General features: G+C 34.4%; 4 protein-coding genes across 8 annotated transcripts; 2 read left to right on the top strand and 2 right to left on the bottom strand.

Annotated features, from left to right (window-relative positions):
* Nucleotides 1–12,278: 12,278 nt before the first annotated feature.
* Nucleotides 12,279–21,744, top strand: LOC107608376 (WAT1-related protein At5g64700-like). 2 transcript variants are annotated; one of them, XM_088493752.1, is made up of 8 exons: nt 12,279–12,530; nt 16,498–16,692; nt 17,172–17,234; nt 18,660–18,776; nt 19,291–19,522; nt 20,242–20,400; nt 20,843–20,994; nt 21,294–21,744. In XM_088493752.1, the coding sequence occupies exons 2-8, from the start codon at nt 16,499–16,501 to the stop codon at nt 21,505–21,507; spliced, it is 1,131 nt and encodes a 376-aa protein (XP_088349878.1). In that variant the 5' UTR covers nt 12,279–12,530; nt 16,498; the 3' UTR covers nt 21,508–21,744. The 2 variants fall into 2 exon arrangements, with proteins under 2 accessions (XP_088349878.1, XP_020963220.1); XM_021107561.2 differs by having other exon boundaries at nt 16,399–16,692.
* A 5,514-nt stretch (nt 21,745–27,258) lies between these two features.
* Nucleotides 27,259–29,190, top strand: LOC148550736 (uncharacterized). The gene is made up of 4 exons (XM_088494603.1): nt 27,259–28,169; nt 28,369–28,454; nt 28,626–28,807; nt 28,990–29,190. The coding sequence occupies exons 1-4, from the start codon at nt 27,259–27,261 to the stop codon at nt 29,188–29,190; spliced, it is 1,380 nt and encodes a 459-aa protein (XP_088350729.1).
* Nucleotides 29,191–44,231: 15,041 nt separating this feature from the next.
* BSM (Mitochondrial transcription termination factor family protein) lies at nt 44,232–51,870 on the bottom strand. 4 transcript variants are annotated; one of them, XM_088493467.1, is made up of 6 exons: nt 51,230–51,761; nt 48,016–49,695; nt 47,175–47,231; nt 46,071–46,171; nt 44,847–44,984; nt 44,232–44,604 (listed from the first exon to the last, which is right to left on the bottom strand). In XM_088493467.1, the coding sequence occupies exon 2, from the start codon at nt 49,665–49,667 to the stop codon at nt 48,093–48,095; it is 1,575 nt and encodes a 524-aa protein (XP_088349593.1). In that variant the 5' UTR covers nt 49,668–49,695; nt 51,230–51,761; the 3' UTR covers nt 44,232–44,604; nt 44,847–44,984; nt 46,071–46,171; nt 47,175–47,231; nt 48,016–48,092. The 4 variants fall into 4 exon arrangements, with proteins under 4 accessions (XP_088349593.1, XP_088349592.1, XP_088349591.1 ...); XM_088493466.1 differs by lacking the exon at nt 44,847–44,984; XM_088493465.1 differs by lacking the exons at nt 44,232–44,604; nt 44,847–44,984 and having other exon boundaries at nt 45,883–46,171.
* A 19,114-nt stretch (nt 51,871–70,984) lies between these two features.
* Nucleotides 70,985–71,644, bottom strand: LOC107606934 (uncharacterized). The gene has a single exon (XM_016308935.1). It carries the CDS (start codon nt 71,642–71,644, stop codon nt 70,985–70,987), a length of 660 nt encoding a protein of 219 aa, XP_016164421.1.
* Between the last annotated feature and the right edge of the window lie 445 nt (nt 71,645–72,089).

Below are 72,089 nucleotides of genomic sequence, written 5' to 3'. Positions count from 1 at the left end.
TAGCTTGCTTCAAGCCGAAAATCTCCGTGGGATCGACCCTTACTCACATAAGGTTTATTACTTGGACGACCCAGTGCACTTGCTGGTTAGTTGTTGGCGCCATTGATGATCACAATTTCGTGCAGGCCCATAATTACTATCTCTGTGGGCAGGTATTGAATCTCCAAGCACGCTTTGTTGAACATTTCCATGTAGTCTCTTAAAGGTTCCCCGACCTCCTGTTTTACACCCAGGAGGCTCGGTGCGTGCTTTACTTTGTCCTTCTGGATGGAGAATCGCATCAAGAACTTTCGCGAGAGGTCGTCGAAGCTAGTGACTGACCTTGGGGGAAGACTGTCAAACCACTTCACCGCTGCTTTCGTCAAGGTGGTCGGGAAAGCTTTGCAGCGAGTAGCATCAGAAGCGTCGGCCAGGTACATCCGACTTTTAAAGTTGCTTAAATGATGTTTTGGATCCGTGGTCCCGTCGTAGAGGTCCATATCAGAGCTTTTGAAGTTCCTCGGAACCTTTTCCCGTCACTGAATTGGTCTTTTCCTTCCAAGGGGGAATCTTCTCGGTCGCTACAGGAGTTTCGACTTTTGAGAGTGGACTCCAGCCTCAAGAGCTTTTCTTCTAGCTCTTTTTGCCACTTTATCTCATTTCTCAAGTTCCTCTCTACCTCTCACTGTCGTTCTAACTCCTGCTCCAGCTGCTCTAGGCGCCCTTGGTGGCCGTGAAACAATCCCATGAAGTCAGTTGCATGGGATTGTCCTTCTTTTCCTGATTCGCACCCTTCAGAAGAGTTTGCCTTTGGGTCTTTCAACCCAGAGGTACCTTCTCGATGCTGGTTGCCCACCCTTTAGTGGGTGATTATGTCCGCGTCATTGTTCCCAAGGCCTAGATTCTCTTGCTCAGAATCGGACGCTGTGTGGCCATCTTCGGGTGAATTGTCCGCCATTACTGGTTGATCTCTCGGGTCCCAGGCAACGCCGCCAATGTTACGATGGGTAACCGGAGATCAGTAGGTTGGACTCGTTGGGTTGGCCCAATCGTTTGAAGGAGGAAGCCCTTTGACTAGATTCGCGTATGGGATCCTTCGTCCGACTTGTGTGCACGCGAGAGAATGGGGGGTGGTACCTGCAAAGACACTCCGATGCCTAAGTCAGCAAGGGTCTAAGCAAGTTTGGAGAATATTGGAACTTAGAGATACCTGAGGATTTTCAGTGTATTTATAGTGGTGAACCAATAACCACCGTTGGAGTAGTTCCACCTTTTAAGGAGGATAACCGTCCCTTTATCTTAGGGAAGTTGAGATATGGCTCCTGGAAGTGGGTTGAGAGATTTTAGGGGCAGTTATTTATTTAAATGAGTATTATCTGCTAGCTAATATTTGATCTCGACTTCCTTAGGGTGGAGCTTGTGTCTAATCCGACCTCTTGTGAGGAAGTCGGTTACGTGGGGAGCCCAATCTATGGATTGGGCCTTTTTATCTTATTTGGTCCTGGGCCTTAGTGTTGGGTCAGGGTATGAACAATACTAAAATGCTATATTTTATAAGATAATATAATGATAATGATATATATATATATAGTAGTTTATTATTATTTAGAAAAACAAATTTTTATTTGTTATAGTACTTAGAGTTAAGTACTATTTTGGTCTTTAAGGTATATGTTGAAAAGTTTTGTCCCAAACTTTTTTTTTCCTATAAAATTGTCCCTAAAGTTTAACTTGGTTTTAAAATCGTCTTCATCTTAGGGACCAAAATCGTACGGAGGTGGCGGCGGAAGCGAAGGCAAAGGTGAATCGTGGACAGCTTCTTCTTCTTCTTCTTCTTCTTCTTCTTCTTCTTCTTCTTCTTCTTTCTTTTCCCTTTTTTTCTTCTTCCCTTCCTCTACGCATGAGCAGAAACGCGCTCTTTCTCTCTTTTTTTATTTTATAATTTTTTTATTATGGGTAATTTAATCTAAAATTTTAATATTTAAGTAAAAAGAACGATTTTAAAACTTGGTTTTAAACCTTATGAACAATTTTGTATACAAAAAAATATTAGGGATGAAAAAAATTTTCGACCTATACCTTAAGGACCAAAATTATACTTAACCCTAGTATTTACGAGGTACAAGTGAGTTAAGCCTCAAAGTAGTCCCTGAAATTACCCTCGAGCCTCATAGTGATCTCTGAAGTTAATAATTACTTATATTTATCCCTGAAGTTGCACTCCGGGACTTAAACTCATCCTTCCGGTGAATTTTGTCCACCTAGCACAACCAGAAAGATGAGTTGGACTCGTTGCTAACACGCTGTCAAAACGCAAACGACGCAGTATTTGGTGTGGCGCCAAAATAACGTAAAACAACGTCATTTTATGCTGAAGACCTCACTCTCTCAACGTTACACTAACGCATTATCTTCCCCTGCCCTGATCACTGGCGTGGTGCAATTGCAATTACCAGAGCAATTTCCGTCGAGAACCCAGGCTCTGGAAGATCAGTTTCATCATCTGCATCAGACAGAGAGTTGTGAAGGTTGGTTTCTCTTAAACAGGTAAGCAAAAAAGAGATAAATATGTGGTAAAGCTCTATTTTTTATATTTGTTATTAATTTAATATTTTCAATGGGTGAATATGTTTTCTTCGAGTGTAATGTGTCGGTATGCATACTTGTGTTTTGTGTAACTTGCTAGGGTTTGATCAGAACTAGGTTTCTTAGTGGTTAGGCCAATAGAGTTATAGACTGACTAGGGGTTTTTGTTAACATGGAAACTTGTTTTTTTATGTCCTAGGGTTTACTGCATTCACAGTTGACAACAGGGTGTTATGTTTTAGTTATGGAGTTGGTAATGTGGTTGAAGTTAGTGAGTCTGATATAACAAAAAAAAATTTAAAATTGTAAATGGGTGATCATTTGATTACCATCATATTTCACCATGGAGGGTCATTTATCACAGAGGTTGATGGAAGTATATATTACAACGGTGGGGAGGTTTCTGAGTTGCCGGGAGTTGATATAGACACACTGGATATCTTTTTTGTCCGAGACTACCAGAAGAATATTGTTATGACAAGGTAACTCAAATATGGTGGCTGGTGTCTAACAGGCCTTTGCAAAATGGTCTAAGGGCTATAACAGATGATAAGGAGCTCTTGGAGATGTGTTACCTTGCTCAGTAGAACAATGGGGTTATTCATGTGTACTACGAACATGGAGTCTCAGAACCTCTGTATAGTGAGGAAGCAGAACCAGTGTCAACTAAAGGCAAGGAGCTAATGGTGATAAAAGACTTTATTCCCACCCCAAACCCCACCACCAATGTCACAGCCGAACCAATTCCCACCACAACACCATCTACTCCAACTTTTGAACCAAATGACACCACTATTCCTACCCAAAAAATAGTCTCCACAACAAAGCCTATAGATAATTTGTTTCTAGAACTAAAACAAAAGATTCCACCTATTTCAATTTCTCTTGGTAAACCAGACTTACCAGAAAACATACACCTCCAACCCACTACAACTCCTAGGTATAAGCCTAATCCACCCCCCAAAAATAATGGCCCAACCCAGTAAAACCAAGCCCAAGAACCCACAAAAAAAATGGCCCCACCTACTGTAATTTCTAAACCATGGTCCAAATTGAAAGAAATCAAGAAGTCTGATGTACCAAAGAGAGGCTCTAAGAATGTAAAACCTGCAACACCATATGGAAGGAGGCCACTAACAATAGCAGCTGCTACTGGAACTACTACAAGACCAATTGCTAAGGGAAAACAGCCCCAAACAGTATGTGTAGCGTTGTCTAGCTCAGATGAGTCCTCAGATAGTCATGTCAATGATGATAGTGAAGAGGATGAACCATATCAGCCTGATGGTGATGAGGTGTCTAGTGAGGAAGACGTGGCTGTGGAGAGATCAGCAAGAAAGAAGACTAAGGTAAAACTGAAAACCAGGATAGATAAGAAACTTACTAAAAAAAGAGGGCTGTTATGGTTGAGGATGACGGTTTTGTGTGTGCTGACTCAGACTTTGAGGATAATAAACTTTTTATTTGCACTAATTCCTAAGTTCGGCTCAATAGAAGCATACCATGATGCCCAAGATGAATCTTATCAGGAATCTGATGGTGGAGACTCATGGCACTCGGAAGAAATGAAGACTTCTCTAAACTCTGAGGATTAGTTGGAGGAAGTTGATTCAGATGAGGTCTTTCATGTATTCAAAGAAGGAGGAAGGTTTGGGGAGCTTAGACTTGAGGTTGGAATGACATTCACTACAAAGATGGAGTTCAAAGAAGCTATACGTGAATGTTATATACAGGAGGATCGAAGGATTTGGTTTAAGAAGAATGATAATGTAAGGATGAGAGTTGTGTGTAAGGATGAGAGCTGTGGCTGGCTTGTGTATACTTCTAATAATACTGAGAACAATTACTGGCAGATCAAGACATTCATGGATAACCACACCTGTGCAAGGGAGACCAAGAACAAACTGGCTAAGAAGTGGCTTGCCTGCAAATTAGTGAAGAAACTAAGAAAATATCCTAATCTAAGACACTGTGAGGCTGCATAGTATTTTAAGACAAAATGTGACTTGGATCTAAGCAAGTGTTTATTGACTAGGACTTTAGTAGATGCTAAAATTATTGTGTATGATGAGGCTGCTGCCCAGTATGGGATGGTGAAAGATTATGGGCTGACACTGCTTAAGAGTAATACAGGCTCCACTGTCACAGTTGGTGTTATACCTCAGTCCAACCCCAATGATGATCCAATATTGAGAAGATGTACATTTGTTTGGATGCGTGTAAAAAGAAATTTTTGGCTGGCTGCAGACCCCTTATAGACTTGGATGGAGCTTTTCTGAAGACCCAGCATGGTGGTCAGATTTTGTCTACTATTGGACAAGATGTAAACAACCATATATATGTGATTGCATATACAATTGTCCCTGTTGAAAATACTGAAAACTGAAGGTGGTTCTTGGAATTACTTCATCAAGACTTCGGGGATTATAAGCAAAACAAGCTATGTTTTATAGCAGATATGCAGAAGGTATGTAGAAAAAATTTATTTGTTATGTATAACTAGTACCTGCTCCATTGATTGTATTTATTAATTGTTATATGACTGGTGTGTGATCCAAGCCTATTGTGTGGAATTGGAGGGAAAGCAGCATCTGACACATGTAATGATTTTTGCTGTGTAATTAGTCTATTATTTGATTGTTGTAATTATTTGAGAAGTGAGAAGCTATTCATTACATAGTAGTTGGACCACTGTTTATATAATGAACTGCTATGTATGTAATGAACAACTGTTTACATAGTAGCTGGACTACTAATTTAGTAAGTTGCAGTGATTGAAAAGGGACCAATCTGATGTCACTTATAAAAGTTTAAGGACCATTTTGGTGTCACTTATGAAAGTCCAGGGACCATATAGATGTCACTTATGTAAGTTTAGCCATTATTATGACGCTCGATAACAAGTGTCTGGCCACTTTTTTTTAAATTCAATCAGGGCCTTGTCAATGCCGTTAAGGAGGTTTTTCTAGATGTCCATCATAGATTCTGTGTGTGACATTTATGGAAGAACTTCAATAAGCAGTAGAAGGATCTCCAGTTTAGAGGGCTGCTATGGGATTGTGCAAGGTGTACTAACTAAGATGGATTCCTTGAAATTATCAAAAAGATTGAGAGGGTTAATAAGGATGCTTGGGAGTATTTGAACAAGTGGCCTAGGGACTCTTGGAGCCGGACTTTCTTCAGTAATACACCTAAAATAGACAATATCTGCTACAATGCTTATGAAGTCTTCAACTCTAGGATCAAAGAAGCTAGAGCCAAGGCTATCATTACAATCTTGGAAGAAGTCAGGATGTATGCAATGAGTGTTGGGAATAAGACACCATTCCCCCTTGAGAAAACACCTTTGACAGAGAAATAAAATAGACACAATCACAACACAAGAATTTAACGTGGAAACTCCAATTACCGGAGAAAAAAACCACGGCCGTTGTCAAATGACAACCAGAGAATATCACTATGTGAAAATTGTTACAACACATAGACTTCTTTCTCTCACCGGCACCCCAGTACACCCACACTCTCTCAAAGCAAATATCTAACTACACCTCACAACACTCTCTAATCAAAGAGTACAGAGGAAAAGAAAAATCAGATACAAGCTTAAAGTGTTTCTGACTGGTGCAAAAACAAATGGAGAACTTAGCCTCATATTTATAGCCTAGGCCACCCACTCCATTTGCTATCCTGAGCAATGTGGGACTAATTCAACCAAATCCTAACAATCTCCACCTTGATTGAAATAGTCACACATCTTCAGCTTCCATTGTCAACACCGACAATTCTTTGCTGTCATTGTCTATATCGACAATCATAGTTCTGAGAACTATCATACTCCACCATGAAAGTATACTCACTTGGAATTAGACCACTCCAAGCATTTCGCCTTGGTACAGATCGAAATCTTGCTGAAATTCATGGTGCAACTTCCAAATTGGCTTTTCCTGGAAGTTCTTCAGCCATCGACCTAACTCTGCCACACACCTTGCATCTCAACGCCAACCAATGCCCTTGTGCAATTGTGGACCCGATTGCCACAACTCATCCTTATCCATGGCAGTGCGGTAATACCATGAGGATACTTCTTGTCTTCTAGAGAACATCATCTTCTCTCATAGAGAGAGCAATATTGCAAGTATCAGATTGAGAGTCTTTTTCTGAAACCGCATTACCTGGACAATTTCTCTTTACATGCCCAGACTTTCCACATTTCCAGCATGTTACACTCCTTCCACGATTTCCTTTTCCATAATTGTCACTTCTAGCTACAAGCGCCAAATCTGATGAAGTGCTACCCTCATTTTTCATTCTTCTTTCTTCAGCAATGAGCTTACTGGCAACTTCTTCAAAATTCAGAGTTTCCTTCCCATACATTGAAACAGGTTTGATATACTCATAGGAAGAGGGAAGAGACAATATGAGCCTCAGTGCCTTATCTTCATCATCAATTTTCACTCCAATTGCCTCTAATTCAAAGACAATACCATTGATACCACTAAGATGGTCGGAGATTTTCACATTGTGATCCATGCGTAGATTATGGAACTGCTCCTTCAATAACAACCAATTTGAGATGCCCTTTGACTGATACAACCCTTCGAGTTTATCCCAAAGTTCCTTGGCTGTTTTCATTCCTTGCACATTTGCAAGAACATTCTTAGCCAAACACAGGCGAATAGCACTTGCAGCTCTCAAATCTAGTTCCTCCCATTCTTCATCCTTCATACCAGAGATCTTCTCCTTCAACGCCTTGTGCAAACCTGATTGTATCAACACATCCTTGACTTGTATTTGCCACAAGCCAAAATTGATTCTTCCATCAAATTTCTCTATTTCAAGCTTCACAGCACTTGAATATCCTGACATTGTTGCAACCGTATACTGGAATAGTATAACTCAACCGTGCACTAGGAAGGGTCCCCAGGAAAGAGAGGTGGGTCACAATGGACACACTTAAATACCAAGTCTTTCCTTAGCCAGAACCTTTCCAAACAGCACTCTCACAGTGTCACACTGCCTTCCAGCAACAACAACAGCAACCAAAGATCAACCTCAAGCCACGAACCGAAGCTCTGATACCACTTGTTGGGAATAAGACACCATTCCCCCTTGAGAAAACACCTTTGACAGAGAAATAAAATAGACACAATCACAACACAAGAATTTAACGTGGAAACTCCAATTACCGGAGAAAAAAACCACGGCCGTTGTCAAATGACAACCAGAGAATATCACTATGTGAAAATTGTTACAACACATAGACTTCTTTCTCTCACCGGCACCCCAGTACACCCACACTCTCTCAAAGCAAATATCTAACTACACCTCACAACACTCTCTAATCAAAGAGTACAGAGGAAAAGAAAAATCAGATACAAGCTTAAAGTGTTTCTGACTGGTGCAAAAACAAATGGAGAACTTAGCCTCATATTTATAGCCTAGGCCACCCACTCCATTTGCTATCCTGAGCAATGTGGGACTAATTCAACCAAATCCTAACAATGAGGTCCATCGCTAAGAATAAAGTCAAGCTTAATTCGAACACTGGGATTCTACCTCCTATACAGTGCAGCAGGTTAGAAAAGATAAGGAAGGAGTCAAAAAGTTAGGTCCCGATATGGTCTAGTGACACAGAGTATGAGAAATTCGAAGTTTGTGGTTGGTCAACTAACATGGTTGTGGATTTGAAAAAGAGACTCTGCACATGTGATTTTTGGCAATTGAGTGACAATATTCTTTTACTTGTTTATTATTATTATTATTATTATTATTATTATTATTATTATTATTATTATTATTATTATTATTATTATTATTATCTGATATTATAATTGGCTTATTATTGCTGTCTTTGTTGTTGTGTTAATGCTGTTTAAGGATGCCATGTATGCATGCTTGTGCTGCATTGGCAAGGGATGGTAAAAGATCAAATGAGTTTTGTCATTAGTAGTTGACAATAGAAGCATATAATAACACATATGCCTTCCAATCCAATTCCAGGTCAAGCACTATGAAAAAAGTCACCATATAACAGATCACAAGCATCAAAGTTTAGAAAGAAGCCAGGTCCACTTAAGAAAAAAAAGAAGAAAAGATGCAGATGAGGAGCCAAGTGGGAGTGAGAAGCAGAGGACCAAGATGAAAAGAATTTATAAAAAAAAGTCACTATCGTTATTGTGGTGAATCAGGACACACTAAAAGAAATTGTGCAAAGAGAGCTGCTGATGAGGAGGCTGCTGCTGCTGTTGCTGAGGCTACTAATGCACAACCCACTGCTACTAATGATGATAAAGGTGAGGCCAAATCTGCTCCAGATGGTAAAGGTCAGGCTAATGATGATGAAGCCACCCTTGTCCTACAACCCGCTACTGAAATTTAGCTTGAACTCGGTCAACCACCCTAGTAAAAAATGATGATTCTCAACAGATTCACAAAATTAGATGATATTCATTTTATTATATGCATGTTCTTATCCAGTTTACTAACTATTTTATATGTTTTCACTAATAGATTTCTTCCTCTCCTGTGAGGCCACCAAAACTCTCTCCCAAAAGGAAGTTCTCCAAACAAGAAAAATCAACTTCAGGAAGCAGCAATCTAGCAGCAACCACCCCACTTGCTGTCACCCTACCAGCAAACAGTCAACCAACAAGAAATCATCCGTCTAATCCTATGCAAGGTGCAACACAGGAGACCGTTACAAGGCTTGCAAACTTCATGAAGTTTGTGTCCAACCCTGAATTTAGACCACCCAGATACAAAAAATGAAGACTAGGATTATTATGTTTAGGATCAGATTATTTTGTTTATCTATTTTGATGAAAATGTATGCTTTCTTAATTAGGATCCTAGTGTTGGGAATTTTAGTGTTCAAAACTTATGAGGTTAATATGTTGAGAACTTTGATATACTTGGTGACTATTGTTCTGGCTCTATAATGCCTATTTTAGATGTGTTTTCTACATTATGAATATAGATTATGACTTTCTTGAATTGAGCTGTATCAGATTTTTTGTTCTATTTTGGTCTCTGATATGCAATTAAGATTAATTCCATTAGATGAATTCATTAGTAGTGCAGGAACAAAAATATGCATATAACATATTGTTTATTCAATTTCCAAAGTATTATTGTACAGTGATGTCAAATACTTTAATCTGCATTTCTTTCAAACGAAATGACAGGTACAAGTACATGAACAACATATGCATATCACATGTCACTTGTTTTTTACTAGATAAAATTGACCATGTTACCTATCCAACTTTAAGAGAAGCAAAACTACTGTAATCAACAGTAGCATACATGTAAACAGCAAAATTCCCTCCGTTTTTAAAACCTAACTTCATACTCTAATCTTCCAAGTTTTCAAGCAATCTTCATCTTCTATTCTTCATTGTCATTTGAAGAGCTTGTTTTACCATCACATGTTACTGCATCTTCTTTCTGAATTTTATCTACCCACAGAAACAACCCACACCACCTCTTACCTACAGTCTGCATCCAAAAAAGTGAATCAACCAAGTTTATATCCAGAATTATAGCAAACAACAACAACAACAACAACCACTTACATTGTAGTTTGGACATCCCACGAACAGTCTACCTGGATTAGAATCCGTCGCTGACCATCGCAACACTGGTCTCGACCCGCACCCACACCATTCTGGCAAACACGAATCTCTGTTTCTATTCATTCTCCGCATGATGCTTCCAAATGATCGTGGGTTGTCCAAGCTCCCAGCTGCGTTGCTCGCGCTAGCCGTAACCGTGTGGTTTTGAAGATGGAGAAGACACTACACAAGAAGCAAGAGAAGAGAGCAAGCTCTGTTGCGATGGAGAAGAGAAGAGAAAAGAGTCAAACTTTAAAATTGGATATTAGAGTTTTTAACCTCAATTTAGGGATCAAATTAAATCAAAACAGTTTATGTCGCCACGTCAGCTAGTCGTTTTTCTGACAGCGTGTCATCAACGAGTTCGCCACGTCAGCTAGTCGTTTTTCTGACAGCGTGTCATCAACGAGTCCAACTCAATTTTCCGGTTACATCAGGTGAACGAAATTTGCCGAAAAGACAAGTCTGAATCCTGGAGTGCAACTTCAGAGATAAATATGAGTAATTATTAACTTCATGAATCACTATGAGACTCGAAAGTAATTTCAGTGACTACTTTAAGACTTAACTCAGTACAAGTTTAAAAGAAAACATAACAAAGTCCAAAAAATTATATCGATTTGATCTATTAATTTTATATTTTAATAAATTAAATTTATTTCACCGTACTCAATTTTTACACACACAGTCACACACTAGTGAGTTGTTCACGTAAAAGTAAAACATAGCCAATAATTAATTCCAGCTTGTGCCCTGGACATCTTTATTTTTGTTTTTGTTAAATAAAATATTAACATCTTCATATTTTCACATATTTTAGTATTTATTTAATTCTAATAAAAATATTTAATGATATATTTTATTAGTATTAATGTTTATTTTATTATGTGTACAAATGACAGACGAACAAAGAATAAGACTTAGATTCCATCCTAATTTATTTGCGAGTTTAAATTTCGTTTAAAAGTCATCTTTATTTATCTACAAATTGAAAATCTTTAGACTATTATAATCCTACACTTTAGTAAAGTTTCACACTCGACGCTACTCGCAATAAATCAATATTTTTTAATTAAATATAATATTTAATTATTTTATATTTTAAAATATATTAATAAAATATAAAATACAAAATTAAATTCCTATTAAAATTTTAAAATTAAAAATAACAAAATTATAATAAAATCTATATTAAAATTACAAAAAAAAAAAAAGAAGATGTGAGCCTGATTTCTATAAAAAAAAATGCGAGTAAAAAGAACATGATTAAATTTAAAACTCACACCAAACCCTATCCAGAGGTCAGAGTTACCAATCTACTCAAAGACATTAAACCAGAATGAATATTTGCAAATAAGGTTAGCATTCTCATCCCTACAAACTAGTGACAGCCCCTTATCTGTTCCAACTTTCTAAATACGTAGTGATATGCAAACCAAAAAAAATTGTAGTTATCCAACAAACAATAATAATTCTCAATCAGCCCCCACCTAAAACAACCTAGGTGCTAAAATATCTCACGGAAGTCTCTCTTGAAAGGATTACATACAAAGGGTGTGACATACATTTAATTTAAGCAATAAATAAATTAATAAATAAAAGATAAAAAATTAGAAAAAAGAGAAAATAGAAGTATAAGAGAGAAGAAAATAACCTATATTTAAGCTAACTATTGTAATTGTAATTTGTAATTCGAATAAGCAATTTGTTTCCTCTTCTTAAAAATGAAACTAATTTGCATATGCATTTCTTTTAGGGAAACGGTTATTTTATATCTCATTTGAAAAGATCAACCCTATTGGCCAATTTTCATTAATTCTTTCCTTAACAATTTAATACAGTGTTTTTAATCGTTTTTCACATGTCAAAATAGTTACACTTGCATAGTAGAAATAGTAGCTAATTCACTCCAAATTAAATTGAAAAAAAAAAAAAAGTATATATAGATTAAAAAAAAAATCAACCAAATTTTCAAGAAGGAGAAGTTAACCACGCAACTCTCTCTTCTCTAATGTTCTTTTTTCAAACACAACTCATATGAGCAAATGTTATATATATGATCATGGTTCTTCAATTGTAGAACCTATGCTATCAACTACATACTACTATATATACGTGTAAAGTACTTCTACTAGAAAGGATACTATTTCTTTTTTCCTACAGATTGCTGAAGAATAATTTGTTCTATTGCAATTTATAGTAGCCTAAATAAACCCTTTTGAAGTTTCAGAGATTTGTGAATGTCACCATTGTTGGATGTATACTACCATAATCATCATCAGAATAAAGGGTCTTGAATCTTGATACTATTATTTTTTTGTAGGCTATTCAAATTGACAAGCTCTACAAGAGGTAAATAATAATCTCTTTATCTCTTCACTCGTATTCATATGTATTATTATTATTATTATTATTTTCATATATTACTACATTTTGTAGCAGCATGCTAATTTGTTTTGTGTATCATAAAGTTTGAACACAACGTAGTGGAATCCAGTTACTAAAAACAACTATGAGGGTGGGAAAATAACAACCTAGCTAGAAGCATCAATTCTAATACAAATAAAGCTTCCCCCATCAAGTATATATATATATATATATATGAGTTATTAGACATACATTCTACTACTCTTTCTTAAAATCTCTCTTATGTGTCACTTTTCTTAATTTGCCTTTGATTTATTCTACACAGTCTTGATCATGAGTAGGTGGGAATTATTAAAAAATATATATATAGATATATTTTGAATGAATTCACAACTTTTTAATTTTGTTTCGGTTATTTGACTGAGAGTTTGTGAGTTACTTTTCTTTGTTCTGTTAAAAAAATTGTTATGTAAAATGTAAATCATAGGCCAATTTAAATTTTAAACATTTTGATATTAATAATATATTACAATTTTTGTATTTGGCAATATGATAGCATATCTTCATGTTGAAAATTCATGTTTTTTTATTCTATTTTCCTGTGTCAAATATTCATGTCAATCAATGTTATTAGTTAAATTGTTTTTATGAGTTATAACTTCTAAAAAGAATAATTTTTATTTTTTTAATGTTTTAATTCTTATTATTATTATAAATTTATCAAACACATTAAAAAATAAAAATAAGTCCTTTTTAAAATATTTACCTAAATAATTTTTTATTCTATTCACGGTGGAAAGTTATTTTTATTTTATTCAAACGAAATGAAATGAAAGTTTTTTTCCCCTCTTTAGGGTGAAAGTACTTTTTATTTCAGTGGCCAAATGCAAAGGGATTAAGGGATTGATCCTATTGTTATCCATTAAATCACGTATTCCTAATTCTATATATGTCATTTGACAGATCATTGTTTCATTAAATGTAAATTACAGCATCCATGTGATATTTTCCCACTAATGAATTCATATAACCTAGATTCCTAGTTTGCAGCATGCTAATTTGGTATATATCATATAAAGTATGACCACAATTAATGTGGGGCATTCCAGAGTCATTACAAACAACTATATAGTATATATCAAGAGAAAAAAAAAAAACTAACAAACTATATATAGAAGCATCAATTCAAATTTAAATAAAAGTTCTCAATCAAGTATAGTGTACAGATGATCAATTAGAAATTCTATTCTCTTTTAAATTTTTCTGTTCTCTCTTTTTCTTAGTCTGTTTTTGTTTTATTAACTTTTATATATTGTGTTTGTTTTGATGTTATTAAATTGTTTGGAATTTTTTATTTTTTAGTATGTTTAATCAAATTTTAATAGTAAAAATAAAATATTAAAAAATAAAAAAATTTAAAGCTATAATTTATATTTTTTTAAAAGTATTTTTTATTTAATAAAAGGATATTTTTAATATAATACATAAATAAAAATATTTTTATATTATGATATCATTGTTAAATAAAAAGATATTTTTACATAAAATATCTAAATATAAAATTATTTTTATTTTTTTAAAAAATCACTTAAAAAAAATTTGTAAAAATTCACCCAAACAAATTTATTATCTTTATTTTTCTCTTTTTATTTTGTTTAGATAATTTGTTTGTATTATAATTAATAATATACTTTAATTTTTATGCATGGTACAATTAATAAATAAATATAAAATGATTATTTAAATTGTATAATATGTGAAAGTTATGTCAATTTGGTAAAAAAAAAAAAAGGATATTATTATGATGAAGGTATTTTGATATTTTTTTAAATAAAGCTGAAATTTAAGATTTTTATTATTTTCCGTGTTTTTTAGTTTTAGTTATCATCTAACTATATACACATCTATATAAGATCACTTTGTGCAATATATATTTTGAGAAAAAAGAAGAGCGTTTTATTTGTTTGTCTTTCTAAACAAGTTAAACATTCATCCATCTGCTTTTTACCCACAAAAGAAAAAAAATCATATATAAAAGTCAAAAAGTGAAAAGATATATAAATAAAAATACTAAAGAAATTAAAAAAAAGCAACATAATAATAATAATAATAATAATAATAATAATAATAATAATAATAATAATAATAATGTCCAAAACAGTCCAACCTCAGTACCTCACAGGAAAAACGTGCCCTCAGCATTATCCGTTTTAGAAAAATAAAAACTAAAACGTCTTGCCATATTTTTTGGGTTCAAAAAATCATCTGAAAAACATGATAGGGTAATTCAAAAGCACATGAATAAAAAATTGAAATTTGAATTGCTATATTTACATGACCTAATGAATTTTTATTTGAAACTTGAAGATCTTTTTTATTTTTTATTTTTTTTTTTTATTTTCAACTCATTATAATATTTTACGTTGTTAAAGATCTTATCTCAAAACAATCCTACAACGATAAAATTATTAAAGATTGGTATTTTATATAGTTAATCAACAACATATAAATTGTTTTATGATTTTCAATATGTGATTGTTGAATTTTTTTAAAAGAAATAAAAAAATGAATTAAATTTGATTTAACCTGAGAATTTTTTTTTAAATAAAACATTAAAAATAAATTAAAAAAAAAAAAGAAAAGCTTTATCCTGTCATCAAATCACTGTTCAAGCTTCCACGTAAGATCCGCTTGACCTGTTACTTTTTGCCATATGTAACTAACTTTGATCCCATATGCTAGCAAAGCATTTTAATTAAGTTCCATGGTTAGCTTTATGAAATTCAAACTATTAAAAGAAATTTTTTATAATCATGACACTTCCTTGTATAGAATGCAGCATCTCCTTGACTCCTTGTGGGAACGCCACCAATGACCTTCACAAAATTTCCCAATTAGTTATCAATCTATGTACACATACATGCACATAACAATTAATGTATAATAATTTATATAAGAATGGTTATTATTATTGTTGTTTAGTGTAACATATGTTAGGTTTTTGTGGCATATTTATAAAGAAGATTAATCACATATTTTAGGAAATACAAATATAAGTATTATATGTTAATAATATATCCTTATTCTATATTCCAGAGAAGTTAGCGTGTTTGAATGGTACATAGAGGAGAAAAAAATAATTCAAAAAATGAGAAAATAATAAATTTGAATATTGTTTTAGAAATTCAAAATTCAAGAGATTTTAATCAGAAATTTTGGCTATTTAAAATGAGGAATTTTAATTCTCCTAAAGAGAAGGAATCTCATTTCTTCTATAACTCTCTATCTCACTTCAAAATACATTTGAATTCTTATATTCGAAATATTAAAATTTAAAAGAGTTCGAGTAAATTCCGGATTATTTTAGTCGGTTAAGCTTTGAAATTTTTATTTTAAATTATAAACTCTTAAAAAATTGAAAAAACAATTTTATAATAAAAATTAACTATTTATTTATAAAAATAAAAGAAAATAAGAAATAGTACAAACATAACCTATTTTGATAATGGAGAAGAAGATAGATCAGAGGAGGCGAATGGGAGGGTGACAGAGAGTGTTTCCTAATAAAAGAGTTTTGCTCTTATTTTATGGCATCTGTCTCCATTTGCTTTCAAATATTTTCCCTAATTGCATTTATTTCCCCTCTTCACTTATTTCTGTGCCATTAATAAACACAAGATAGTGTCCCTAAGCTTCTCTTTTTCTTTTTTTTTTTTTCATTTTCGGTGGGTGTGTATCGCTTACCGCTATAAGCCTATAATATTACCACACACCACTTACACCTCCTTAAAAGTAATAATAATCGAAAACATATCTTTCTTGTTTAATTATTAATTAATTCGTTCTTGTGTAGGAAGAGGAGTTTAATTTTGGTGGCTTATAAATAGTGCTTTAAGGTGGTTATTATTATTTTGATTATTATTAAGTGATTGATTTGAGAGAGAAATTAAAGCATGAAGAGTGTGAAGGAAAAGATGAAGTCATCACAAGCAATAGTGAGTATGTTAATGGTGCAAATATTCGCAACTGGGATGCAGCTTCTATCAAGAGTGATATTGGTTAATGGCACCTTCATTTTCGCACTCACTTCTTATCGCCATGTTGTTGCTGCTCTTTTTGTTGCCCCTTTTGCTCTTTACTTTGAAAGGTATAATCATAATAATTCATTTTAATCATTCAATCTCTTAATTAATATATATATCTAGTTTGGTTATTTAGTTTTTATATTAGCTTCTCGTGTTAGTTCTCTTATTGAATATGGTAATATATCACCCAAAACACAGTTCAACATCTTTCTTTTTTTTTTCTTTTTTCCTTTTTTTTTTTAGTTTAAACTTTTTCTTTTTGTAAAAAATGCCCCGAATTCTGTTCTATTTTATTCTTCTTTTCCGTCTAAAATTTTTAGTGTATAATGTGGCTCATCAGCAATTCAGCATTTATTTAAATTGAAATTTCAGCATTGACTTTGGTCAGAACTATGTGAGTAACGAATAATTTATTTGAGTCTACTAACACTAGTTTTATATATACCCTTGAATTTCATGATCTCTTCTATATTTGTTCTTAACGGACCTTTACTATTATTATCTAATAAAATTAAATTTCGTCCACCACCCATTATTGCAGAGACAGGGAAAAGAAATTCACTTTGAAAGTATGGTTTTGGATCTTCATTAACGCTTTAACTGGGTAAGCATTCTTTGGTCCCTACTTGTAAATTAAAATGATTCTGAAGAATTCAAGTCATAAATTGATTAATTAAATACCATTTCTGCATACTAAATCTATATATTTTATTAATAAGTATTTATTTTCCCTAAATAAATGAACATATAAATGCAACGCATTGCAATTCGAAAGAACTAAAATTCATGACGATGAAGATAAACTTGAGTAGAGATTATCATATGGAACATGATATTCTGTTAGAATAATTTTGAAGTTTGATTTTTTCAAAGATTTCATGACTTTCCTTATCTTACCTTCTCACATTGGCCTTTTATGGAACAATTATTCGCACTGTGGGAATGTGCTGTTTAAAATCTTGGAAGATATATTTCAAATCACCAAGGTTTTTTTGATAAAGACAAATAAGTGTGACAAAGTAATGAGGGTAACCTCTTTCTAATTTAATTTCTATTAGTCTTTGATGGCAACTTATCATGGTTCTTCGTACTTACAATAATTTGCATTTTTGGTATTTTTGTGCTCATTCCATTGAACATGAGACTTGAATGATTTGTAACACCTTTACTTTTCTGAAATTATTACATGGAGTCATGGACATTGCAAAAATAAATAAATCAATCAACAACAGAAAATGCCATCAATTTCATCACTGGTATTAGAAAATGAAAGAAGCTGGATCAGTGTCTACTCGGAGATAAATAAATGCATATATAAGAAGTTAAGAACCCTTTTTGTTTTCTTTTATTTCATTTTTGGTGGATGGTTAATGGGAAATTGGAGCTCTTCATGCTCATGAATCATGACAGCTAAAATAGAAAAAGAAATTAATATTTAATATGGTATGAAAACTTCACGGAATGACCATAAATTCATGGTCAGAGAACTTGCATTGTGTATATCCCTTTATTTCAGTGCCTAAAATAGAAGTTTATATGCCTTCTCCCATAAATACCACTTTGAAAGTTGTCTATACTTAGTAGTACTTCATTCTGTATTTATCTCATTATCTTTATATTTATATTCAATTAACATCTTTTATAAGATTACTTTAAGGAACATTCTACATCCAATGTCAATTATATATCTATTATTAGTAAATCTGCTTAATGTAGATGAGTCATATGTTTGATCTTTTTTATTAAGAGTATTATTTTTTTAATTAAATAAATTTTAATTTTTTTATTTATTATATATTTTATATTAATAATTTAAATTTTAAATTTTAAAATTTATGATGGTTTATTTTTTATTTTAATAATAAATTATTTTTTTTTAAGAAATTATACTCCTTACCCTTTTATGTTTTGTTTTTTTGTAACGCATTAACATTTTCTATTTATTACACATGCCTATAAATATTTGGTACAAATTCTGTAGAGTGAATATATAAGAATAATAAGTTGTTTTCCACCAATTATGTTGCAGAATGACAATGGCTCAGGGATTGTATTATTATGGGTTGAGGGACACTTCAGCTACTTACTCCATCAATTTTCTCAACCTGGTTCCAATATGCACATTTGCTGTGTCTATTATATGCAGGTACCTACTATTTAATGATTTTTCATATTCTTTATTTGGAATTTTATCAATTAGTCACTTGCGTAAAAATACCTATTAAAATACAAAATTATTATATATTCATATTTATAATCAAAATTTATAAGTAATATAATAAAAAAAACTAATTATATTTATAATTAAACTAAATTTATATTTATAGTTAAAATACGAATAAAAATATAGTGATAGTTGGGTTTTTGTATTTAGAACAAATTTCAATAAGTTATAAAAAAGTTGGTTATTATTATAATAAATATAAAAAATTTAATTATCTTGGTAGCGAATCCATTTTACTAAAAAAATGTTAAAAAAACATGTATATATATGAAACTTGAACCTATATATTAAGATACAAGATTTGGTGAAATATTTAAGTCCTAATAATTTTGTTCTCAACATTGTTTCTTTTTCCATGCATGTGCCTAGCAATATTTCATATATGTAGCACTAGTTTAATAACCCAATTATAATTTATAACCGTTTTGATGTGAAGAATGGAGAAACTGAGGGTGAAAACATGGGGTGGTAGAGCAAAGTGTGTGGGAGCAATATTGTGTGTTGGAGGTGCATTGGTTACAAGCCTTTACAAAGGCCATGAATTCTTCATTGGTCAACACCACCATGATTCTCATTCTTCTGCTTTGACTCACAAGACCAACATGCTTCGTGGAACTATCTTCTTGGTTCTTAGCTGCTTCTCATACACAGCTTGGTTCATTGTGCAAGTAATAATATTTTATCATTAGTTTTCTCTCCTCCAATATTATTTATATTCTTCTTCATTAGTGCTTTATTTATTTAGTAATTAATTATTAGAAAATAATATATTCTAAAGTGAAATTGGTTTTTAAAGTATAACAAAATATAAGGGTTTGTTTGGTTTGAGTTTTTATTTTCTTTATTTATTTATAGTATTTTTTATTTTTAGGATTTTATAAAAAAAAAAAGTAAAAATAATTTTTTTTTAAATTTAAAAACAAAAAATATTGAAAATGAAAACATAAACTAAATGCAGCCTAAGGATGTATTATATTTTACTTTTGAAAAATATGTTACATATGTATGCTAACATTTTTCTAATAATAAAACTTAATTTCCCTAAATAAATTTATATGCTATAATTTACACATAATTTCATTTAGTTAAAAATAATACTATGTTAACACTTTATATTATTATATGAAATTATTAGTTTAATTTTAATTAAGAAATGATTTCTATATTGATTGTTTTAAATAAAGTTTAATTATGATAAAATATAATACAATTATATTGTATAATTTTTAGAGATATATTATATAGCAAAAATCCAATAATAAATATTTTATTCTAATCAACAGGTCTCTCTTAACCCCCATTTCTTGAGTGTTGTGAAAATTTCCCTGAATATATATGATGATGATATCTAAATATCTAAATATCTAACTCTCAATTTATAAAACAGGTAAAGTTGCTGAAAGAATTTCCATTTAAATATTGGGGAACAATGCTAGCTTGTATTATGGCATCAATTCAATCTGTAGTAATTGGCTTATGCATAGATTCCAGCGGTGCTTCTTGGAAGATACACTGGAATCTACAGCTTGTTACTATACTCTATTCGGTAAGATATATATTATTCCACTACTATATTTTATATATTAATTAAACATTAGGATTAGGATGGTTAAATTAGTATCTTATTAAAAGTGATGTTATGATATCTGTATGTATCACATATTCATTTGAATAGTGATCCTTTATATCGTTTAGCATTTTTTTTTTTATAGTAATGCCCATATCAAGAATAGTACACTCATTGTAGAGAAATAGAACAAATAATACGTAAAATTTCTGCTCTAATCATTCGAGTTGTTTCTAATAAAGCTATAAATAAATTAATGTCTGCAAGATTCACTAATGTAACACATTTTGCATGCCTCTAGTATTTGTATAAATGATGTTAGTTTTTTTTTATTATATTATGATTTAATTTGAAATGGGATCCAATAATTATATATCATGTATCATTGATTATTAAAATATATGTTTTAAACTTTGTGTAGGGAGTACTTGCTACGGGTGCAACATTTTGTTTACTTTCATGGGCTATTTCAGTAAAAGGACCAACATACCCTCCAATGTTTAATCCCCTTGCTCTTATTTTTGTGGCCATATCAGAAGCTCTCGTACTTGGTGAACCATTAAAAGTTGGAACGTATGTGACATTCTTCCCTTCTTAACATTTTACCACTTTTCAATTCTTCAATTTTAAATACAAGCAAGATTTTGCTATGTAGACAATAATTTTTGTGAACAATGTGAAGAATGAATTCTAGAATTGACTCCTAGACTTTAATATTAGAATAACCATTCGCATACCTAGTGAATTGAACATCACATATCTATTGTTCATATTATTTAATATTTTCATTGTTTATTTATAGTTTTCCATACCGGTATTATTTACATTTAATTACTAACATTTACATTTACATACCATTTTTAATTTCGCAGGTTGTTGGGGATGGTTTTGATAATATCAGGATTGTACTCATTCTTGTGGGGAAAAAAGAAGGAACCAAAAAGCTTGGTTCAATCAAATGTGGTGGCGGCAGAAGTGTCAGCTGACTCTGCAGTGCCACAAGCACAAGCAACTGCTGTTGTAGTACCAAGAGTTTCTTCACCTACTAGTAATGTAGTTTTAGAGATAGAAACTACTAACAAGTAAGAAGGATACACCTCAACCATACAAAATGTTAACTAGATTAAATCACCTTTAGAGCTTAATATCATTAACTGGTATTAATTGGGGAAAAAAGACAGCGATCTCTTAATTTATTTCTAGGTACCGTATACTTTGAGTTAAGTGATTACTGCTGGGTCAAAAGTTGTAAATAATTGCAAAATGTAATTTCTCTATTTTGCCCTTGGGAGAGGGATGGAACAAATGTGCAGTTTAATAGAAGAGAATTTGGTTACCATTGTGCCATATGTCTTAATAATTACTAACATTGTTTGTTTTAAGTTTTTCAAAACTTCATTTGGATCAAGTGTTGCAAAACAATTTAAAATGGGTCATATCAGATGTGTGCATTTCTATCATTAATTGCTAAGATGGGCATTAGCATAGATCCTACAAGAGTATACAATCAATGATAAAGATTCATAGTTGAAATCTTCAATTGAGATCGTTCATTTGTCAGTACAAATACAAATGATTAAAGAAATGGATTATTTAAGACATGATGTGATGATTACAAATTGGACAACAGAGACTAAGAAATGCTTGGGATATAACATGATGAAGTTGAGATGAGTTGAGAGCAACATAGCAATAAACCAAGTCCTCCATTTGATCCCAATCATGAACCCCAACATTCACAATCATTTCAAGAATTGATTCTCTAATTTCAACAAAAGGGTTTGAAGAGTAACTTACTGCACACAAACAATGTGCAAATGGACCACCACACACATCATTGGGAATGGTAGCAGAAAAGCTGATTCTGTTCTTTCGCCTTTGTGATGCACTCTTCTTCTTCTTCTCAATTTGTTTCTTTATAATTGTGGGTTCTTCTTCCATGGTATGGCTCTAAGATAATAGCAAGTTCATCATTTTTCTATTTTCTTTAAATTATAAATAGTTGAACAGGATGTGCATGCACGGCTGCCATAATTGCACAAGTGTGAGTCACTTCCCATAGAATGATAGAAACCATTAAGAAATTAATGGAATCCTTGTTTCTTGGAGCGTATGTTATATTGTCAACAATGAAAGTCGTGTGACTATCTTGAAATCCTGGTTTCAAAATCTTGTGACTAATTTATGCGGCCTAATAAGTCCAGATTTTGAAAATTGGACTTGTAACTTAAATGCTTTCTGTGAATAAAATTGGGGTCAAAATCTTGTGACTAATTTAAACAGGTTTTGTGGCCAAAAGAAGAAACTAAGTGTTCAAATTGGTTGGTTTGCTAGTGAAAGCAAGAGTGAGAAGGAAAAGAGCCATGAGAGAGACATTTCTTCTATACTTGTATTTGAATGAGCTTCTGAATTCCATAGACAAATTAAAATAGAAATTATTTTCACAAAATATAGAGCATAGCTCATAATATATCAAGTTTCCTAAAAAGATTAGTAAATACATTCACTCAGTGTTAAGGAATTGAACTCCTTGGTTAGGAACAAGAGGATGGAGATATATTTCATTTCCAATGAGAATGTGTACAAGCTCAGAGAACTATACAATGCAATCAAATCCAAATCACAAACACCCTCTAAATGAATGTTGCACATAAATGAACCATGTCCAGATTGTTGAAGTTTTGTTCTAGTTCTATGGCTATAGCCTATAGCTCATAAATTAATAGTGTTGCTTATATGTTAAGTAAAGTAGAATCTCATTTCTTCACTCCAAGGTTCTTGGGTTTTGAATCTCTTCCATTCTTTGTTGAAGCAGCTGTCTTTTTAGTAACCCAACGCCTGAACACAAGACTCAGACCTTCTCCAGAAACATGTAACATAATGTGTAAAAAATTCATTAATCTAGCTTCAATTTGAAAGATAATATTGCAGTAATCAAAGTAGCAATCATGAAGTTATACCACTAGTCCTTCTATACACAGGAACATTCGTCACGAGTTCCTTAATATTCAATCTTCTGCACAATGATGTCGCAAAATTCATGGTTTTCACATTATATAGACACTAATTGAGATACACACATGCTGACTAAACAAGCTAGTCAATAATGCCTGGCTTGTGTGCTATAGTAACGAGTCAATGGAATTGAATCATGCGTACAACTATAAGACTTGACAATTTTGTTCATGTAATGACAACTCTAAATTATGTTATTAAGGTCAAAATTCAGTACTACAGCTGATAAAAGGAAAGCAAGTATACAAATGCATCAAATCCTTTTACACAGCTCACATATTACAAGTCGTTAGGCATTTGAAATGTAGTATGTCCAAGATCAGGGACGGATCCAAAAATGATATTATGAGGGGCCAATAATAAATATAATATTAAAAATTATGTAAAAATATTATATAATATAAAATGTATTATAAAAATATACGGATAGAGAATATATTTTAAAGTAAAAAAAATATGTGTATACTTTTTACTAATGAAGTGGTCGATTTTTCGTATCATAAAATTCACCGATAATAGAATTTGTGTCAAAATTTTCAACAATTTTCTTTTCAATATAATTAAAAGACAATTAGCAAAAAATTCATCTTTTATTTTGTTTCTAAGTTATTTTTCACAATATTTATAGTTGAAAAAGATCTCTTAATTGTAGCAGTTGAAACAGAGAAAATTAATACCAAACGAATAAAAAAACGGCCACAAGAAGGAAAAGAATTCACTTTATGAGATTTAAAAATTTTTATTTAATTAAAAAATATTAGTAATAATATCTTTTTTAGATTTTTTAATATTATTATTTATTTTTTAGATATTAAAATTTATTAATATTTAAATTAGACTGAACTTTTATTTATATTAGACTAAATACTAAATATTTTTTTAAAAAAAATTAAATTATACATAATAACTTATTACTATTAAAAAAAGTTGGGGGAGCCGAGGCCGCCACTCGCCCCTTATGTCCGTCCCTGTCCAAGATCGAAAGAGGAATAAAAGATAAATCAAGAAGAAGAGAAGTGACCGCCGTTCGAATGGTTGTTATTATTTTTTCTCGATGTAATTATTGTGACCCAAAACGCCATTTCATCATATGAAGGGAATTACCTTCATACCGGCGTGACCATGTCAATTAATATGTCATCCAAAGAATCGAAGTCCTCAAGTTCAGTGTTCTGGTTGAATGAAGGAGTAGCCTCATTCTGTTGGCTGGCAAAAGATGCATCAACTCTTTTATGCCAATGTTGTTATTTTGGTTTGAAGCATGTCCCAAGGAACATGTGTCTCCAACAGAAGAAAGGGGTGCATCTAAGTCCTCCTTATGTTGCTCCAAACTTTGCTGAGGGATGCTACATGAAGCCTCTATGATATTCCCAATTAGGCCTTCAGTCCTTGAAGAAAGATCAACCATAATGTTCCCAACATGAGAAGCGGAGGAGGAAAACTTCAAGTTACTCTGAGGCAGTTGAGAATTGTTGAAAGAATGACCCGAGGGCAAAGAGTTGACACGAACTCTGGATAACTTAGCTTTCATCTGTGTGGCTTCGCTACACGGATAATAATCCAGCAAATTAGGTGAACTAGTGATGCCAGTGTCGAATGAGTCTGCTCTCACATAAGCAGCTCCAAGAGGAGAATGATTTCTACATGCATTTAACTTATGAGAGTTGCTGGAAAATTTCCTTGTGACAGCGGATTATTACTTGTGAATCCAGATAAAAAATAATCACTTGACATCATCTGGATTCAACTGCCTAATACCAGTTGCATAGTTGTTCTGTTGAAAATGATAAAGTTCATTTGGTGCAGGAATTCTCTGCATAAAATTCTCTGCAACACAAAAATGTACACATCACATCAAAAGATGTAGAACAATCAACTTAACATGTTAAATGAACTAATTAAAATTGAACAATTGTCACCGAAAAACTCATGTTAAAATGCAAATTAAGGGCTATGATAAAGAGGGAATTTGAATTTTTACCTAAAGATGGCTTGCCCTTCAACATTCATCAGTTCAAGAAATTTTCTAGGAACAACCTCTGCAATAACAGTTAAAGAAACATCACATTTGGAATATACTACATAAAATTCCACGATGAGGTATCAAACTATTTCATCCAAGTGCCATGTTCTCCAGTCAAAGAAACAAAACTCACTATCAAGGCCAAGTTGATATACTGCAGCTTCGAATTTGCTACGCAGCTCTTCACCCCACACCAAACGAGGCTTCTTATGAGTACAAGCATTTTCATTCTCTTGTTCATTATCATCAGCATCTTCAGATTGTTCCTTCCTTTTTTTTATCCAATCTTTTATCATGGTTAGCACAATTTTCTGATGTAACTCCTTGAATGCCCTGTTCAGTCACATTGCAAGCCTTCTAATCGGATAGAGAGGCGCTTACTACTTACAGGTTTGGGCTGTGTTACAAAAGGAGGAGTTGTTTAGCTGGCTCATAGGTTGTTAGACCCTATTACTCACTGCATATAAATAGCTAGGTTATAGCTAGTTTAGGAAGGATATTATTCTGTTATGAACTCTGTTAGAAGTGGATAATCAATGAGAATCAATCTCTCTCTCTCTCTCTCTCTCTCTCTCTCTCTCTCTCTCTCTCTCTCTCTCCCTCCCTCTCTCTCTCTCTCTCTCTCTCTCTCTGAGTTGGTAGTTCCAACTGTGTAGAACCTTCTAGGGAGAGCTAATTGGCCATCCCTGTGTATCAATAAAGCTTGATCATTTTGCTATTGCTGGTCTTGTCAACTGGTATCTGAGCTTGAGGATCCCGTCACTGAATGGTGCAATCGAGATCGAGGAAAATGGAGACATGATTTGACACAATCGAGTCGTGCATGCAGGAGATGTTCCAATCGATGCAGGAGATGCTACAGCGCTTCAGTTCCCGAATGGATTCATTCGAAAATCGCGCGCCTAATCGGAACGAGCGTGGTTCACCGGGATCACACCTGGCCGTAGGCTCGTCGGCCGGAAGCCGCGGCGCGCCAGAGCAATGGAAAAAGCTGGAACTTCCAATCTTCCACAGAGATGAAGCGGTGTTTGGATTGAACGCATGGAGCAATTCTTCTTGCTGCGTGCAGTGCCAGAGGAGGAATGGCTCATGGTCGCCACCTTCGCAATGGAAGGAAGGGGGTTCATGTGGTTCAGGTGGTGGGAGGCGACGCTGCAGTGGCGGTTCCTCAGTGCGGCGCTGCTACAGCATTTTCAACTGGAACGACTGTAGAGCCCATATCAAGCGCTGTTGAAGCTAAAACAAACGAACTCGGTACGGGACTACGTTGACCAGTTCGTGCTTCATGCGCGTCCCCTTCGCGGAATTGTGCCAGAATTGCTAATGGACCTCTTCCTGAATGGGCTGAAACCAGAAGTAGAGGAAGAATGCAAATTGTTCCCACACCAGTCAGTGGACGGGCTAATGAAACTGGCACAGAAGGTAGAAAACCGCAATGCTGCCTTACGCGGGGTATCGTAACGCAGTAAACCACTGGCTCCCAACTTCGTCGCTACCAATTCAACCACCACCAAAGAGGCGCACCCCGCTACAGCGTTCAACTCTGCGGCAAGCAACGGCACGGAGTCGACGACAGATCCCTTGCGACGGCACGGGTTGAGGCATCTCAGCAACGAGGAGTATAGAGCGAAGCGCGCTAGGGGGAATGCTTTCTCTGTGATGAATTGTACACCGCAGATCACAATTGCAAGAATAAGGAGTTCAAGCTTTTAATCATGGAGTCAGACTTTGAAGCGGATTGGTTACAGCATGAGGCAGTTCCAGAAACAAGGGAGTAAGGACAATTGGAACTAAAATTCATGAACTTGAGTGAACATCACAAGTCAATCAAAGCCTGGGCAGAGATAAATGGCCGCCGTGTATGCATTCTCATAGATTGTGGAGCTTCGGACAACTTCGTGACACCGGAGATTGTCACCGAGTTGGGCCAAAGGATTGACAACACCCCTAAGTTCCAGGTCAGGGTAGCGAACAGCAGCAATAAAGGGGGACAAGGAAGGTGTTTGGGTGTCACTCTGCAATTCAAGGAAGTGGCGATCAAAGAAGACTTCTTCATCTTCCCAACTGACGAAGCGAAGTTTGTCCTGGGGCTGGCGTGGCTAGATAAGTTGGGAGACGTCATCGCAAACTTCAAAAAATTATGCCTTCGATTTCGGAATGGGGACAGCATGGTTACTTTGCAAGGGGACCAGGAGCTATGCTATGGAGGCATGCACCTTCAGTCTGCAGTTTTGTCCATTCAAGAAGGGGGAGAGGGATTTATGGTCCAGTTGTGGCCCATGTCTATGCAAACGGCTACTCTATCGCAGGTGCTGCTAGTGATTGAATCGGTGTTAGATTTTTATGCTAAGGTGTTTCAGACACTACCAGGGCTTCCACCACATGGTCGCCATGATCATGCCATTCCATTGAGTGAAGGAGCTTTAGTCCCGAATATAAGACCGTATCGTTACCCGCACCATCAGAAATCAGTGATTGAACAAATGGTGCGAGAAATGCTGGCCTCAGGGATAATTCGGACAAGCTCCAGCCCCTACGCTAGCCCAATATTGTTGGTGAAGAAAAAAGACAGCAATTGGAGATTTTGTGTCGATTACAGGGCGTTAAACCGTATTACGGTGCTGGATAAATTTCCTATCACCGTCATTGATGAGCTACTCGATGAATTGGCAGGAGCTGCAGTTTTCTCTAAGTTGGATTTAAAATTAAGGTACCACCAAATTTGGATGAGGGATCAAGACATCCACAAGACCACCTTCCGCACTCATGAGGGCCATTATGAGTTTCTAGTCATGCCCTTTGGCTTGACCAACGCCCCTAGCTCCTTCCAAGACTTGATGAATGAAATTCTTAAGCCTCTATTGTGGAAATTTGTCTTGTTTTTTTTTTTATGATATCATCATCTATAGTCAGGATATGGCGAGCCATGCCCTTCACCTCCAACAAGTTTTCCAAATTTTAATGGAGAATCAACTGGTGTTGAATGAGAAGAAATGTACATTCACAGTGAGCTCGGTGGAATACTTGGGTCATGTTGTCTCGGCACAAGGAGTCTCGGCGGATCCTAACAAAATCACAGTGATGATAGAGTAGCCGGTGCCTACGGACCAGCGGGCTTTACGGGGATTCTTGGGCCTTACCGGCTATTATAGGCATTTTGTGCAAGGCTATGAGGTGATCGCCAAGCCGTTGAAGGAGTTGACAAAGCAAAATGCGTTTGAATGGAATGACAAGGCCCAAGAGACTTTCGAGAGTGTGAAGAGGCTGATAGCAGACCTACCGACTCTAGCAGTCTCAGATTTCAATCAAGACTTTGTGGTGGAACTGATGCATCGAGTGAGGGGTTGGGTGAGGTGCTGTCCCAGCAAGGCAGACCAATAGCATTCCTAAGCCAAGCACTGTCTCCAAGGGTCCGGCAAAAATCTGCATATGAGAGGGAGTTGATAGCCATTGTCTTCGCTGTCCAAAAGTGGCGGCATTACTTGTTGGGTCACCATTTTATTGTTTTCACATATCAATGAAGTCTGAAGTTTCTCACAGACCAGCGACTCATGGACTCAGCTTACTTAAAGTGGACTACTAAATTGTTAGGCTTGGATTTTGAGATTCGATACAGGCCAAGCCTTGAGAATAAGGCAGCAGATGCATTGTCACGGCAAATAATGGCAAGGGAAATCTCGATGGTGCACATGAATCTCTGGGAAACGGTGGAAGAGGAGGTGTACGACTAAGAGCTACAAAAGATTGTGGTCGCCTTGCAACAAGGGCTGGATGACTATTTGGGGTATTCCCTACACAAGGGTCGGCTGTTTTATCAAGGGAGCGCAGTGTTGCCAGAAAATTCTTCTCAGATCCCACTTTTGCTGGCTGAATCCCAAGATAGTGGGGTGGCTGGACATTTAGGCTTCTTTCGAACCTATAAGAGGCTGGCAGCAGCGGTTCATTGGTGCGACATGAGGCAACGGATCAGGGATTATGTTGCGGGCTGCTACTCTTGCCAGCAAAACAAGCATGCAACGATGAAACCGGCGGGGCTGTTGCAGTCCCTACCAGTCCCGGAGAGAGTTTGGGAGCATGTTACGATGGATTTTGTGGCAGCATTGCCAAAATCCAAAGGCATGGACACTATCCTGGTGGTGGTCGATCGGTTAACCAAATATGCTCACTTCATCCCCCTAGCTAACCCATTTTCAGCCAAGGAGGTGGCACTAGCCTTTATTAGGGAGGTGGTAAAACTACACAGGTTTCCCAAGTCAATCATATCAGATAGGGATACGGGGTTCATGAGTAAGTTTTGGTCCGAACTATTCCAAGCCACAGGGACAAAATTGAAGTACAGCACGACATTTCATCCGTAAACCGATGGCCAAACTGAAGTGGTGATTCGCTGTTTGGAGACTTATTTGCGTTGTTTTGTGGGGGGCTACCTAAAAAAATGGTTGGAGTGGCTACCATGGGCGGAGTTTTGGTTTAACACCTCCTACAATGCCTCAGCCCAAACTACTCCATTTCAAGCACTTTATGGTGTGCTAGCATCTGTTCTTTTCCGTGGAGAGACGTTTCCATCACATGTTGAGGAGGTGGCAGCATTGACCGCAGCCAGGGATGCGGTGTTGGCAGAGCTGAAGACACACTTCGTGCAGGCGCAACGGCGGATGAAACAAGCAGCAGATAGGCATCAAAAGGATGTCGAGTTCAAGCCGGGTGAGTGGGTTTATTTGAAAATGCAACCTTATCGGATGCGGACACTAGTGAGGAGGGTTAATAAGAAGCTAAGCCCTCGTTACTATGGACCATTTGAGGTGGTTGAGAGGATAGGGGCAGTGACATACAGGTTAGCCATGCTTCAAGGGTGCAGACTCCACCCGGTCTTCCATGTTAGCAAGTTGAAAAAGGCCATTCCGCCGCAGCAGCAAGTACAGACGCTTCCACTGGGGTCGGCTAAGAATGGCAAGTTGGTGATGCTTCCATCTTGGATTGTGGCATCGCGAACCGTAGAGGATGGGGCCTTGGAGTATTTGGTGCGCTGGGTGGGCCCCTCTCCTTGTGAGGACAGTTGGGAGCGGGCGGCGACGTTGCGGGCCACCTTTCCGGAGTTCCACCTTGAGGACAAGGTGGTTGTCCGAGGGGGGAAGTATTGATAGAGAGGCACCTACTACTAATAGGTTTGGGCTGTGTTACAAAAGAAGAGGTAAGTAGAGGTCAAGGAGGAGTTGTTTAGCTGGCTGATAGGTTGTTAGACCCTATTACTCACTGCCTATAAATAGCTAGGTTATAGTTAGTTTAGGGAGGATATTATTCTGTTATGAATTCTGTTAGAAGTGGAGAGAATCTCTCTCTCTCTCTAAGTTGGTAGTTCTAACTATGTAGAACCTTTTAGGGAGAGCTAATTAGCCATCCCTGTGTATCAATAAAGCTTGATCATTCTGCTATTGCTAGTCCTATCATAATCCTTGGAATCAACCTTCTTTCGAAATACATGTCTCCATATGATCTGAAATTCTTCCATTCTAACTGGTTTTAGCAATAGTCACATTCCTCATTCACAACACCCTTCTTCACCAAATTTGGCTCCTTGTGTTCTATCACCACTACATAATCACAAATTAAATGTATCATTGATTGGATGTTGGGACAAATTGAATTTTAGAATTTGGATGAAAATTAGGAGAAAGAAAGTGTTTTGAGATCTTACTTATAACTGGTAGGTCCATCTCAAGTCCCACTAGTTCAACAAGCTTAAAGCCATCAATGTGTGGCATATGTACATCGCTTATAAACAAGATCAATTTTTTTTTTTTTTGTTTTCCCTTAGCATCTCTATCGCCTTCCTTGATTGAGTTGTAGCTGTGACTGCAACAACAACCACAAAGAATCAGACATCGAAAATCTTGAAAGAAAAAAAAAAGAACTCTATAAAATGGAGAAACAATTCTTGTAAAGAAAGTGTGCAAAACTACGAAGTGAAAACGCATTATATAACGAGTTTGCATGATTGACCGGCAACGGCAAGAACACGCATACCCACCGAAAAAGGTCCTGAAAGAGGTTCTTTGGAACCACCATGTTGACCCTTTTGGTCGTTCACCATCATCATCATCCTTGATTCCTATTGGAAAAGGAAGCTACTTTTTTTTTAACCACACACTCAATAGTCAATTCTAAGTTCTAGTCCAAGACTCCAAGTCGCAACACGGAAATGGATCCTCTCAATTTTTTTTAACACTTGAGAGAATAAAGTGTGATCTCTCACTATTAATTTTATAAGTGGAATAAAAAATAAATATAAGAGAGAGAACAATAAAGAGTAAGATTAAATAATTGACACCATCTAATTTTTTATCTATTGGAGAGAATTCACTTCCGTCGCAACACGAATGTTTCTGAATTCCGTGTTAATTTTTGTAATAAAAAAAGAGGTTGAGTAATATTAACTTAAAAATATGGTAGAAGTAAAAAAAAATATAACTATTTAATATTTTCTCTTAAAAATATATAATAAGAAATCATATTATATTTAAAAATACTATACTCGAATATTATAAAAAATTTGCTTATTTAGTATTGTAAATTGTTATAAATTTTTAATATTTTAAAAATTAAAATATAAACAATTTATTTTATTATATAAATATATTGAATAACATCTTAAAAATAATATACGTGGTAGGAAACTTTTTTTATATCAAATAATTCTAATATAACGTCTATTAAAAATAAGTTTTTATTGAGTTTAAATTTTAATTTTTTTGTTGAGTTTAAAATATTTTTGTTTTTAAGAATTTCAAATATTTTTTTATATTAATATTGACTACAATATTACTTATGAAATGTTGGTTCTCAATTTTTTAAAATAAATTATATATTTGTATTTTTTTGGAATTTTTTTCTCTTATTTTCACTTTTTTATACAAAAGATCTTTTCTTTTATTAAAAAATTAATTTTTTCATAAAGATATTTCTTAGGCAAAGAAAGAGGAAGAAAAAGAAACATAAATACTTTGTAAGGGAGACTGAAATTGAGAAATAGAAATTAAAAATAAAAAATTGAGAGACAAACTAAATTATGTCTCTGTATTATGTTTATGTAGAACCTTAAAAAAACAAGAACGATGGACCAAACCCATCATTTTCCCTTCATTTCCTTCCCTTTCAACAATGCGCACAAACACACACTCTAAAATCATCGTAGACATACAAACACGGCTAACATTTCACCCCTCCTCACCGTCATATATGTCTCCCTTCCCTCCTCATGTCACTTCTTCAACAATAATTTCATACACTTTTATTTTAATTAATTTCACTACTCTTCTTCTATTCCAACTCTATTATACCCTATCAAGTGTGTTCTCTTATATTGGTATTATTCCAAAACTCCATTAAAGTAGTCTAAGCTTGAGGAAGAAAAAAATCACTTTTAATTCAAGTATAACCAATTACTAAGACATTAAGATACTAAAAAAAACCGCTAATAAACCACTATTTTATGGTTTATCTTGTGCTCAATTGAGTGTTTTTTATCAACTCTTTATCCACTTATTCATATTATTTGCATGGTTTTACATTTGCCTTCCTAATTATGTGCTTTGATTGAAAACATGCTTCTTTGGCCTTAAGTTCCCTATGTTTAATCCTCTCTTATTACCATTAGATGCATTGATATGTGTGTTAAGTGATTTTAGAGATTACAGGACAGGAATAGCTCAGATGATGGAAAGGAAGCATGCAAAAGTAGAAGGAATACAAGAAGTTGGAGAAATTGCTAAGCTGTCCAGCTTGACCTCTTCACACTCAAACGGCTATAACTTTAGCTACAGAGATCCAAATGATGCGGTTCTAGTTGCGTTGGAAAGCTAATATCCGGGGCTTCGATTTGATATATAATATGCCATAGTTTCTCTGACGATAGGCGACGCGAACGCGTGCTCCACGCGGATGCGTCGCAGTGGCGAAAATCAGCGTGGCAGATTTCTTCTCCAGTGATTTCTGGGCTATTTTCGACCCAGTTTGTGACCCAGAAAACACAGATTAGATGCTATAAAGTAGAAGAATCCATTCATTCATATACATCAGCTCACAACACACAGTTTTAGGTTTTAGATGTAGTTTTTAGAGAGAGAGGTTCTCTCCTCTCTCTTAGGATTTAGGATTTAGATTTTTAGAATTAGGATTCCTCTCAGTTTATGGTTATTTCTCAATTTCAGGTTCAATGTTCTTCAATTTATATTTCTCTTCTACTTTTAGATACTCTAATACTTTTATCTGTTAATTACTTATGTTGTCCATTTGATTTATGAATCTTTCCATGTTAGGACTTAAATTTATGTTTAAATGCAATTTGAGGTATTTCAGATTTATGATTATTTTATTCTATTTAAGATTGCTTTTAATTTAATTTAGATAATTTCTTCCTTTTGGCTCTGGTTAAGTAATTGGTGATGCTTGAGTTCACAAATAAAGCAGTGGTTGAAATTAGAATTCTTTAAGAATTAATTCGAGTTCCAATAACTCTAACCTTTCCCAAGGAAAAACTAGGACCTGAGGAATCAAAATTAATTCATCCACTTAATTTACCTTCATAGTTAGAGGTTAACAAAGTGGGAGAAAAATTTAATTCTCATCACAATTGATAAGGATAACTAGGATAGGACTTCCAGTTCTTATACCTTGCCAAGAGATTTTATTATTGTTAATTTATTTTAGTTATCATTTAAATTACCTGTCCCTTATTTTTAAAAAATCCCAATTTACAAAACTCATAACCAATAATAAGAACATACTTTCCTGCAATTCCTTGAGAAGACGACCCGAGGTTTAAATACTTCGGTTATCAATTTTAAAGGGGTTTGTTACTTGTGACAACCAAAACGTTTGTAAGAAAGGACTTTTGTTGGTTTAGAAGCCATACTTGCAACGGAAATTTATTCTGAATTCTAGATCACGCAAAAGTTCTCTCTTCAAAATGGCGTCGTTGCTGGAGAATTGCAAACGTGTGCCTTATTATTGGTTATTGTAAATATTTGCTTTTTGCTTGTTTATTTGTTTTTATGTTTGTTTTTGTTTTTGCTTTTTTCGTAAATTAAGAGGTTATTGGTTTTTATTTAGTTATTAAAAAAATTTTAAAAATTTGTTCTTGGTGTTCATCTTGATCTTCAAGTTGTTCTTCGTGTTCATCTTTACCTTCAAGTTGTTCTTAATTGTTTTCTTCGTTTTGATCTAAAAATTTTAAGTTTGGTGTCATTTTATTGTTTTTCTCTTTCCTCATTAAATTCAAAAATTCAAAATTTAAAACTCAAATTTAAAATTTCAAATTTCAAAATTTAAAATTTCAAAATTTAAATTTCAATATTCAAATCTTTTCAAAAATCATATCTTTTTCAAAATCTTATCTTATCTTATTTCAAAAATCAAATTTCAAAATTCAATATTTAAATTCCAAATTTCAAAATTTAGTTTTTAATTTCAAAATTTAAATTTCAATAACCTTTTAATTTAAAATTTATTTTTATTTTCGTTTTTAATTTTTATTTACTATTATGAGTTCTCACTCCTCTCGCTTTGAGTTTGGTTCCAATGTTGTTGCAAGGAATGGAAATTATAACAGGAACATGCATCAAGGTCAAAACAATCAGAGATGGAAGGAGCCACGAGAATCTGATCAACCCTTTAGGCAACAACACCCTCCAAGATACCATGGACCACGACCATTCCACAATGCATGTCAAAACAACAGTTATGGTGGACCCTTCCGTGACAACCAACAACCACCAAACTACTATGGTCAAGAGCCATTCCAGGGAGCATACCAAGATGATGAATATGGTGAACCCCCTTGTAATTACCAACAAGGCCCACCACATGAATATGAACCGCCTCCTCAACATACTTTTGGACCACCATACTCACAAGTCCTTCATCACCAAACACCACCATATGACCCTAATCCTTATCCACCACACCAACCACCTTATCCACCACACCCAGAACCACCACCTCAATATTCACCATCTCCATATCCTTATCAAGAAGAACCAACTTCCTATTATGAACCCTTTCTCCATAATAATGAACCCTCCTATCCACCCCAACCTCCATTGGATAACAGCGCCCTTAGTGTTATTCTTCAAGGGCAAGAAAAGATGAATAAGAGTGTGCTAAATTTCACGGCCGCCTTAGACGAGTTAGTAAAAATAATAGCCTCCCGACATCTGGGAACTCAAAATGCTCCCATGGCTGCATGTGGAGAATCAAAAGAAGAGCGTAGCATGAAGGAGACACTAGAAACTTCGATGGATAATGAAGAACATAGCTTTGTATTGGAACAAGTGGAGGAAGCCATGATAGTTGTAGAGGAGAAGTGATTGAAGACCTGGGAGATGCTGAACCTCCATGGGAAAGTCAAGACATAGAGCCTCCTTCCAAGACGGTTGCATTTGATGTTGAGGAGGGTGTACAACCTCCAAGGCATGTCATGGTTAAGGACTTGGAAGAGGTTGATCAAGAGATGGAGATTTAAGAAAAAGAGGCACAACCTCCCATGCCCTTGGAGAGCAATGAAGAAGAGATTGAATTGGAAGAGAGCTACCAAGAGGAAGATGTTGATATTGAAGAAACTTGCAAAGAGGTGAAAGTTGTCAGAGAAGAGCACAAGGGAGTGGAGCCTGCAAATTCGTTAGAAATACCTCCCCCTAAGTTGCCATCATCCTTCACAACATTCAAGTGGGTAAAATTCATATCCCTTAACTTTCTAATTCCACTTGAATATGGGCTACTGGAGTCGGATGGTCAACTTAGAGCTCTTTGTGGCATTAAGAGTAAGAGAAAGATGGTTAGTGGTTTGAGTTGTCTAGCAAGGTTCAACATGGTTGTGTTCTCAAAGTTTAAATGCAAAGGTTGGTGTAAAGCTCAACTGAATGGGTCTAGGAAGTTGTTTGGCCGCTTTAGTGAGAATTCAGATTGCTTGCTACCCAGATGGGATCATAATGAACAACAAGAAAACGGGTGCAAAAGCAAGATTTGGGACCCCGGAATTCATTCTGGCAATCAACACTCTTGGGGCCTTGTCACGTGCTTCAACTTGCTTGAAGGCTTTCTGCGCCTCATTTGGGATCCTAGAGGCCATTGGAATCACAAACATTGGTGAGGATTCCTGGATGAATACAAGCATAAGCCACCATAACAGGGAGCTCACCAAATGTCCAACTTAAGGACTTTAACTAAAAGTGCTAGGTGGGAGACAACCCACCATGGTATGATCGTTCCTGTTTCAGTTTTATTTCATTTTATCTGTTTTTATATTATATTATTTTCATTGAACCTGAATACTATTCATAGCATTTGCATCAGCACTGCATACTGCATTAATAAAAAAAAACGAACGCGACGCGGCAGCGTCGTTGACGCGTCCGCACTCAGTGCATTAGGAGAAAAGAAAAGTGAACAGAGAGTCACGCGAGAGCGTGGCTGGAGGTGTGCCTTTGGCACAAATTGATCCACTCGTCCGCGTCATGTGGAAAATATACCTCCCACGCGTCCGCGTCACCCACGCGAACGCGTGGCTCTGTAAAATCGACGTAAAGGGGTGCATGGCAGAGAGTTATGATGGAGCTGGGCTGGACTCGTACTAGAAGCACAAGCCCTATCACGCGACCGCGTGCCCCACGCATTCGTGTCATTTTTAAAAGAAAGGCCATTCACGCGATCGCGTCAACCACGCGACTGCGTCACCCAAAAATTTGGCGAAAAGAGTTTTGAACAGAGAGTTGTGCGAGCGCGATGCTGCCCTCGCACCAGTAGCACAAAACGAGTCACGCGTCCGCGTGACCGACGCGACCGCATCGATTCATATAAGCGCAATTCGCGCGAACGTGTACCCCACGCGTCCGCATCGCCCACGTCGCACAACTTATCCAGATCAGCGCCAATTATCTTATCTTTTCTTTTCTAATCCTAATTTCTTCTATCTTTTCTTCTTTCTTTATTACTTTATTTCTTTCACTTCTCATTCTTCTTATCTTTCTTTTTATTTTACTTAATTTATTTGCATATTTCATTCATTGCATTTTAATTTTGTGCATATTTTTATTTTTCTTTTCTAAATTTCTTATTTTACCATTGGTGTTAAATGTTTTTATTCAACTGTTGCATCTTTTCTTGAATTATTTTGGTGCTAAGTGACTTATTTTACACTATGGGATGATATTAATTATCTACCAATGCCAATCTTTTATGATACTTGCACTTCATTTGCATTGACATGAACTTATATTGATATTTTCATTACCCACACTCCTCCCTTTTGTTGTAAATTTTGCCCCACTGGTATGCCATGTGCTTCTATTATTTTCTCACGTACATGTTGAAGCTTCCATGTAAATGAGACCCTTATCAGTTGGCATTAACCCACCCATACTTCATTTATTTTCTTATCTTTATTTCTGGGTTACTGTTCTTCTTTTTCTCTTCTTTCAGGCTGGCCACCGAAGACGGAAAAAGGGAGAAACCTCTAAAAAGGGAGACAAACAAGTCCATCTGCACAATCCTTGAAGAAAAGCATCAGTTGGAACAACCCGTCCACCTGCACATCTCAGCATGCACCGAGAACGGTGCAATCTTTAAGTGTGGGGAGGTCGATACCGATCTCCATGGGTTAGTTACCTTCTTCTCAACACCAATGTTTTATTTTCTCTGTTAATTTATTGTTGCATTTGCATATGTAATTGCATGTTTGTTTGATTTTATGCATTTAGTTACTACTTGGTTGAAGTAATATTTTCTTTTTCAAGAAATTTTTATAGTATTTCACTAATTTAAATTGAAAAAATTTTTTTGTGTTAAACTTGTTTGAAGTTGTATTTGGAACATGGTTTTTGAGTCAAAGAACACACAACCCGTGAGACTTTGAGCTTATTTACATGGTTACATTATTTAACCATAAATATTTTATTCTTGTGTATTTTCTTCTCTATAATTGCAATCTTTGCTTTGTTCTATTCTATATGTCCATTATTTAATGTATTTACATGCTTGCATATGATTGAGGCCATTATTTGTTATTAGCTCACTTATCCCAAATAAGCATACCTTTTACATCACCCTTGTTAGCCACTTTGAACTTTTTAACCCCCTTCTATTTCATAACCACATTACTAGCCTTAAGCAGAAAAACAAAATAAAAATCTCAAGTTGAATCCTTGGTTAGTTTAAGATAGATATTGTGTACAATTTAAGTGTGGGAAATTTTATGGGAACATGAGATGATATGAAAAAGTAGGGAATTAAACTGAATAAGTTATTTGAAAATTTGGGAAGCATGCTCATGCGAAATCAAAATAATTAAATTACCATGTGCATTAAAAAAAATATATTAAGTAATTAAATAAGGGGATACAAAAAAAAAGAGAAAGAAAAATAAATATTACCCCAAATGCAAAATAAAAAGAATCAATGCACATGGGACAAAATTCAAAAATAAGTTTGATACATGAGCATGTAATACAAAAGTAGAAAAAATTTGGGTAGCTAGGTAAAGCATTTTAAAATTATATAAAGTATGTATATGTTAGGTGAGATCTTAGACTAATCAAGGATTCACTTTATAAAGCTCACTTGGCCATACATATATCCTCACCCTTACCTTAGCCCCATTACAACCTTGAAAAGACCTCATAATGTTTGCATTGGTACATTAAATTTTTGTTGATTGATTAGATGAAGAACAAAGTTTAGAAAGCATGACTAGAGAAGAGTAGAGAGTGAATTACCCTATACACTTGAGAGACTAGAATGATATACACTACCAGTAAGGGTTCAATGCTTGATTCTATGTTCTCTGCTTTCATGAGCTATCTTCTTACAAGTTTACTTGTCCTTTATTGTATGATTTAAATTAGTGAAATCTGATTTATGTTTGTCTTGAAGAGCTTATTTACTTTTAATCAAGTAGGTAGAAACATTTTTGCATATAGTTGCATTCACATAGATAGGTTGCATTTCTACATTCTACCATCTCTCTTCACTCTCTTATAGCTTCTCTTGAGCTTAGCATGAGGACATGCTAATGTTTAAGTGTGGGGAGGTTGATAAACCACTATTTTATGGTTTATCTTGTGCTCAATTGAGTGGTTTTTATCAACTCTTTACCCAATTATTCATACTATTTGCATGGTTTTACATTTGCCTTCCTAATTATGTGCTTTGATTGAAAACATGCTTCTTTGGCCTTAAGTTCCCTATGCTTAATCCTCTCTTATTACCATTATATGCCTTGATATGTGTTAAGTGATTTCAGAGATTACAGGGCAGGAATGACTCAGAGGATGGAAAGGAAGCATGCAAAAGTGGAAGGAATACAAGAAGTTGGAGAAATTGCTAAGCTGTCCAGCTTGACCTCTTCTCACTCAAACGGCTATAACTTTAGCTACAGAGGTCCAAATGACGCGGTTTTAGTTGCGTCAGAAAGCTAACGTCTGGGGCTTCGATTTAATATATAATATATTATAGTTTCTCTGACGCTAGGTGACGCGAACGCGTGCTCCACGCGGACGCATCGCAGTGGCAAAAATCAGCGTGGCAGATTTCTTCTACAGCGATTTCTGGGCTATTTTCGACCCAGTTTGCGGCCCAGAAAACACAGATTAGAGGCTATAAAGTGAGAGAATCCATTCATTCATATACATCAGCTCACAACACACAGTTTTAGCTTTTAGATGTAGTTTTTAGAGAGAGAGGTTCTCTCCTCTTTCTTAGGATTTAGGATTTAGATTTTTAGAATTAGGATTCCTCTCAATTTATGGTTATTTCTCAATTTCAGGGTCAATGTTCTTCAATTTATAGTTCTCTTCTACTTTTAGATACTCTAATACTTTTATCTGTTAATTACTTATGTTGCCCATTTGATTTATGAATCTTTCCATGTTAGGACTTAAATTTATGTTTAAATACAATTTGAGGTATTTCAAATTTATGATTGTTTTATTCTATTTAAGATTGCTTTTAATTTAATTTAGATAATTTCTTCCTTTCGGCTCTAGTTAAGTAATTGGTGACGCTTGAGTTCTCAAATAAAGCAGTGGTTGAAATTGGAATTCTTCAAGAATTAATTCGAGTTCCAATAACTCTAACCTTTCCCAAGGAAAGACTAGGACCTGAGGAATCAAAATTAATTCATCCACTTAACTTACCTTCATAGTTAGAGGTTAACAAAGTGGGAGAAAAATCCAATTCTCATCACAATTGATAAGGATAACTAGGATAGGACTTCCAGTTCATATACCTTGCCAAGAGATTTTATTATTGTTAATTTATTTTAGTTATCATTTAAATTACATGTCCCTTATTTTTAAAACCCCCAATTTACAAAACTCATAACCAATAATAAGAACATACTTCCCTGCAATTCCTTGAGTAGACGACCCGAGGTTTAAATACTTCGGTTATCAATTTTAAAGGGGTTTGTTACTTGTGACAACCAAAACGTTTGTAAGAAAGGACTTTTGTTGGTTTAGAAGCTATACTTGTAACGAGAATTTATTCTAAATTCTAGATCACGCAAAAGTTCTCTCTTCAACCACTCTCCTTGCTTGTTGGAACCTGGAGTAGAAGTTCCTCTCTTGAATTTTTGTCTGTGAATAAATTTTGTATCTATGATTAAATTTTAGCATTTACATCATTTTTATGATTATTGAAAATAATTTTATAATTTATTATTTAGTTATTTACTAACTTATTTATCAATATGATATTTTTGTTAAATATTTTACAAAAGAAATCCCGCTTGAGACATAATATTTTGCGTTGAAATGAATGAAGTTATCATTTGTGAAATTAAACTACAATGTAAATATTATCTTGCATATACACTTTGAATGTAAAGTTAGTATTGTATTGATGATGCATTTATTGATTTGTTTGGCAATTTTTAGTTTGATCATAATTTGTATGTCAAAATATTTTAGAAGGTTCTACGATAGAAACTACAGCTAGTGGCAGTAAGCGCTAGATTTTGTGCACCTTGTCAATATATAATTGTATTTTTAGAACCATATGAGATAAAATGGTTCCTGTCTGTTTTATGTCCACAAAACCAGTAGAACATGTCTGTTTCAGAACTCACACAAAGGAAAATAACCTAAATGTGATTTCTGTCTTTTATTTTGACTTTTCTAGATTGGATAACCTTCCGCGTATATTGTTATAAATAAAGAAGTTTGAATGTTTGATATTTATAATTAATTATCATTGTGTTTGAGTATACTTTTGTTACTATTTTTAAAGTGGGTTTATGTTAACCAAGGGTTTATTAATTATACAACGGTCTCTTGTTGGGCTATAGATGTTCTGTTTACTCACTGAGTTACAAAACTCACTCTGTCGTTCTTTCATCTTTGTTTAAATATGGGTCTTGATCTTAATCCAACTTCATTAGTTCCGCTCTAGTTTTGTTTGTGTTGGTGAGCCCTTTACTGTTTAAGGGCTTGATGTTTTAAATATGAGGTTGAGAATGTGTTGCCTTTTAGTATAATTGAAAATTCTATTTGTTCTATTTTCTGTAATATCAATTTCTAAGGCTTGCTTAGGAAGATTTTCCTAACCGTCAGTTACGACCAGATTGGGTCGTGACAGTTTAGTGCAAAGACTAAGTTATGTCTTTGTATCTTACTTGATTTCAGATAAATACGAAGATGAAAAAATTATTTACAAAAATATCCTTAATTATTAAAAAATATTGTTAAAGTTTTCATCCCCGTATCTAGAACAAACAGATTAAAATAGAGAGAGAGACTTGCTTAGCTAGATAGCTTGCTACTGTTTCTTCTTCTTCTTCTTCTTTGTATGTTTTAGGGTTAAGTACGATTTTATGTTTTTTTTCGTCCCCAACATTTTAAAATTGTCATTTTTACTTAAATCTTACATTTTTGGACCAAATTACCCATAATAAAAAATTATAAAATAAAATAAAAAGAAAAAATAAGAAAAAGAAAGTGTTTTTGCTCCTGCAAATGGGGAAGAGAAGAAGAAGAGGGAAGGAAAGAAGAAGTTGTACACGATCCACCTCTGCCTCTGCTTTCATCGCCACCTCCGTACAATTTTGGTCCCTAAGGTAATGACGATTTTAAAACCAAGTTAAACTTTAGAAACGATTTTGTATGCAAAAAAAGATTGGAGACAAAAAACATTTTCAACCTATACCTTAGAAACCAAAATCATACTTAATCCTAAATTTTACTTTTAATAAAAAGGTAGACTCTACTCTCATTTCACGAGCACCTGCACCAAAAGCAAATGAGCCACAACCACATCCACATAAGGATTAGCTTCCTAACATTTCTTAATGCATTACCAATCCTTCTCCATGGCGTTTGTTTTATTCTCTTTTCCTATATTCTTTTTTTTTTAGCATTGTTCTCTAATTTCATATATTTTTTTAGATTATTGTTACAGAATTGATCCAAAGTTGGAGAGAGAGGATTTAATTTTTGAATTATTCCCTTCTCCAATGTCTTCAAGAATAAGCACAAATTAAACAAAATACATATCACATTAAAATGGTCTAAAAAATTAACAAGTAAAATTACATGACAAAATATAAATAAGTCTTTTTTTGTCTGTTGTTGAGTACTCTAAATACTGTGTTTGCCTTTTTTTTTATTTTTTCCCAACTGATTTCACCATGCTAACCACTACTCATATCATTCTAATTTTATATACTCACTTCATTTATTCTACCTTTATTACCATACACTTATATCTTTGTGATCCACTTCACCCAATAGTTATTGTTTGTCATAGCCGCACTCTCTCATACCTTTCTCGCCTTAAAATTACCGATGTTCCTAAACTTATCCCATTATTTTGCACCAAATGATTTATTCCGCAAGTTTTATTTCTTAGGTTCCATTGCTCCCAAGACGTACTTTCCTTCCCATTTAGTCCTGATTAGTACTTGATGCATGAAAGTATTTGATTTTTGTTTCTTATTCGGATTAACTATCAATTTGATACCCGAAAGATTCAACCGCTGATAAAAATGTCTTCAAAAGATGTTATCGACAAAATAGTCCTAAATGATTTGAAAATGGAACAAAATAACCAATAAATATCATATTTTTTTATAAGTGACAAAAAACTTTCATTTTTATCAAACGGCTTATTCATCTGATTTAAATTTCTTGTGACAATTTTTATATTTGACCATTTTAGTCATTTATCATTATCATATTTAAAGGTTTTTTTTTTTTCCAACAGGTACTGAAATGAGTTGGTTGGACCAAGAGACGAACGCGTGTGGTTACCTGTTGCGAGATGCCAAGACAGGAACTTAGGCAAAAACCTATCGGACTAATGTGGTGTATTTACGCTATGAAGTGGCAAAAACCTGTTGTTAATTATATATATAATTGGGTTGGTCTTTTTATCGCTATTCGGCTTTATTTTTAAAAAATTATATATATTAAAAATATTAAAAAATTATTTATTTTTAAAAATAAAAAAAAGATATTATTTATCGAGATCTATTTTTTTTTCCTGTCTTGTACGTAATTCGCCCAATGTCTTGGCGAATCGTTCACTCAGTTTGCCAAAAGATTTGGTGAACTACTACTCTCTTCATTGCTTTACCTAGTTTTTCAACAAGGTATAAAAGACTCCTTCCCAGCTTCATTCCAAAAAAATGCTAAATTGCAATTTTTTTTGGTTTTGTAGCAATTTTTAACTCGCGCAAAACGTGTTATGGCAGTTTAATAAGGTGACGAAGTTTCGTGTCCCTTAATAAAATCAACTCAATTTTTTTCATGCTGGTTTAGTTGATTTTTTTTTTTGGTCAAGTGGATTGGATAATCCCAAATCTTAGGCATTGGCCCCATATACTACACACTCACACATACTACATGAATACATACTATTAGCATAGTTCTATATTCCTCCAAGAGGATTTGAATCCAGTGTAGCTCTATGTGAAGCAAATAAAATTGCCATCTAACCCAAGCTTTGGCTGCAGGTTTAGTTGATTTTGAATTTTAATTGGATTAGAAGAACGATTTTGTTTGGACTTGAACGCCACTTCAGTCTTCTCGTCCATGGAAAAGCTCAAAATGCCGCTTCAAAAGTCTTGTCCTCGTACCGAAAACCTCAATATAAATCAACTAAAATAAAAAATGAGAAACACACTTAACATTAGAAACAAAAACGGTAACCCCCTAGCAAAAATAGGCAACAATACCAAAAACAACCCAATAAAGAAATTATCCTCATTACTAAAAGATTAAACTTAATATGTTGGCCTCATGAAAGCCATATCCTAGGTTTGAATCCCAGCTATGACTGGATAGTGATGGAATCTTTAGTGTGTGTGAATATGTATGACAAAAAAAAAAAACTTAACTACCGATTTCAATTAGAGAGAGAAAACTCTGATGGAATTGTCATCGCACAGAACAGAACCGATTTGTCCCCCATCGCATCGCCATCACACGCGTCATTCATCGCCCACACGTCACTTTCATCATGTGAAGAAGGGAATTACCTTCATCACCAGAGCATAATAACAATCAAGTAATTTTAATATGTGCTTGTAATCTTGCAGTCAACCTAATTTTACCACGAGGGTAAATGGCAATGAACTAGCGGCTAAATTAGCACTTACTCAGATTTTCAGAATCTCGTCTTAGGCTAGAGCGTTCTATAGGTCTTAAATTTTTCACTTTTATAAGACTACATTTTGTATCTAAGTAACAAAATAATAACAATAAAGTAAAACACGTTTCAACATGTAATTTTTCTAACATGTCAACTATGATAACAATTTTGAGATAGAATCTCCCACAAGTCACTTTCCTTAAAACACCACCCTTCTCTAAATTGCTAGCTTCAAGGAAAGTAAAAGAGGCATGATCATCATCTTTCGGTCATGAATTGTGTTATCATGCTTATGCCTTGTAACAATCGTAAAATCCATTCTTTAGCTACCTTTATTAAAGCGAATTATAAAGCTAGATTCTCATTCTCCTTTAGGCTATTTTACCTTTTCTTTTTAGTTAAATGATTAAGTTCCCAATAGTCTCACTCCCACCATTTTTCTAGGCAGGTTATGGAACGACTTCACAATGTATGCAATTATTTATAGTTATTTTAATTTTGGACTTTTCATAAACTTGCCTTTAAAGTGGAAAGAAATACAAAACTATATCTTCCCTTGAATAGTTTAATTCTCATACTTTCTCACTTGAATTCCTTTCCGAACACCAAAGACTAAAGGATCTGCACATTGGAGAAAGCACTAGAGATTTTTTGGTGATGATTAAGTCATTTTGAAAACCAAATTCAATTAAATTAGTCTAATAATTTATTAAAACAATAAAAACCAGTTGAAGAAAAAAGAAAAGACGCATAAAAAGAAAAAAAAAAAGATTTGATTAAGCTTATTTATAAAAATAACTTACTCATCTTATACTTTTCATGATTTTTTGTTTTTCAAGCATAACACTCATATTTCATAACAGTAACAACAACAAAATCTTATCTCACCATATGAAATCGATCACATAGATCAGCCAATACCATTAAGTCCTATCATATAGCTTAACATTCATATTCAACAAGAAAAAATTACCTCCACGTCTAACATTACCAAACGATCCTTATCTTGCATAACGAGCTAACATACACCCCTCTACCGTTTGACGAGATGTGGGACCAACACATGGGTTTTTACTGTTAATTCAATAAGATAGCAGAATAAGGACGCACAGTATTTCTCTTATCGATTGGAATATGAAGCTGCTGATGGCTAAAGTGAATAAAGAATGTTATCTTGGTAAGTTAAAGTTGGAATTGGTGTTTTTGACATTCAGACTAGCTACCAATAGTTTAGTATTGCAATATAGCTTTAAATTAAACTATAACTACATCATCTTTATATGACAAGTATCTTTCCTAGTTTCATTTTTCTATTCCTGAATTTGCCTTTTTGGTCTGCACGTGAGATGAGATAATATGATGCTCATAATAGTAGTAGTAGAAAGAATATTATTATTACTTTTATTATACAAACTCCAATTAAAAAAATAAAAACAACTGAATTTGCATCGGCATTGCTTTTCTTCAACCACATCAAGAGAGCGTTTCAAGGATCACTTAATAATAGCAAGGAAGAAAGAGATACAAGATATACTTCTTCACACATATAACAAAAGAAAAATGATAATACGGAGAACTAAGATGGTCACTAACCTCTAACAAGGGTCTTTTCCTATCAAATTAAAACAGACTAAATACACGGATTAATCCTCAGAGATCTAGATTGAATACTTTGCTCTTAACAAATTTTATTCTCTAGAAATCTTTAAGAATGACCCCAAGATAGATTGGTCCTTCTGTTGTTTTGAAGGAAACTAATTTGTCTTATAATAATATTTTTTGAGACTTAATTGTTTATAATAAATCTGTTAGGCATTTATTTGCCCAACATGCATATTAAAAATTTAATTGAAAACAACGGAGGGACCAATCTGTTTGACGGAATAATGCTCGAGGACTTCTAGAGAATAAAAATTTGTTGAGAACCAAAAATGTCCAATCTGAAATTGGTTGGGGACTAATTTGGGTGTTTACTCATTAAAATAACACCATGAACAAGCCAGAAACTCATGGAGAGAAAACTCTGTATTTTTCCTATTCTTAAATCATAGGTACCCTTCACAATTTTAACACATACCTAAGTTGGTTGCCGGGTGCCAAACATGTCACTTTTGTCCTTGTTATATGAGAATAGCTGGAAACATAGAACGATACATATTAGTATTCAAGAAAAACTAAACTAAAAACTCCATGAGCAAAGAAAATCAAACAATTGCTTGAACATCATGATACACAATAAAGGACAAGATACAATGAAAATTTCAATTGTATGCATCAAATTTTGAAGAATGCTTCGTAATGCAAACAAACATCACGGATGTTGAATAATATGCTTGCTAAAAGTCAAGAAAAACGTACTTGTGCATGGTCATAAACAAAACGACACGGTAGATGCCACACTTCACAATCCTTAATCCCATGTTGACAAGCATGGAGTTGAACAAATAGAACACAAAGGGAAAATGATATATGTATCACTGAGGCTGACATGCATGAACTTGAATATAGAGAAGACAATATCACAAGAAGGTAAAGTGATATACATATTACAGTGAAATCCAATATGCTCTTAACATGTCAAAGACAGGGAAATGGCCTTACTTTACAAGAATTGCCTCTTGTTTAATTTAAACATGTGACGAGAATCCAAAGAGAATAAAAATAAATAACAAAGGCGGTTCTCCTTTAAAATAAAAGGATTATAGTCACTCTTAGTTTTCATGCTTAGTTATTGAGTCAACTTCTCATTCACATTTCCCAAGAACTTCAGCATTAGGAATACTATAGATGATATTGAGCATCACTCTGCTTTATCTTCAACTTATAAATTTACTCCTTTATCTTATCAAATAAACAAGCATAAGATATACAATACAAACAATTGGAAAATCCGAAAATGGGCTCCTGTAACAATTTACCTTTTCAATGATACAAAAACGATAGTTGAGCAATTATTATTGCCCAGGTAGACTAGCTGTTGAAGTCGCGCCATCATTTAATCATCATCACTATCATCATAATCTTCATAGTCAGAACCCGATTCATCATTCCTTGGTTGCATCAGTGAATTCATATCAAATGATGGTTCAGTTTCCATCTCCTCCATATCAATAGTGTCATATTCCATTCGTTGCTCAAACTTCTCATCAGAACAATTAAGCATCCATGAAAGAGAACACTTTAATCCTTTCTTAGCAATCACCTTATGCCTTGGTTTTACAGTTGACTCCAGACCATACGTGAAGAATGCTGGGAAAATAACCAAGTCTTCCAAAGGCCTTTTCATATCTATTTGGAAGTAATCAAAGCTAAGTTTCATAATGTCGATGTTTAAAGCAAGCAGTTGAGGGCATCCAACAATCATCTTCCTCATTTGCTCTAAAGAAAATCCACAATCCTTAAGAAAATCAACATGTTTCAGCATAGGTCCTTTGGTAAGGCTAACTACCTGCGGCATCTTCTCAACAATTCTTCCGAAATCATTAGGATCCACGTCAAGTACAGTGTTGAGTAAACTCCTCTGATTCACAAGCTTTGGCTCTAGGTCGATCCCAATTATGTCAGGATATTGAGCAATTATAGAGGGAAGTAATGTTCGCCTGACATTAAACTCTTCAAGGGACTTCACATTGGGCTTCACCTTCTCGTCTAACCCAAATCCAAGAATATAAGGCTTTTTCTCTATCAACCTAGCAACAGCTAACCTTGGAATCCCCAAGCTTTCCAGAAATTCCACAAAAGGTTTGATGATTCTACCAACTCGCATCCCCAAAATCTCTGGATATCTAGTTAAGACCCCTCCAACTTCTCTTCTGGATACACCAATCCCAACCAAATAAGCAACTGATGTACTCATGGTTCCCTCAAGTTTGAATCCTAGCACTTCAGGGTACCTCTCAAGAACCCGAGGAATATCATTTGGCTTTATATCCATCCCCTCAAGATACTTGATCACCGGCACAAGATCCACAACCACACTCGCATGAAGCACTTGTGGGTATCTCCTCAAAAACTGAGTGAATGTGGATTTCCTGACTCCCAATTTACCAAGGTAATCTAGCACCGGAATCATATTCTTCTTGACGCTGCAGCCAAGAACAAGTGGATAATTGTTAATATCTTCAATTGTAAGTCCTAAACTGTGAAGAAAATCTATGCGTTCCCTCATAACATCAACTGTCACAGGAAGTTCAAGACCATCTAGCTCATCAGGAACAATGCCAATTCCCCGCAAAAACTCATAAACCTTTTCACGCATCTCCTCCCTATCCTTCTTCATTACTGACAAACTAGGACGAATATATAACGACGAGCCACCTCCCCGCCTCCTACTCACCGGACGCGACTCTGCTGGTGAATCCACATGACTGGAGGCCGATGATGTCCTATCAGCAACAGAATACTTAAGCTTTGTAGCCAAACGCATCCTTCTCATGCAGTTACATGGCAACCGAAGTGCCAATGCAGTAGCACTCAACTTAGAATAACCTAAAGCTAGAATAGGCATTTCTGTAGGAGCAAACAAAGAAGCCGGTACTGTTGTGCCTCCAGAAAAGCTCATTACTCTCATATTCTAAAAGGATCAAGTACCATCGAATCTGCAGAAACAAAAGGGCATTATCATCCACTTCGAAGAGCCATGGTTGAGTATAACTGAAGCCAGCAAACAAGTTGAACGCTTTTAACGAATGCAGAGAAAATAAATACCAAAAATGAAGAATTTATGAACAGAGAGTCCCAAAAGCTCATTATTTTGAATTGAATTGAATCACAGAATCTATTAAATAATTAGACATAATGATATTCCACAGAAATGCAATCATTCGTTCAGATTAATGAAAATAAACAAGAGAATCCAAAATAAATAAATCAATCATCAATGCAAAGCCATGCAATTTGAAAAAATCTCTAGAAGATAACATGTTCATAGAAACAAAATACCAATCCGAGAAAAAAAAAAAGCAATTTCCAATCTGACCAAAAAGGAAAAGATAAAAACAAGAGTGTTCTTTCAAACGAACTACTAGAAAATGAGAAGTTAACAAATAAATTAAAAGGACAAGGAATTTTGAAATAGCAGTTGAAAGAGGAATACATAGATTGAGGAGAGTGTGGCAGGTCTGTCACGGCCGTCAAGGGTGGTGTGCGCCGTGGTCACCGGTGGGCGGAGAGTGGTGGCGGGTGGAGAATTGGGTTTGGACTTCGGAGTGAGTGAAAAGGGTCCAAACAAGAGTGAGATGCATAATGGAAAGGGGGAAAAAGAAAACGGGTTTTTACCAAGGTTGCAAGAACTGAACCGGTCATTAAACCGATCAAGTGACTGATTCAATGGTTTAATGGTCCAACCAAGATCAAACCATAGTTGAACCAATTTAATTAAATATAAAATAAAATTATTAAGAATTTAATATATAATTTCAGATATTCAAATTCAATAATTTCTAAACTAATTACAAAGTTTCATAATTTCACATAATAATTTATCCATAATTTATCATTAAAAGTTTACAGTTACAGAATAAAAAATTTCTAATTAATTTTTAAGTTCAAATAAAATAATCAGCAATAATATTCATCACATCTGCAACAAAAAAAAATCAGAATAAAAAAAGATCAACAATAACTTCTAATAATCAAGTAATCAATAACTTCTAATAAGAGTATCATTTTCATTTCAAACTTCAGTTAGTTACCGTGCTAACCTTAGAAGTATTTTCGAAAAGATTTCTATGGATTTAACATATCACATAAAGGACTGAACAGTAGAGATCCTCAAACCAAGAACCATATAATCGTAACAAAAAAAAAATTCAATTCAATTACAAGTTCCTAAGCCTGATGAATATAAGAGAGCCAAAGTATATAATCATATTTAGTTCTTGGGATTCTAATCAATTGATCAGCAACATGGTTCTGATTTCTGAATCCAAACTAAACTGAAAACACATCATCAACAAAAACTAAATTGAATCCAATTCCAAACTCAGAATCCAAATTAAATTGAATTCAAAACCATATCAGCATTCAACAAATTAAATAAATAATCCAATTCCAAACTCAGAACACAACCTCAGCTCAGAATCTTAAAATTAATGAAAAAAAAAAGATGAAACTGAAGAAGAATTGGCTTACCGGAGAGATGGCGAGAGATGAACGGCTATGACAGAGTGCTCGCGGTGACAGTGAGCTCGCAGTGAGAGTGTGAGACAGAGTTACCTAAAATCAGAGGAGCAGAGACCACCCAGCAGTAACGGCGAGGCACGACGCGAAGCAGAGAAGAAACAGCAAGACTGGCGAGGAGGCAGAGAAGCAGAAACGACCCACCGCGAGGAGCCGAGAAGCAGCGACGACCCACGGGGAGGAGCGGAGCAGCAACGACGGCACACGACAGACACACAATGAAGAGAGACTGAGTTGAGAGTTGAGACGCGCAGTGAATAGGGTGGGGGTTGCTGCCTTCGGCGATGGTGGGGGCTGGGAGGAAGGGAAGTGAGTTCGGACAGAGAGAGAGAGAGAGAGAGAAGGGGCTCTGAAGTTTGAAGGTGGCTGCAACTGAGCCTCTGAACTCTGATAGGGTTTGGTTTAGGATAGGGTTTCGGTTGAGAGAGAGGGAGAGAGGGGGGGAAGGAGGAGCGGGGCCGGGGGAAAGAGAAGTGGGAGGGGGGCTGCTTTTTTTTTTTTTAAATGAAAACCAGAAATCTTTAGAAAAAAAACACTGGTTCAAGGCTTCAAGCGGTTCACCGGTTAATGCCGATTCGATCAATTCTTCCACCGATTTTTTGTCGCATAATATTTTTGCTTCCGTCCAATAGCCTAAAAGACCACTTTTCAATTAATCCAATTAAATCAGCAAATTCGATTCGGACTAAATTTTTATAGTGTGCCTACGATTTTTACCATTTTAATCTCTTAAATTTAAAATTTATTATATTAGTCTCTGAAATTTAATTCCAAGTACTATATTAATTTCTAAATCATTTTTAATATAGTCACCAAAAAAAAAAAATCATTTTTAATATTGAGTTAACTCTCTTATTAGACACATGATTAAACAATATCTTTTCATTTTAACTCTTAAATAGAATAAAATCGAGATTATTTTGAAGAAGAAAGAGATATATAATGATTTGCACATCATATAAATTCTTCTTTCTCTTTTTATTTTTGTCTTGTGTAAGTATCAAAACGAAATGACGTTGTTTAGCCATGTATCTACCATGACAAATTTGAGCTAATTTAAAAATTAGTTCGCTAATTCAATATTAGAAAGGGTTCAAAGACTACTATGGTGCTCAGAATTAAATCTCGGAGACTAGTATAAATATTTTTGAATTTAAGAGACTAAAATAGTAAATACGTTGAATCTAAAGGACCATTTTAAATATTTAATCGCTCAATTTACTTCTTAGAACCATGTGTTTTATAACTTTTTTTTCTAAAGAGAGAAGGCACACTCGTATTTAAATGTTATAAAATTATAGCATAAACCAAACCACTGAAATCATTCTACATTGTTAAATGTGCCAACAAAAATAACCTCTATTTTTTTATAATAATAATAAAAATATTTCTAAAATATAAAATTTAATAAAAATAATTAAAAAAATCTTAATTTAAAAAAAATTATATTTGACATACTACTTATATATTTATCTAAAATTTTATAAAAATATTTTAATAACTATTTAAAAAATACATAAAAAAATTAGATAACAAACGATTTCTAGAATTTATTATTTTTTTTAGTTATTAACAAAAATAAATCGCAAAAAAAATTTACTTAGAATAAAATTACTAAATTTTTAGGATAACATGTCTCAATTTTTAATCATATTTATAAAAAATTACACCAAAATTTAATATCTAAAATATTTTTAAAAATATATATTTAATAATAGATATTTTTATCGCATGTTAAATTATTTTAAAAGATAATTTTGTCATTAATAAACTGGTACAATATTTTTGTCAGTATGTTTAAAAATTAGGACAATTTTAATAGTTTATCCTTAATATAAGAAAAGATATGTTTTAATAAAAATATTCTATAAAAAAAATTAACTTGTAGTAAATTATTTTAAACGAAAATTATTTTTAATTGATCATAATAATTATATACTAGTATAAGACACACATTAAAATATAAAATACTCACTAAAAATAAATTAAACTAAATATCTATTTATATATAAATATATTGTTACTAATTTTAGTATATAAATAATATTTTTTTATTTTTAATATACTGCAATCATGTATATATGATAGAAATTAGAAATGTATTCATCAATTTGTGTATGACAATAACACGGAGCCAAAAAAACGATGCCTACAATTTCTTTAAATTTATAGTGGTGATGCGCAGAAATCGCACACACAAATTAAAAGAAAAATTCAGAAATCAGATCCTTTAATTTTGGCTTTTTAAAAATTAACAAATTTTAAATATTTTTAAATTGAAATCAAGTTCTTTAATTTTTTTTTAAATTTAAAAGATTTTAAAATTGAAATCAGACTCTTTAATTTTTTTAAATTAAAAAAAAAACTTTAAAATTGAAACTAGACTTTTCGATTTTTATTTGTGAAAAATAAAAAATTAAAATTAAAATTGGACCAGCTAATTTTGTTTCTTTAAAAAAAAAATGATATTTAAAACAAAAATAAAATTATTAGAAAAATAAAATAAACATATTTTAAAATTACAATTTTTTTAAAATATTTTTATATGATTATAACCAAACACAATTAATAAACAAAAGGGTATTTTATATAGATATCCAATTATCAAATTATTTTTACTGTTTCAAAATATATTTTTGAAAAATTAAAATTTGTTATAATGCAAACAAAAATTAATCACCTTGTATTTATGTGTAACTACATACGATGTTTAACTCATTTTTAATGTGTAGTTTATACGAATGGTTGATTTTTTTTAAACACCTAACATAGTCGTAAAAAATTATTTAAAACATTTTTTTCTAAAACGCATGCAAACATGATAAGAAAAAATAGACAAAAATACCCTATTGAACACTTATAGAAACATTTTCTAAACAAAGAAACTCTTGTGAATAGACAATAGAACTATTTAGTTGAATAATTGACATTATGTTTAGTTTTGGAAGAAAATCGAATCGAACCTAAGAATTACAAAGTTTTGTGGTGGTGTTGAGGGAGGGAGGGGGTAGTGTGTGTTGGGGAGGGTGTTGCGATAGAGAGGGAGAGGAAAGGGTCGTATGTGTTGGGGGAGCTGCGATGGGGAGCGAGAGGAAAGGGGGAGTGTGTGTTAGGGAGGGAGACTTTCGGGATGGTTTGCTAGGTCACCAAAATACAGTGGCCATGTCAGCATCGTGCTTGCCAGAGATTTGTTCCGGCGAGCTCGAGAACATGCTTGTCAAATTTTAAAATCTTTTAGAGACTATTTTGTCCATAACAAAAGTCAGGTACCATTTTGTCAGCGCTAGAATCTTTCGGATACCGATTTGGTATTTACTTCTTAATCTAATGCAAGATGGTGGTTGGAGGCTTAGTTGAGTGGCATATCATATGCCTCCTTAACAACCACACCCGGGTTCAAGTCCCATAGGAGAACAAATGAACCTAAAAATGAACCCATGTAGTGTGTATGAGTGTGTTGTGTAGGTATGTGATGCATAAGTAATGCCTAAGATTAGGAGTTGTCTAATTCACCTGACCGAAAAAACACTTCTAATGCAAGATGGGATTATGCTTGAAAAATAGAAAGAAAAGAAAAATGATAACATTTACTCGAAAACATATTAAAAAATCCTCTTGTTCTGTCTCTTTTTACTTCTATCACATACTTCTATTTGCTCTTTACGAGTGCTAAAGGTCGAATTAAAAATTCATAAATTTAAAAGCTCAATTTTATTGTAGATATACTTTTAAACTAAAATTCAACGCTATCAAGATTTATTAAAAATTGTTACAAAGTTTTAAATCAATAACCAAAAGTTTAATACCGGATCGTTCTCCATTAAAATCACAATCGAGTGCATGATCATTGGCTGCGAGAATTGGAAATTGTTCTCAATTGACGAAAATTTAAATAACAAGAAATTAAAGGAGTAAATAAAGATTAAATGGCAAAGCCGTAAGACTAACAGCCTATTTAAAAATTTTTAATAGTATAGAACTGAATTGAATTTTATAATAATTTAATTGAATTTTAGTGTTTAAAATGAGTTAATAAAACCATAGAATTGAATTGAATTCTAGTATTTAAAATGTTTATCAAATGAATTAAAATTTTATAATAAACAATTTTATCATTTATTAATATAATATCATATTTAAATAATAAATATATTTATTTATTAACTTATGAAATGATTAAAAAAATTATATTTTTTAACTAACATTTTCTTCAGCTAAAATTTGTTCATCTCTTTTTAAAGAAAAATAAAAATTAGATTAATCTAAAAATATTAAATTTTAAAAAATATTATTATTAATTAAAAAAATAAATGATTCTTCATGATCGATTCTAACGATAAATCAACAACAAAAAACAAACATGAACTATTAAAATTAATTTATTAGCAAACTCTTGGTGTCGTTGATTTAAGTTAAACACAGAAAATCTATATGTGTGGATATTTTTTAGATCTGCATAATAGATCTTGTAAAAAAATAGATATATATTATATTAAGTGAGTTGAAAGAAAAAGAAACAAAAAAGAGAAAGTGTGTGTTGAAAGGTGGAAGACATTGAGAAAAAGTAAGTAAAAAAAATTAAAAAGTAATTAGATTATAAGAACATTATGGGCATTTTAAGTTTTAAATGAAATTCCAATGGAATGGAATTTCAAATAAGACTTATTTGAGATGGAATTGATTTTAAGAGAAAATAATAGAATTGAATTGAATTTTATCTAAACAAATTTAATTATTTTTGTTTCAGTGGAATTGAATTCAATTTCTGTGGAAAATTGAATTCCAAGGGGTACCAAACACCCTATAAGAGTAAATAACGCAATTAATTAGAAAATAGAAGGAAATTCAAGAAATAATTGACTAGGTTGAGGATTAAGGATTAGTATCTTTATCACTAATTACAACATAATAATTACAAAGAGCAAACTCAATTTGTCAACCTCTACAAATTGAAGAAAGTCACTTAGGCTTAATTAACCCTGATCCATAAGTCCTAACTAACTTACTAATTGAATTAGTAAAAGTTTAGCATTAGTAGAAATAACATTAATTAATATCTCTAAATTATCAACCAACTTAGACATTAGAGACTCAAGGTCAGTCCAATTTCTCAACCTAAGTCAAGAATGCAAAATCTAATCTATAACTAAGTCAAGCATTTTATCAAACACTTAGAATGGATAAATATAAAATTTCATAAATTGCAAGAATTAATAAAATCTACAACTACCCAATTCAAGAAAGCAATAACAACATATCCAATAAGCGATAATAAAACATAAAACATCAAATTCATTAAAAAAATTGAAAATTCGACAAGAGTTCATAAACTAAAATGATATAAACAAGAAACTAACAAGAAAGTGTTAACTAAGATAGAAAAACAAGAAAATATAAATAAAATTAAACTAAAACAAGATTAAAAACTAAAACTAGAGATAATTAAAGTAAAAATCCTAATAATTATAGAGAGAAGTTGGAACTTCTCTCTCTAGAATTCACTAAAACATCCTAAAACTAAAACTAAAGACTCCTTGCCATCCTCTCTTGTATTCTCACTTGAAATATTTCAGAAATCTTATGCTTGGGGATCTTTTTGGGACCAAATCGCGAACTTGCGTACTCGTTAACCCAGGCACATGACAGCAGTGTCGCCTGGGAGACAAATCTCGCTTGGACAAGGTTTTGCCTAGGCGACACTTCCTTCCTTGGGCGAGATTTCACTTGGGCGAGGCCAGTTATCTTGACCTTCTTTTTGTGTGATTCTTTCCTCTTTTATCCATGTTCCATGCTTCACTTGAATCTAAATTAACTTGAAACACTAATAAACATATCAACATATCAAGTAGATAATTAAAGATTCAAATATATTCAATTTGTGGCAAAAAATTATACTAATTTGTCATCAATCACAATTAGAATCAAGAATCACAAATCTAGTCAATTAAGCACAAAAAGTAGAGGAAAATTACACGAAATTTCTAAAAATATGTACAATAATTTACATGAAATTGAACTTCATCAACTCTTCCATACTTAAACCTTTGCATGTTATCATGCAGTAATGTTGATGTTAAGATTATTGTCGGTCTAGATTTTATCTCCAAAGATCATGTCATAGTATAGTCCTAAACCGACAAATAACCCTATCAATCAAATTTTGATATGGTTGTCACAAATTCAATTCCAATAAAAAGTAACCAAGAGTATTGGTCTCAGGTCGTCCTCAAGAGAATGAGCAAGCATATGCATCAATATTGGTTAGAATTCCGGGGTTGAGAGTCATAAACAAGAATTTAAACTACTAAAACTTAGCATGCAAGAACTTAAAGTGCAAGAAACTAAATTAAAGCAACTAAAACGAGGTATAAGTAAGTGCAATATAACAAGGTAACATATAAATCTACTTCTATTCTAGAACTAAGTAAACAACTAAACTAATTATAACAAGAATCAAGCAATTGGGAGTTTTGGATTTCAAATATGAATTATAAAAAGCACTCTTGGCTAAGGCATAGGAATTGGGATCACCATCCTTGTCTAATAACCATATATTGACAATTATGAGGAACCAATCCCATTAAGTCTACTTCTACAAGTGAAGTATGTCAAATAGACTTGATCATCTTCAACTCATAAGTCCCAATCCAACTACTAATTGACTTAGTAGTGGATTAGTGTCATTGGGTATCAATTTGATCAACATGGGTTCTCAAATCACCAATTCAATTAGACCCAATGACTCAAGGTCACCCAATTCCCTTAGCCTAGGCCAAGAGTATCGAAAACTACTCCATAATTAAAGGAAATATTTCATCAAACACATGGTAGGCACTAACTAAAGACATATTTAAATTGCAAATTTAACTAGAAATTACAAGTACCCACTAACAACTATCAATAGAAAATAACTCAAATAACACTATCAATCATAGAAAACATCAATGCACTAATAGAAATTCAAAATCAACAAAGTTCATAAAATGAGAAGAAGAGGGAAAATAACAAGAAAACACAATTTCAACACAAGATCTAAACAAATTATAACTAGAGAACTAAGATTAAGTAAATAAAACTAGAATTAACAAGACCCAATTCAGAAATTTAACACCAGATGATCAAAATAAACTAAATCTAGAGAGAAGTAAGAGTTTCTCTCTCTAGAAAACAAGAACAAAAACTAGCTAAAATTATGTGTATGTTGTGTATGATTGATTCCCCCTTCTCCCATCAATTCTTGGGTCTTTTCCATGCAGAATCAAGTTGGATTTGGGCCTGGAGTCCTTCAGAAATCGCCAGCCACGTTTCCATTAAAGAGTCATGTGCTAGGCGTCACGCGTGCGCGTCAGTCACGCGTGCACGTCAAGTGAACTTCCACAAGCCACGCGTATGCGTCAGGCACGCGTGCGCATGGGCTCCAACTTCTCCAAAGCTCTATTCTTTATGTTTCTTCCTCTTTTGCATGCTTTCTTTCCATCTTCTAAGCCATTCTTACCCTATAGATCCTGAATCCACTTAACAAACACATCATGGCATCGAATGGTAATGGAAGAGGATTAAAATTTAGCATTTTTAAGTTAAGGAAGCATGTTTTAAACCATGAAGCACAATTAGGAAGAAAACACAAAAACATGCAATTTATATGAATAAGTGTGAAAAATATTGATAAAATCCACCAAATTCTACACAAGATAAATCCTAAAATTGGGGTTTATCAAACCTCCCCACACTTAAACTAAGCATGTCCTCATGCTAAAAATTAAAAGACTAAAGAACATAGGAGAATGAGACTTATGAAATGCAATTTACCTACATGGATGCAACTAATGCAAATGCTTCTATCTATTTGTTCTATCTATTTGGTTAAAAGTGAATCAACTTCAAAGAACATATATAAACAAGTAGGGCTAAAGTCATATCATGATTCATGAACTCTGATGAGAAGACTTTTGTGTGGTTTAGAATTCACAAATGAATCCTCGTTGCAAGTATAGTTTCTAAACCAACCAATAATCCTTTCATACAAAAATTTGTTTGTCACAAGTAACAAACCCCTAAATTTATAAACCGAAGTATTGAACCTCGGGTCGTTCTCCCTAGGAATTGCAACAAAGTGTTCTTGTTATTGGTTATGAGGTATTTTTGGGGTTTTGATAAGAGACATGAAATATAAATGGCAAAGAAAGTAAACTAATGACTAAAAAGATCTTGGCAAGGTTTGGTGGTCAAGGATCTCTATCCTAATCACTAACCACAACATGAGAATTGGCGAGGATTAACCCCATTAAGTCATCCTCTAACTAATAAAGGAATGTCAAATGAGCTATGTCAATCCAAGTCCATAAGTCCTAGTTCTCCACCAATTCAATTAGTGAGATCTAGAGTTAATGGCTCCCAATCGTCAATCACTTGTACATTAGTAACTCAAGAGTTCCTAAGTTACCTTCCTAAGCCAAGAGCACTAAAATCTACTCTAAAATCCTTCCAAAAATTTTATCAAACACTTGGAAGGCATAAAAGGAAAGCATAGTAAAATTGCAAGGAAAGTAAATCTACACTACTCAAATGCAAGGAATTAAACAACAACAATTCAAATGAACAATAAAAGGAACATGAAAACATAAATTGCATTAAAAGAAAAAGGAAAGAACAAAAGTGCATCAACATAAAAGTAGAGAATTGCAAGAATTAAAGAGAGATCTAACTACAAAAGCAAGAGATTAACAATAGGAAATCAAAACAATTATGAAACAACAAAGAACTTACCAATTGCATTGAAGAAGAATATGTAGATCTACAAAAGAAAGTTCATAAAATACAACTAACAATATAAAGGAATTACAAGAGAAGAAGAATTCTACAACTACAAGAGAGCAATTAGGGAAGAAAAAGGAAAATTAAAGGAGAGAAGAAGAACTAGATCTAGATCTAAAACCTAATCCTAATTCTAGAGAGAAGTGAGAGCTTCTCTCTCTAGAAACTAACTCTAACTACTTCTAAAACTTAAACTATGACTAATGATTAAAAGTATGTTAATTCTCCTTCAATCCTTGGCTTAAATAGCATCAGAAATGAGTTGGATTGGGCCCACAAGGCTTCTAAAATCGCTGGCCACGAGTTGTATTAAGTGAAGCATGTGCAACCATCGGTGCGTACGCGTATTGTGCACGTGCGCGCCCTTATCCGCGATGCAACTATGGCAAATCTTATATTATTTTGAAGCCCCGGATGTTAGCTTTCTAACGCAACTGAAACCGTATCATTTAGATATCTGTAGCTCAAGTTATGGTCAATTAAGTGCGAAGAGGTCGGCTTGACAGCTTTTGCGATTCCTTCATTTCTTCATGAGTTCTCCATTTTTACATGCTTTTTCTTCATTCCCTTGATCCAATCCTTGCCTCCTAAATCTGAAATCACTTAGCAAACATATCAAGGCATCTAATGAAATCAAGGTGAATTAAATTTAGCTATTTTAAGACCTAAAAAGTATGTTTTCACACTTAAGAACAAATTAGGAGACAATCATGAAACCATGCTATTTCATTGAATAAATGTGGGTAAAAGGTCATAAAATCTCCTAAATTAAACACAAGATAAACCCTACAAATGGGATTTATCAACCTCCCCACACTTAAACCAAGCATGTCCTCATGCTTAAACCAAGAATGAAGTAAAGGGTATCAACATTTATTCAATGCAAACTAATCTAAATGCAATCCACCTATATGCAACTATCTACATGAATATAATTGCTTGGTCAAAATAAATCAATTCCCAAAGAGCATATATGCACAAGGGCTAAGGGTATTAACAATCATGCCAAACCATAATTGAATTGAGCTATTAAATATTTTTACAAACTTGCATGAGGAGTGATGATCATAGGTGGGAAACATGTAATTGAGCAATCGAACCATCACCGGTAGTGTTTGCACTCTATTCGCTCAAATGTTTAGGGTTGATTCACTCAATTCTCCCCTAATCATGCTTTCTAAGATTTGTTTTTCTTCTAACAATCAATATTTTTTTCATGCATACATACAAGTATCATGAGGTCTTTTCATTGGTTGTAATGGGGCTAGGGTCAAGGTAGGATGCATATATGGTTAAGTGAGCTTGAAGTTTGAATCTTTGATAAGTTTAGACTTCCCACCTAGCCTATGACATCCTACACAATTCAAAAGCTAACCTAACTACCCATTCTTTACTTTTTAACATACTCATGCATTTTCTTTTCATTTCATAACACTTATGCATTGATCCTTATTGAGCTTTGCTTTGGGGCATTTTGTCCCCTTTTTATTACTTTTCTTTCTATTTTTTTTCTTTTCCATATTATTTTTTTCTTTTTCTTTTCTTTTGTTTTTCTCATTTTTCTTTCTATATACAAGAACATCAATGCATAAGATCTAACATTTGATTACTACATGAGCATGCACCTAATTCCTAATATTTACAACAAAATACAAAACTACCCTTTTATTCACCCAATGTTCCAAATTTCTCACACTTGAATGATACTCACACTCACTACTAGCCTAAGCTAATCAAAAATCCAAATAGAGGACATTTATTATTTTTTGCTTTAAGGCTTGTAATGTGCTAAATTAAAGAACAAAGTGGGTTAATCGTAGGCTCAAATTGGCTAACAATGGAAGATAAAAGGTAAGGCTATTTGGGTAAGTGAGCTAAATGAAATGATGGTCTCAATCATATAAATGCATGAATACACAAAATAATAGACATAAAGAATCAAACAAATCAAAGATTACAATCATAGAAAGAGAAGAATGCACACAAGAAGGAAAAATAAGTGGCTATATAATGTAACCACACCATTAGGCTCAAATCTCACAAGCTTGTGTTCTTAGCTCAAAAATCATGTTCCACAATATATATAATTCAAGCAAGTTTAATGAAAAGTTTTCACTCAAATCAATTGGTGCCCTATAGATAGAATTATTGGAAAATCTCATTATTTTGACTAAGCTTATTGTGTATATATATGCAAAAATAAGAAAATGAAATAAAAATCCTAAAAGACCTAAAAAATGACATGCAAAAGTGTTGAGATTAGAAACTTGTCACCCAAAATCGCCGACCGGTCGGACGACCTCCCCACACTTAAAGTTTGCACCGTCCTCGGTGCACTCAAAGATGAGCAAGGGGGAATGACGACTCTCCGGATTGCCACCTTCAGCTGGTAGGTCAATCAATTGCTGCGTATTCTTTCTTCCGCTTCCATTTTTGCTTGCGGTGCATCATTCATGAAAACAAAAATATAACACCATAAGATGAGAAAACAAAAGCAAGGAAGAATACATTGTTGGAATGAGGTACTAATCACTAGAATTGAGTGAGTGAGTTAGTGTGACATTAATGACAAATAAGTGTGTGAATTCTAAATTGCGCACGGTTTAGAACACACATTAGTATAAAAGCTATGTCACTAAAGAAGCATGTACTTTACTCATTCTAGTATGCTTGAGATGCTTTAAGTAAGCTTGTAAGGTAAAACAAGCATTAAGGAAGCATGAGAGCATTCAAGCTAAAAGCATATGGATGCATATGATCATGGAATACAATGCATTGAAGTAAATGCACAACATCCATCAAGAGATTGCCTAATCAAGAAAAAGGATTGAAATTACATGTTGGCCAAATTATGCAATTCAAGAAGATTTACAAGCTCGAAGGCAATTCCCATCACTTGGTATTCTTAAAAGGTAAGCATGAAAAACTCAAAATCAAGTAGCAAAATATAACCTCAACAATAGAATCCAACAAAGATTATAAACATAATGATGTTAAGATAACATCCCTTTTTTAATACTCAGCAGCAATTAATGGTAAACAAGAATAACAACCCAACACTTACTATGAAAAAGAGAAAATGAAATGAAAACTAACTAAAACTAACTAATCAACTAACTAACTAACTAATTAGTTAACTAAAATAAATGGTTATCAATGGTGTTTAGGAGTGTTGGATGAGGGGTAGAAGAAGGGAAGAAATGGAAAGAGGAGAAGAAAAGAGATGTGTTGAAGGAAGGACATCCGCGCGTATGCGCGCATTGCGCCCGCGCGCGGATGATGGTGTAATGGATGCGACGCGTACGCGTACATGGCGCGTGCGCGCAGATTGCTTATTTCGAGAGTGATGCGTACGTGCGAGTTGTTTTGTGCCAAAGGCATAATGCGCGCACAACGTTTGCACAACTCTCGGGTTTTTGGCTTGGAGGTGAAATTTCTCAATCCATGCGTACGCGTACATGGCACATGCGTGCGGGTAGGCGAAAATACCTAATGCACGCGTATGCGCGCAGTGCGCGTACGCACGGATGGTGCTCTATTTTTTCAAAAAAATTTCTATGTTTTTGCACCAATCCAAGCATTCCAAACCTCCAAACAGCTACCAAAACACCATAAAACCTTATTTAACATACTAAACTACCAATTATACTCAACAAATCAACCAAAAACATGAATTTAAACTAATTACCACTATGTACAAAAAGAGAAAATGAAAAGAAGTTACCATAGTATGGTGTCTCCCACCTAGCACTTTTGTTTATTGTCCTTAAGTTGGACTTATGGGGAGCTCCTCTCAAGGTGGCTTGTGCTTGAATTCATCTTGGAACTCCCACCAATGCTTGGTTCTCCATTGTACCCCAAGATTTCTTATTTGTTGCACCAAGTGTTGATGGAGTTCTTCACAAGCTTGGGGCTCCCAAAGTTGATCCTCGTCTTGTGATCCGGGATCCCACACTTTATTTTCACACCCGTCTTGAAGTTGATCATCATTATTAGTCCAACCGGGTGGTGAGTAAGGTGAATTCTCAATAAAGTGGCCAACAATCCTCCTAGAAACCTCTAGTTGAGCACTACTCCAACCTTTATATCTCATGTTTGAAGCATCAACCATAATGAGCCTTGATTTGCAATGCCAACCACACAACATTTTTCTTTTACGCTTCATCCCACAAAGCTCCCTAAGTTGGCCATCCATTTCAAGCAAACCATATTCAAGTGGGATAATAAAGCTAATAGAAATGAATTTCACCCACCCAAATGAAGGAGTAGATGGCAACCTAGGTAAAGAAGCGTCCAAGGATCTTGACAAAGCGTATTCAATTCCCATCCTCCTTTTTCTAAGGATCTCCACCTCCTCACAAGATCTCTTAATCTCAATCCTTTGTTCAACAATTTTATCTAAGCCTTTTCCCTTACTCAATTCATAAATAGGAGGGTGAGAGAAATTTACCTCCACATTACTTTCCGTCTCATCGGGAGAAGGTTCTTCATGCTCAAAGGATTCTTTACCACTAAGACTTGATGCTTGATCTTCAATTCCAAGGGAACTCAATTCTTGCTCTATCCCATCCAAGTCTTCATAAGGGATATGCCTTGGAGGTTGTGCACATTCCTCCTTAGCATCAAATTCAATCATCTTGGAGGGGTTTTCTTCAATTCTAGATTCCCAAGGAGGTTCCGCATCTCCTAAGTCTTCAACCACTTCTTCCTCTTCTTCAACAATTATAGCTTCCTCCAATTGTTCCAATACAAAGCAACACCCCTCATTCTCCACCAATCTCTCCTTCATGTTATGCTCTTCATTTGTTTCTCCACATGTAGCCATGGGAGTTCCTTGAGTGTTCAAGCATTGGGATGCTAACCGGTTTACCACCTCATCCAAGGTGGCCGTGAATTGTTCCACATCCCTTTTCATCTCCTCTTGTCCTTGAACAAGAACATCAAGGATGTCATCCATTGGAGGTTGGGGTGGATGGAAGGGTTCATCATTTTGGGGAAAGGACTCATAGTAGGAAGGTGGTTCTTCTTGGTAGAGTTGTGATGGTTCAATAATTTCCACTCTTTCCACTTGTTGCACAACATGCTCCATGGTTACTTGAAATTGATCCAATGTTTCCTTGAGACGATCCCTTGACTCTTGTTCCTCTTGGATATCATGAGTAGGGTCATATGGCTCTTGGATAGAAGGACATGAATATTCTTCCATGGGAGGTTGTGGTGGGAAGTAGAGTTCATCTTGTGGTTGAAAATTTTCATACATTGGAGGTGGTTCATCTTGGTAGTAGCATGGAGGGAGTGACTCTTGAAAACGTTGATGTTGGAATGGTGGTAGCTCATATGGCTCATATGGTTGTTGTAATGGTGGATATGGATTAGGATCATATGAAGGTGGTTGGTAAGAAGGGGCTTGTGAGTATGATTGAGGGTTATGTTGAGGATATGGCTCATAGGCATATGGTGGTGGTTCTTAAAAGTCACAAGGAGATTCACCATAGCCATTGGATTGATATTCATCATAGAATGGCTCTTGTTCATAGTGCATTGGTGGAGGTTGTTGCCAAGAGGATTGATCATATGCATATGGCTCCTCCCCACCTTTGATTACCCCATCCTTGATACACATCCTCATTGAAGCTCTCATTACCTACAACATAGTTGGAACCAAACTCATAGCCAAAGTGAGAATTCATGGTGAAGAGTGAAAATAAGAAACAAAAGCTAACAAGAAATAATGAAATAAAGTCCTAAAACTAGCAAGAACCAACAAGCAAGCCAAAAATTAAGCTATTCACAATATTCACATATATACAATAACCAATAACATAACACTATTGCAACTCCCTGGCAATGGCGCCATTTTGATGAGAAGACTTTTGTGTGGTTTAGAATTCATAAATGAATACTCGTTACAAGTATAGTTTCTAAACCAACCAATAATCCTTTCATACAAAAATTTGTTTGTCACAGGTAACAAACCCTTAAATTTATAAACCGAAGTATTGAACCTCGGGTCGTTCTCCCTAGGAATTGCAACAAAGTGTTCTTGTTATTGGTTATGATGTATTTTTGGGGTTTTGATAAGAGACATGAAATATAAATGGCAAAGAAAGTAAACTAATAGCTAAAAAGATCTTGGCAAGGTTTGGTGGTCAAGGATCTCTATCCTAATCACTAACCACAACATGAGAATTGGCAAGGATTAATCCCATTAAGTCATCCTCTAACTAATAAAGGAAAGTCAAATGAGCTATGTCAATCCAAGTCCATAAGTCCTAGTTCTCTACCAATTCAATTAGTGAGATCTAGAGTTAATGGCTCCCAATCGTCAATCACTTGGACATTAGTAACTCAAGAGTTCCTAAGTTATCTTTCCAAGCCAAGAGCACTAAAATCTACTCTAAAATTCTTCCAACCATTTTATCAAACACTTGAAAGGAATAAAAGGAAAGCATTGTAAAATTGCAAGGAAAGTAAATCTACACTACTCAAATGCAAGGAATTAAACAACAACAATTCAAATGAACAATAAAAGGAACATGAAAACATAAATTGCATTAAAAGGAAAAGGAACAAAAGTGCGTCAACATAAAAGTAGAGAATTGCAAGAATTAAAGAGAGATCTAACTACAAAAGCAAGAGATTAACAATAGAAAATCAAAACAATTATGAAACAACAAAGAACTTACCAATTGAATTGAAGAAGAAAATGTAGATCTACAAAAGAAAGTTCATAAACTACAACTAACAATACAAAGGAATTACAAGAGAAGAAGCATTCTACAACTACAAGAGAGCAATTAGGGAAGAAAAAGGAAAATTAAAAGAGAGAAGAAGAACTAGATCTAGATCTAAAACCTAATCCTAATTCTAGAGAGAAGTGAGAGTTTCTCTCTCTAGAAACTAACTCTAACTACTTCTAAAACTTAAACTATGACTAATGATCAAAAGTATGTTAATTCCCTTTCAATCCTTGGCTTAAATAGCATCAGAAATGAGTTGGATTGGGCCCACAAGGCTTCTAAAATCGCTAGCCACGAGTTGTATTAAGTGAAGCATGTGCAACCATCAGTGCGTACGCGTACTGTGCGCGTGCGCGCCCCTATCCACGATGAAACTATGGCAAATATTATATCATTTTGAAGCCCCAAATATTAATTTTCCAACGCAACTAGAACCACATCATTTGGATATCTGTAGCTCAAGTTATGGTCAATTAAGTGCGAAGAGGTCGGCTTGACAGCTTTTGCGATTCCTTCATTTCTTCATGAGTTCTCCATTTTTACATGCTTTTTCACTTTTTCATTTCTTTATTTCTCCATTTCTTTATTTCTTCATGAGTTCCCCATTTATTCACTTTTTCACACACTCATGCATTCTCTTTCAATTCACAACCCATATGCATTGGTTATTATTGGCTTCACCTTGGGGCATTTTGACCCATTTTTATTGCTTTCTTTTTCTATATATTTTTTTTTTATTTTTCTTTTTCTTTTTCCACATTTTTTCTTTATTTTTCTCTTTTTCTTTTGATGAATTATATACAAAGTTACCAATGCATATGGTTTAAACATTCAATACATGAGTGTGTACCCACTTCCCAATATTTTCAATAAAAAATACAAAAATACACTTTTACCTCTACCAATGTTCCCAAACTTTCCTTCCACTTAAATGACACACACTCTCACTAGCCTAAGCTAATCAAAGATCCAAATTAGAGGACATTTATTGTTTTTCACTTAGGGGTAGTGATGTGCTAAATTAAAGAACAAAAAGGGGTTTAACATAGGCTCAAAATTAGCTAACAATGGTAGATAAAAGGTAAGGCTATTTGGGTAAGTGAGCTATTGAAATAACGGCCTCAATCATATAAATGCATTCATACACAAAAGAATGGACATAAAGAATAAAATAAATCAAAGATTGCAATCATAGAAAGAGAATAATGCACACAAGAATGAAAATAAGTAGTTATATGATGTAACCACGCAATTAAGCTCAAAACTCACATGCTTGTGTGTTGTTAGCTAAAAAACCTGTTCCAAAATTAATTCCTTCAAGCAAGTTCAACACAAAAAAATTTTTCAAATTGGTAAGGTGCCCTAAAATAGTTTCTTGAAAAAAAATCATTGCTCTAACCAAGTAGTTCTAACACAAAGATAAGTGGAATATGTACAAGCTCTAAAGCTATCATGCAATGCAATTAACTTCAAAAAGCAAATTATGCTAACTAACAAAGACAACTAAGATATGGGTGTTGGAGAAAGGGGTTGTTACCTACGGAAGTCGATAAACGACCTTCCCACATTTAGAAATTTGTATGGTCCTCCATGCAATCAGTGATGAGCAGAGTGGGTCTGGGAGTGTCACTTGCAATGACTATAGGATGGTGAAACAAAGACGTCTCCATGTTCACCTTTTTATTACTTCTTTGCCATGATCCGAAGTGGACTCCAGAGTGTCAGTTTCCTCCGTACATGGGTTGGTGAATCTTGTGGGAACTTCCTTTTCTGCCTCATCAATGTGGCTAGAATTCTGCAACCACTTAGAAAGTGGCTTGGCCTTTGAGGAAGTTTGCGCCTTAGTGGCCACTCTTTGAGTTGGCCTTTTTTTATGTGTCTCATTAGAGGCCTTTTCTTTTCCCTTCTTGGTGGCCATCCTGAAAGGAAACAAAAAAGAGGAAACATTAAACTCAGAGAAAGAAATACCAAAATTAAAAAAATACAAGTGAGGATTAATGCCACAAAAAAGTGAAATGTCTTAAAGACATGGTAGCTACTACATGCAAGTAAGACGTCAAGATAATCATGGAGGTACCTCACTAGCACTAGATGCAAGAGTGAAAGAGGCATGCAAGAATAAAGGATGAGAAGGATAAACTCAAGCATTGATAACAACAATGATAAACACATGCAAGAATGGTGGGAATCATAGGAAAACTATTGGCTCAACTAACTCCAAGACAATGAAGTCTAGAAATTGAAGAATGTGGGGTTAGAGAGCATTGAACCACTCATTCTCATATGACGCTACAAGCATAGCAAACCACAAATAATGAGCATTTGATTATGAAAAATCATGAAAATGACGCTCAATGCTCATGTAGCGCAAGTGTTATGAAAAAAGGCACTAAGTTAGAAGAAAAAGGTCAACAATGAACAAAGATGTCATTGGATCTTTTTCACAAACACTTGGTGTGAAAAGTATAAATAACAAGCAAGTTTGATGACTCCAAGGGGAATTTGCCCCAAAATAGAATGTCATCTACCATAACAACACCATATAACACAAACAAGCTAAGAGATATGAAATAATCCACCAATTCAAAAAGTAAATGAAACTCAACACCCATGCAAGAATATAAAAGGAAGGAAAAGAAACAAGAGTGAACAACAAAATTAAAATGTAACTAAGAAGAAAGAGAGTAGAGTAATTAAGTGCAATAGTAAAGAAAAATTCTTAAAAAGAAACAAAAGAGAAAGGAGAGAAATGAGACCTTGAAAGAGGGAAGAAAGTGAGGTTGAGTGTAAGTGAGAATAGGACAAGAGGAAGGAGAAAAAGAGAGGAAAGAGAAGATGTAGGACCACCGGAGGTGGTGGTCGCTGGCGGTTGAGGTCGTTGGTGGTTATGGGCGAAGAAGAGGTGGCAAGGAGAAGGAAGAAGAAAGAAAGAAGGAGTAGAAGAAAGAAATTGAAGTGGGAAGAAACAGGGCTGCGCGCCCTGTAAGTTGTGTCGGACATGTGACGCGCGCGCTTCATCCACGCGTACGCGTGGGAAGCGGAAAGGAGGATTTGACACGTGAGCGTCATCCACGCCTATGCGTGGCTAGCAGAAAAGAAAGGGGACGCGTATGCGTCAGCTGTGCGTACGCGTCAGCTGCGCATACGCGTGGGGTCTAATCATGATTTTCGTACAAAGGCCACACAATTCCAGCACAACTCTCTGATTTTTGTACTAGGAGCTCCAACATTAGCATACGACGCATGCGCATTGCCCATGCTCACGCGTGGATGTGCAAAAAAAGGGGGACGCATATGCGTCACCTACGCGCACGCGTGGGATGGATTGTGCTCCTGGCACCCCACCCGCACAGTTCTATCACAACTCTGGTTTTTGTACCAGGAGTTGCGACAGTGAATTTGATGCGTGTGCGTCGTCCAGGCTCACGCGTGGAGCGCCCCTTTTTTTAAAAAAAAACACGAGGGAAGATAATTATAGCATAATCTTGGCATTCATACAAGCTAGTTACTTCAAAAGCACTTAGAATTTCATGCAATAACAAAGATCAATCATTTTTCTTCAAAATTGCCAATTTAACCAAACCAGGATCAATAAAATCCTCATGAAGCAAATGGTAATTCAAGCATACTTAAACAAACTCAACAAAATCAAACAAAGACTCTAAAACTACATGCAAAAAACTATGTACAAGGTGGATCATACCATGGTAGGGTGTCTCCCACCTAGCAGTTTTCTTTAACGTCCTAAAGTTGGACGGTCATGAGCTTGCGACCACCTCTTTGGAATATCCTCAAGGATATCGATCTTGTCCTTCTTGCTGGTCTTGGTAAGAGTGTCCTTCAAGGGGAGATGCTTCCACTTGTCAATTGAATCATGATTGGGTGCCTTGTTTCCTTGAGAATGTGGAAGTTGTGGATCCTTTCCCTTTTTCTTGCTAACTCCTCTTATACCCAAGTCTCTATTGACACTTATCTTACCATCACTTCCAAAGTGTTCTTTAACTACATCATCTTCAACAATGTCACAACTGAAAATTGAATGTACCTCTAGAGGTTGCCTCATTATTTCCTCCAATTTAAACTTCACCACTTTTTCTTTGGCTTCAAATGAGTAATCTCCAGAAAATACATCTAGTTTAAATCGGGATGTCTTTCAGAATGGCCTCCCAAGTAAGATGGAGGATGACCTATCCAAATCAATGGGAGGCGTCTCTAAGATATGGAAATCCACCGAAAAAGTTAAGTCCTGAATTCTCACCAGTACATTCTCAACAATACCCACAACCGAAATGATACTCTTATCTGCTAGCACAAACCTGGCCCTGGATCGCCTCAATGGTGCAAAGTTCAACTTTTCATAAATCGAGAGTGGCATAATGCTCACACACAACCCTAGGTCACATACATAATCCTTAAGTTGAATATCACCAATCATACAAGATACCAAGCAAGGACTGAGATCACTATATTTTTCAGGAAAATCATCCATCACAGAAGAAATAGAATTACCTAATAGATTCGTCCCTAGTCCACCAATCTTCTCTTTGTGAGTGCACACATCTTTAAGGAATTTAGCATATTTCGAGACTTGATGTATGGCATCAAATAGTGGAATAGTTACCTCCACATTCTTAAAGATTTGCACTATGTTAGGATCAAGCTCCTCATGCTTCTTGGCCTTCTTGGCTACTGTAGGAAAAGGTATAGGAATTTGTTCCTCTAAGTTATTCTTCCTCTTCGGTTCCTTGGCCTTCAATTGCTCTTCTTCTTCCTTTGCAACTTCTTCCTCCTTTTCATCTTCATCTATCTCCATTGTTTCACCAACTTCTATATTAGGAACATCCTCCGCCAACTTGATAGGCTTGGGCTCAACTTCCTCGAGTGTTGTACCACTCCTCAAGGTAATTGCATTGATGCTATCCCTTGGGTTTAGAATAGGTTAGGATGGAAGGCTAGAAGAGCTAGAGACTTGGGTGGTGTTGGTATTATTGGTAGGAGGTAGGGTCAACCTTGAGAGTATCTCGGCTTTAGAGGACATTTGAGCACTTATATTACCAACTTGTGCATTGAGATTTCTAGTGTTCTCTTCATTTTTCTCTATGATAGCCCTAAGTCTCTCTTGTTCTTGGTTGAGTGCACGGTGAGAGTCATCACCTTGTTTGTGGAAGAGGAAGAAGGTTGATTAGTTTATTGTCTTTGGTGAGGTGGTTGTTATCTATAGTTGTTGGCTTGGTTTTATTGTGAGTGTTGGTATGGTT

The sequence above is a fragment of the Arachis ipaensis genome, chromosome B7 (assembly GCF_059453495.1).
Source record: "Arachis ipaensis isolate K30076 ecotype BB chromosome B7, ASM5945349v1, whole genome shotgun sequence".
In the NCBI taxonomy this organism is placed as follows: Eukaryota; Viridiplantae; Streptophyta; class Magnoliopsida; order Fabales; family Fabaceae; genus Arachis; species Arachis ipaensis.
Note: the sequence above shows the minus strand (reverse complement) of the source record. Positions and strands in the feature narration are given on the sequence as shown.

Bases quoted from the DNA above. Each gene is read 5' to 3' on its own strand.
- LOC107608376 (XM_088493752.1), top strand. From the start codon at position 16,499: ATGAAGAGTGTGAAGGAAAAGATGAAGTCATCACAAGCAATAGTGAGT. The intron at 18,777-19,290 runs GTACCTACTATT...TTTGATGTGAAG, and splicing joins GCTGTGTCTATTATATGCAG to AATGGAGAAACTGAGGGTGA. The intron at 20,995-21,293 runs GTATGTGACATT...TTAATTTCGCAG, and splicing joins GAACCATTAAAAGTTGGAAC to GTTGTTGGGGATGGTTTTGA.
- LOC148550736 (XM_088494603.1), top strand. From the start codon at position 27,259: ATGAACTTGAGTGAACATCACAAGTCAATCAAAGCCTGGGCAGAGATA. The intron at 28,170-28,368 runs GTACCACCAAAT...CATCATCTATAG, and splicing joins AAGTTGGATTTAAAATTAAG to TCAGGATATGGCGAGCCATG. The intron at 28,455-28,625 runs GTACATTCACAG...ATTTTGTGCAAG, and splicing joins GGTGTTGAATGAGAAGAAAT to GCTATGAGGTGATCGCCAAG.
- BSM (XM_016310950.3), bottom strand. From the start codon at position 49,667: ATGAGAGTAATGAGCTTTTCTGGAGGCACAACAGTACCGGCTTCTTTG.
- LOC107606934 (XM_016308935.1), bottom strand. From the start codon at position 71,644: ATGGAGATAGATGAAGATGAAAAGGAGGAAGAAGTTGCAAAGGAAGAA.